A 72,089-nucleotide genomic window follows, 5' to 3' on the forward strand; every position below is an offset into this window, starting at 1 on the left:
AGTTCTTTTTGAGTAAAATGCATGTTGTTCATAGATTTGGTGGTGATGTTCATAATGGTTGTCACTCGGAAACTGCTTCGATACGGTCTCAGAACTTGAGAATATCAGTCACGACAGCGTCATCCATCCAGGACCTGTCCGTAGGCAGGTACTTTCTACCCTCCCCATCGACTCGCCCTTTAGGTGTTTGGTCAAATGCCATTGAGCTTATTTTTGAATGCAATGTCGTTTTTTAGAGTACGAAGGATGGCGGAATACTAGACCATAAAGGATGAGTTCTTGTGCTATGCGTGATCGATCTTATCTGCGGATTTCGTAGGTAGAAAGCAGGGGGGGGCCTTGTAACAGTAAGTGCATGAATCGTTTCTGCGCAGATGCACATTGCGCCCTACGACATGTACATCATTCATGATAGCAATGTGAGGTCGTTATGGTAACGATGGTACGTCATCTAGACCTGCATCATCAAGTTTTGTTGCGCGGTTGATATGCAGGAGGCAAGGTGGCCATTGCGTGCGGCAGAGGAGGAGACCGTAAGTTTTCTTTCTTCTTGCTCAACTTGTTGATCGATTCATTTCATATTGCTCCTCACATTGTGTATTTCGCATGCGTTGCCGTGATGTACCACAGGATAGAGGGACGATCATTTATGCACATAGACTGTTGGATGAAGCTGTAGGGGTAGTATATGTGGGACGACATGATCCGCTCATAAAAAATGTGTTGAACATCCGGTTAATCTCGCTGAATTTGAACTATTGTTGTGCTACACTTATTTGCATGCTTTGCTATGTATGGATGATTTATTCTATCTTAAATCTCGTGATTGTATAGCAAGCAAAGGGGAGGAGAAAGGTAATAGTAGCAGCCACTGGTGTGAGATAGCCCCAATAACGCAGGAGGAACCAGCAGCGACTCGCCACCTCAGACCATCGTCCCGTGAGGCAAAATTTCGTGTTTTGACCCTTTTTGGAAAGTATTTCAGGATCTGACCCCTGTTTGAATTTTTTTCGAGATTTGACCCTTTTGCCTACCGCCAGGGCCTCTGGCGGTAGGGTTAGATAGCCTACCGCCACGGCCCATGGCGGTAGGAAACTTATCCACGTCAGCGCGCGGAGACGACGCCGTCCCCCTCCGTCGCAGCCTACCGCCAGGGGCCCTGGCGGTAGACTGTCTAACCATACCGCCACGGCCCCTGGCGGTAGGGTCCGGGCAGTTATTTGCCCCGGAGCCCCCGCGCCCCTTCCCTTCTCCCCCCCCCCCCCCCCCCCCCCCCCCCCCCCCCCGTCGGCAGTTCTTGTTTTTCTCCCCCAAGTCACCCCTCTCTCCCTCTCTCATCTCCTCCACTCCCCCCCTTGGATCTTCACCGATTCTTCACCGTTTTGGCGGATCGAGATGGCCCCGAGGAGAGAACCGTAAGCTCCTCCGATCCCTCCAATTAGTTTTTGCAAACTTGCTACCGATTCGATGCATTATTTGCTTGAAATTCCTCATGTTTTTGAACTAAGATTGATTTTTTTCACCTAAGATTGATTGTAGTTGTAGTTCTTAGTTCTTTAGTAAGTAGTGGTATTGGATATGTACTCTAATCAATAGTTCATATGTTAGTGTGAAGATGAACCCTAGTTCATAATTTTTTTTGTTAAAAAAATTATGATGTAATGTTGATAAAGGGATGAACCCTAGTTTGATGATGCATGTGATATGATGATATGATCTAGTGTGAAGATGAACCCTAGTTTGATGATGCATGTTGATATGATGATATGAAGATGTTGTTTGGAAAATTTTGTTTAAAAATATGAAGCTATGATGTATGTTGGAGGTTTTTTTTTGATATGATGCATGTTGATATGATTTGATCCATCATGTGTAGTAGATGTTGTTGGAGGAATATGCTTAAAATTTTATCTTGATATGATTTGAGTTCATTGTTTGTTTATGTATGCTTATGCTTATGGTGCTTTTGTTTATGAAACTCTATTAAGGCGGCCACCTCTTGCGGATAACATCGGCCCACGGTACTGCATGCTGGACTGGGCATTCGACAAGGGTCATCGTGCCCGTTTCATAGAGAACGGAGAGGTAAGTGATATGAAAGAAATTTTGATCAAAGTTCTCGGATTGATGAAAATGATTTCCTAACTTTTTGGCGTTCACTTTTTGACAGACGCTCCAGCCACTGCGCATGAGAGGTCACGGGGTTCATGGGCATATGGACTACGACGAGCGCTATGCACCGTTCTTCAAGAGAGCCCGTCTGTTGGGTTTCGTGCTGCAGTTCAAGCGTCAGCCCCCGACGCTTGTCCACGCGGCTCTCACAGCTCTGATTGACCGTTGGAGACCGGAGACCCATTCTTTCCATCTGCCGTGCGGGGAGATGACGGTGACCCTAGAGGACTGGGGGATGATTACTGCAATGCCGATCGAGGGTCATGCACTCACCGGTCGAGTGGAGAGGGCCAACTGGCAGGAGAGGGTCACCACCCTCATCGGCCACTGCCCCGGTGCCAAGAGTAACCGTACATCCGGTGTGCCGTTGATCTGGCTCTCGGAGCACCGGAGGACATGCCCCCAAGGCGCAGATGAGGCGACTGTGGAGTTGTACGCGAGGGCCTATCTGTGGTATATTCTCTCGGAGGTCGTGTTTCCAGACAGCTCCGGGAACTCTGCCAACTAGGCGTATCTGTTCTTCCTAGCGGACTGGGATGCAGGATACAGTTGGGGGATGGCATCTCTCGCCTACCTATACCGTTTGGTAAGAGAGTGTCTAATTGCGTACCTACCTACGAAAGTGTGTCCATGACATTTTCTTATATCTGATCCTCATTTGATGTTTTGTAGCTTGACTATGCAACGCAGAGGACGGGAGACAAGTCCAATATGGGTGGCTTTGTCTGGGCCTTCTCCATTTGGATGTGGGAGCGGCTGCCGGTGGGGCGTCCGGAGAAGTTGCCAAGACGCCCATGGGAAGACTATGGCGAAGAAGGCGACGAGACTCGAAACCCCACCGTAGCTTACGAGTGGGACATTGTCAAACTCTACACGGGCCTAAACAAGACTTCGTACAAGACCTACACCAACGAGTTGGACGCTTTGACGCATATGCAGGTATATGAACTCGCCCAACACCTTTCTCTTTGATTCCGCTATTGACCGAGAGTGCGAACTTACCAAGGTATATGTAATAGGTAATCTGGTGGCCGTATCGACAAGAACAAGGGTGGGACTTTGATCTGAACGTGATGTGCATAGCGGACCGTGGTCTCTGGCGGTGCATCGTGCCCATGATCTATGTGTACGCCATCGAGTGGCATTTGCCACAACGCGTGGCCACGCAGTTTGGGATTTATCAGCATACCCCACCGGGCCAGCCCACCGATACCGGCGGCCACGCGCTCCACCTGTGAGCTCTTTGTTCTCCGTGAGATTATCATGTTTCTTGTTGCTTATGATGATCTCATTGCGCTTATGATGATTCTTGTTGCTTATGCCTTGCAGCATGAGCCGGCAGAAGAATCAGTCGATCACAAACTGGGGAGAGGAGCATAAGACTCATGTGACGGAGTGGAACCGACGGAGGTGGCGTAAAGACGTGGAGAGGAGAGTGACTAACTGGGATGATTACCTGGGCCGACACATGAGGTGGTACGATGATGGCCAGAAGCACCGTCTTCGTCTCAGGCCTCGATGGACGGCGGAAGACATCGCGGAGCTAGAGTGGGCTAACCCCGATGAACAGGCATACCAGACCGGCATCAGAGACATGCACAGTGGATTTAGGGAGTTTGCACCCCTCATCAACAGAGTGGTACGTTTGAACCGACGGTCGTATTTAAAATATTTTATTCGTCAACGTGACTGACTTATGCCGTTGCAGTCCGGTGAGCTGAACAGATGCATCTTTGAAGCCTCAGATGCACTAGATCATCTTCCCGGGAGCGTACAATCTGAGATCAGAGTCAGGGGGACGATGAAGGTACAATTTCAGCCTCCTCGGAACAGATGCATCTTGTTCACTTGCAGTCAGTCGATCTGATACTTATTATGACCTTGCTTCATTGTGAGTGCAGAAGTTCGTGCAGCGTTGTCACAAGCTGGTAGGGCTGCTTGGGTGTGCTGGAGCTGGGTCAGTTGAAGCTCATCAGCCTGTAGCCACACAGGGTATCATCGGCTCATCGAGCCATGCTCCCTCGTCGTCTAGGTTGGTTGGGGAGGAGGAGGAGGAGGAGGAGGAGGAGGCCACATATGAAGAAGGGGAGGAGGAGGATGAGAGCAACGGGGAGGAGGAGTATGATGAAGATTATGGACCTCCAGCAACTCAAACGTCTCAAGCATCTCAGCTACCGAAGAAGAGGAATCCGAAGACGAAGGATTTGCTGAGTCCGGAACCTTTCCAGAGAACGGTTCCTCGACGGCCCAAGAAGAAGACCGAAGAGAATCGTTCAAAGAGTAACGAGGGCCGTACCTCCAAGAGGGGAAGGAGCAACTGATTATGCTCTTCGATAGTTGGCTCTTTTAGTTTGGTTGAACTTCATTTGATTGAACTTTTCTAGTGGTTATGAAGCTACATGGAACTATGTGTTTGCTATTTGTGGATCTATGTGTTTGCTATTTGTGAAACTATATGGAACTCCGTTTACTAATTAGTTGAAGTTCGTTTGAAATGTTCTATGCACTTCAAATTTGTTAATGTGTATGTGATGCCCAAGTTTAATTGTTTGAGATCTATGATATTGTTGTCATATTTGTGAAACTTGCTATAATATTATTGTCATATTGAATTTGAAAAGAAGCAAGCAATTGAACTTAAATTCATAAAACACAGGACCCTACCACCAAGGACCCTGTCGGTAGGGTCAGATAGCCTACCGCCAGGGCACTTCAATTCTTCGTTACAGAATCATTACACTGAAAAAACAAGAGCCTACCGCCATGGGCTCTCGCAGTAGGGTCGCACAGCCTACCGCCAGGGCCCTTCAATTCTTCGTTACAGAAACATTACACTGAAACAGGACCCTACCGCCATGGGCTCTGGCGGTAGGGTCACACAGCCTACCGCCAGGGCTCCTGGCGGTAGGTGCTTAACCACGTTCAGCACAGTTAAACGGTCGTCGTCCCCCTCCGTCGCACCCCTACCACCATGGGTCGTGGCGGTAGGCTATCTAACCCTACCGCCATAGGCCCTGGCGGTAGCACAAGGGTCAAATCTCAAAAAAAAATCAAACAGGGGTCAGATCCTGAAATACTATCCAAAAAGGGTCAAAACACGAAATTCGGCCGTCCCGTGAGGACGTGACTGCGAACAGCAGCAGCAGCGACGGTTCCTGCGCGCCACACCACGGGAGTGCAAAGCCAACGTCGTTCTCGCATCTCGCTTATCCGCTGCGTGCGAATCTGCGGCCGCTCCCAGCCATGTTTTCTTCCCGCAGCGTACTTTGATCGCGAGATGAGATGAAAATTCAGTCGGCGACGCCGACGCCGATGGTAGCTGGCCGCGCGCTCCTCCTCGCGTTCCCCGGGCATGCTCCAGCCACCGGATTTGCATGGCGAGTGGGTTCCTGTGACCTCGTCCATGTCGGGACCCGTTGTTGATGGCTCGATTCACGCAGGTTCAGTCTCCGGAACGCGAGTGAGGCTGGTTGTAATGGGAGTATCATAGGTAGTATCATGCATGCCAACTAGGCAACTTTGATGAGGTGACATAGAATTAGGGTCGCGCTAACTGCCACACGTGTGGCAGGAAGGGAGACGCACCATATGTCTCTAATGTAAACAGATTGCCACGTCATCGCATGCATGCATGCAGGAATCTTTTTGTATTTTTAGTTTTTAAAATGTTTTATCTCTTAAACGAAAAATCCGATTGAAAATCCGTTTTCACCATTAAATCCCTCGCGATGAGATGTTCGAAACTAGATCTCATGTTGATATGTTTTAATGAAACTTTTTTTGGATTAAAAGTTGCCATGTCTATTGCATATGAATTGCCATGATGTTTACACTGAAGTTGCCATGATATGTTTCAGCTATTTTCTTCTACATTTAAAAGTAAATTTTGACATTTATAAAATGGGGAATTAAGAAACTAGACTTGCCATGAACCATAAACTAAAATTGCCATGATACATGCACGTAAAATTGCCATGGTTCATACAAAAAATAATTTTCATGGTCAAAGTACTGGAGTTGCCATCATCAAAATACTAAAATTGCCATGATCTACAAACTAAAATTGCCACATGGCAACTTTAGTTTAAGCCCTATGGCAACTGCAGTGTAAACATCGTGGCAACTTCTGGCAAAGAAAAATTCGTCGAAACATATCAACATGGGATCTAGTTTTGAAGATCTCGTCGAGACGGATTTAATGGTGAAAACGGATTTTTAGTTTGCTTTTTTATTTAGGAGATACAACATTTTTAAGCCGAAAACCAAAAAAATTCTGCTGATGTCATCTATTCATACGTGGCAAAATGAGTGGTGATGGAGGCGTGTGGGCGATGTGCAAACGCCCACACGTGTGGGCGTTAACATTTCCGTAGAATTAAATGAGGATCGTGCTAACTGCCATATATGTGGCAGGAAGGGAGACGCACCACACGTCTCTAATGTAAACAGATTGCCATGTCATCGCATGCATGCATGCAGGAATCTTTTTGGATTTTCAATTTTTAAAATGTTTTATCTCTTAAACAAAAAATCCGATAGAAAATCCGTTTTCACCATTAAATCCCTCGCGATGAGATGTTCGAAACTAAATCCCATATTGATATGTTTTGATGAAAAAAAATTGGATTAAAAGTTGCCATGTCTATTGCATATGAATTGTCATGATGTTTACACTGAAGTTGCCATGATATGTTTCAGCTATTTTCTTCTACATTTAAAGGTAAATTTTGACATTTATAGAACGGGGAATTAAGAAACTAGACTTGCCATGAACCATAAACTAAAATTGCCATGATACATGCACGTAAAATTGCCATGGTTAATACAAAAAATAATTTTCATGGTCAAAGTACTGGAGTTGCCATCATCAAAATACTAAAATTGCCATGATCTACAAACTAAAATTGCCACATGGCAACTTTAGTTTAAGCCCTATGGCAACTGCAGTGTAAACATCGTGACAACTTCTGGCAAAAAAAATTCGTCGAAACATATCAACATGGGGTCTAGTTTTGAAGATCTCGTCGAGACGGATTTAATGGTGAAAACGGATTTTTAGTTCGCTTTTTTATTTAGGAGATACAACATTTTTAAGCCGAAAACCAAAAAAAAATCTGCTGATGTCATCTATTCATACGTGGCAAAATGAGTGGTGATGAAGGCGTGTGGGTGATGTGCAAACGCCCACATGTGTGGGCGTTAACATTTCCGTTAAATGAAGTAAGAGAGGATTGAGTATCATATCATGATACAGTGGTGTGCACGCTTCCCAGGTTACAAGGTGACTAATGGATGTCCCGAACATTCTGATCATAGGTCGGTCATCATGGATGTTCATGGTGCGAGGAGGAAGGTCATGCCTAAACCGAATAATCTTAATAAGCGCTTCGAAGCCCGCTGGTTACTTGAAGAAGACTGCGAAAAGGTGGTTGTTGAGGCATGGGACGAAGCTGCAACAAGGGGTAATGGGAAGGTGATGGAACGCATCAAAGAAGTCTCACAGACTCTTGACAAATGGAGTAGAGAAGTTTTGGGTGATCTCCAAAAAAGAATAAAGAAGTTGCGGCAGGAGTTGGAGGAGTGCCGAAGGAAGGCGTTGTCGGAGGCAGAGGTGAAGTGTGAGCAAGTGGTGCGGTACAAACTTGGACGTTTGGAGGAGCAGCTTGATATCTTTTGGCAGCAGCGGGCACATGTGAACTGGTTGACAAAGGGAGATCGTAACACAGATTACTTCCATGGTGTAGCGTCGGAGAGGAAGAGGCGAAACATGATTCATAAATTGAAGGGAGAGGATGGTGTGGAGGTAGAAGGGGAGGAGGGCTTAAAGGCTCTCATAACTAACCATTTCTCTAGCTTGTTTACCCCCATGGCAGGTTCTCAAATGGAGCAAGTTATATACTGTGTTACACCCCGTGTGACTCCACAAATGAACACCTTCCTCCAAAAAGAGTACACGGCTCAAGAGATAAAGAGTGCGCTAGATGATATGGGAGACTTAAAAGCCCCTGGGGCTGATGGTATGCCGGCTGTTTTCTACAAGAGATTTTGGGGGACGGTGGGTGAGGTTGTGGTACAAGAAGTTTTACGCGTATTGCAAGGCGGCAGCATACCGGAGGGATGGAATGAAACGATTGTGATACTCATCCCAAAGGTTCGGAACCCGGATCATATCAAAGATCTTCGCCCTATTAGCCTTTGCAATGTGGTGTATAAGCTTGTTTCCAAAGTTCTGCCAACCGACTCAAGGTGATCTTGGATGAACTCATATCAGCTAACCAAAGTGCATTTGTCCCGGGATGGCTAATATCGGACAACACCATCCTTGCTTATGAGATGACGCATTTTATGAGGAGAAAGAGAAGTGGAAAGGATGCTTATATGGCCCTCAAACTAGATATGAGCAAGGCTTATGATAGAGTGGAGTGGCCTTTTTTGGAGGGCATGATGAAACGTTTGGATTTTGTGGATGAGTTCACCCAACTGATTATGAAGTGTGTGACTACAGTGACCTACAGGTTTCGAGTTAACGGAGATATCACTGATGCTATCGTCCCTGGTAAGGGCCTGCGACAAGGCGACCCCATCTCACCCTATTTGTTTCTAATCTGCGCGGAAGGTTTCTCTGCTTTGTTGCACCAAGCTGAAAGAGAGGGTAAAATCAAGGGTATCCAGATTGCTCCTATGGCCCCAACGGTGAGCCATCTGCTTTTCGCTGATGACTCACTATTGGTGATGCAAGCAAGTGTACAGGGGGTCCAAACGGTGAAATCTATCTTGCAAGTATATGAAGAGAGCTCGGGTCAAGTCATCAACAGGGAGAAATCTTCAGTGATGTTCAGCTCAAATGCAAGGCAGAGTTTCAAAAACTTGATACTCCAGGAACTTCAACTTGGGACTGAGGCGAACGGTGGGAAATACTTGGGGCTGCCCATCTACATTGGAAAATCTGTTAAGAAGTGCTTCCTCTACATAAAAGACAGAATTGTAGGCCATTTGCAGGGAGGCTTGGAAAGGGTTTTGTCTACTGCCGGTAAAGATATTTATGTCAAAGCCATCGCACAAGCAATTCCAACCTATGCTATGGCTTGTTTTGATCTTACGAGGTCCTTGTGTGATAAAATAAGCCAGTTCATATGCCGTTACTGGTGGAATCAGCAAGAGGATGAAAGGAAGATGCATTGGATAGGCTGGGAGAAGATGAAACTCTCGAAGGAGGAGGGGGGTTTGGGCTTCCGAGATCTGCACTCCTTTAACTTGGCCATGTTGGCGCGACAAGGATGGCATCTTATTCAAGCCCCGGACTCTCTGTGTGCGCAGGTGCTCCGAGCGAAGTATTATCCCAATGGAGATATCCTAGCTGTTGTGCCTGTGAAAGGAATGAGCTATGTATGGAGGAGTATCTTAAGGGGCATTGAGGTGCTGAAGGAAGGCCTAATTTGGCGCATCGGGGATGGAACCAATGTGAGGATCTAGGAAGATCCATGCATCCCGAGGGGTGTTACGCGTAGACCAGCATCATACCAAGGCCCAAATCTCCTCACCAAAGTTTCCGAGCTGATCGATCCGAACACAGGCTGTTGGGACCGTAATCTTGTGTCAGACTGTTTCCACCCGAACGATGTCCCCATAATTTTGAGTATCCCAATCGGCGAGCATGGGGAAGATTTTATGGCATCGCATTTTGACAGCAAGGGCATCTTCTCTGTGAAATCAGCCTACAAAATCCCTGTTCAGATGATGAAGGATGAAGCAAGGCGGCAGAAGGGGCAAAGTTCTTCTGATGTACAACCAACCTCTGAAGTTTTTCGAGCCATTTGGAAGGTTAAATGCCCACCAAGAGTCCACCATTTCCTTTGGAGATTAGCACATAACAGTCACCCAATGTATATGAACATTAGCAGACGAGGGGTGGAGCTTGACACACGATGTGCAGTATGTGGGAAGCTTTTTGAGGACGGCGGCCACCTTTTTCTCAACTGTAAATTCATCAAGCAACGACGGCGAGCTCTGCTACTTGAGGATATCAGACTCAAACTACTCCAATGTACATCTGCTAAAGAAACTCTGTCAGTTATCCTCAGACTGCTTGAAGAGAGGAAGCTGCTATCCATTGCTTTGCTTTGGTGTTGGTGGGCTGAGCGGAACAGAGGCAATCATGGGGAGAAACGGCTCGAGGTTGAAGCTTTTCGATACACTGTTAGTCATCATACAAATGAATGGAAAGAGTTCTTGTGCGCAAAGCCGACTGCACCGGTTCGACAACAGGATAAGTGGGTGAAGCCCCCTACTGATATGGTGAAAATTAACATTGATGTCGCGTTTGCAGAACAAACAAGGTCTGGAGGGTGGGGCATAATATGCAGAGATGACACCCAGGACGTTTGTTTTGCTGCAGCTGGAGCCCGTCTTGATCTGAACAGCGCACTACATGCTGAAACAATTGCCCTTCTCGAAGGTGTGACGCTGGCGGACAGGCTCGGTGTTGGGCGCGTGATTTTTGAAACCGACTGCCTGGTCCTTCAGCAGGCCATGAACTCAAATGCCTATGCTTTCTCGCCCCTGGGTGTGTTGTTTAGTGAGATCAGGTTTAAACTTAGGACCCTTTTCATTGAGGCCCAGGTGGTGTTTGTGCCCAGACTTTGTAATGGTCCAGCACATGTGCTGGCTTCTATAGGTGCATGTTTAACTGATGGTGAGCACTGTGAGTGATTCACCAGCTACCCGGATGATGTACTCAGTGTTGTGACCGGCGATCGAGCCGTGTCTTAATGGAATACCAGTGTTCCATTTCAAAAAAAAAAACTACTTGAATCAGCCGTGTACGTATGCGTGCCCTGCAGCAAGACCTTGGCTCGACCCACAAGTTAGGTAGTGCAGCTTGGTTGGACCCACAAGTTAAGGTTCTATACTATACAAACTGAGACAGTGCGGCGTTTCTTCCGTCTACGCGTGAGGTACCGTCTTGTCAACGCACGAGGCCCACGCACACACTGACTGCACTGCCTTCTTGCGCAAGCGCGACGGTTGATCATTGGATCGGATCGCCGCTCATTCGCCGCCCCGTGTCCACATGAGTTTTCCTCTGGTTCAGCTGCCGTCTCCGCGATTAGTGGAGCGCGCGAGCCCGCGGCGTCGCGACCACAGGATGCCGACTGTGGTCCGGAAATCAGATGTTCACGTCCCGGCAGGCACACTCGCGCACGCCTCTGGACCTGGACCTCCAAAGAAAAAAAAAACTTGTGTGGTTCGTCAATTCAGCGGTCGCTGCCGTGTGCCGTGTGCGTCGGCCCTGCCCAACGACGAGTGGCCACTCACGCACCAATCCAGCCGCCGCCACGGCGCCACGCCATGCCGACGCCGCGCCATGCCGGCGCCGATGCGTCATCGCTTGTTCTACGTCCGGCGGACGGCGTCGCCATGCGGCCCGGGTAAGTTCCATAACCCGGATAAGTTCGCTTACGCAAAGCGCCTACAACGGCCAATGCATGGAGCCAACGTGTCGTGTCAAGCCCGGGCAGACGCGGGCCGATCTGATCATCGTCTCGGGAGTGGTGCCCGTCGACGGAGCGGGGATAGGGACGTCCGCTGTCTTCTTCGACGAGAGTATAGTAGTATAAGCTGGGATGTGAGATTAAACAAGCTTAGTTTCGAAAGGGAAAGACGAACAAGATCGCCGGCTAAATAAGCAGCTGGTGTTGTTTACGTGGTGCGTTCTTACTGGCGCGTCCGTCATGCGTGTGTAACGCCAAAAGCACGTCGACGATGGTCCGGTGCGAACTGCGAATGAATGAATTGACGTCATTATGTGCATTTTAAAACCGAACCGAAAGACCATACCGAAAATAAACCAACCGAACCAATTTTTTTGTTTTTATGGTTTCTGGTTTCGGTATGGTATGAACTTTTCATACCGATTTGAACTTTGTTTTTTATGGTATATACCGAAAAACCGAATGGTTAACCGAATAAACCGAAGTAAAAGATAAATTTATATTTCTTGAGATGAACAACCGTACAAGTTGTCATTTTTCTTGTACATGAGTCAAATTCACTACTAAGCACCTACATTTTTCTTGTAACATTGTTATTTTTCTCTTTTTAAAATGCTAAGCACGTCCATAACCATCAACAGATGAATCAATGCATGCATATATACTTATATATATAGTCATATACTATTTGTGTAAAATAGAATGTGTTTTGAGTCATAAATTTACAAATTATTATTACGTCATTTTCAAATTCGCGTCAACTTTGGTTTTTATGGTATATACCGAAACCATACCGAAATAATTTGGTATATACCAAAACCGAACTGTATTTTAATTTCATACGATATTTATCATAGTATTAATACCGTACATACCGAAAAACCGTATAAACCGAACCATATAAACCGAACAAACCGAACGCACAGGGCTAAATTGATGTTCCAGCCAACGAGAGACCAATTTAAGGAAAGTGGTACTCCAAGTGCGTACAGGTCAAGATGCACGGGAAATAACAGTAAACAAAAGTTGATAAAATGCATGGAATGCTCTTTCCCGGCACAATAAGACGCACGATAAATGGAATGTTCTTTCCCGTCAGGACACGAAGGAGAAACCACCGGCTCTATATGTTCTCGCCAGGGGAAAACCATTGGCTCTATGGTGTGGTGGCGACCGTTTTAAACTTTACCGGTTGTGTCTACGTCCAGAGCCTGTCAACGTGAACTTTTTATCGGGAGGTACGCACTCACGCCAAAGCGCTAGGTGAAACAATGGCTTAAAATAACATGGGTACAGTCACTTGGCTAGTGTCTCACTGGCTCGCACGTCAGTTGGTAAGCAGAAAACAAAAACACACACACACACAAACAAACAACCGCAGCACTCAAAAGTCACTATGAATCCACAAAAGCAAGCTGTATTTGAGTAAGGACGCACCATGTGGAATGTATCCACGTATACTACCATGCATAATTTTCCAGCGACCTAGAATAGCTCCTGCGCCGAGTCGCCGATTCTTACGTGCTTCTTATAATCTTAAAAATACTCCCTCCGTTCCTAAATATAAGTCATTTTAGAGATTTCACTATGAACTACTCCCTCCGTTCCGAATTACTTGTCTTGGATTTGTCTACATACGGATGTATCTAGACTCATTTTAGTGCTAGATACATCCGTATCTAGACAAATCTAAGACAAGTAATTCGGAACGGAGGAAGTACATATGAATGTATATAGACGTAGTTTAGAGTGTAGATTCACTTATTTTGCTTCGTATGTAGTCTCTTATTGAAATCTCTAAAAAGACTTATATTTAGAAACGGAGGGAGTATATTTCATGGGAGATTCTTCGGTTGTTCAATATAAGTGAGGACACCGTGGTGGAGACTGCGTTAGTGAGCGCAACACCATAATTAACCACCCGGGATCGTTTGCAGGTGGTCGTGGCACACTCGATATGCCGGTCTGATAAGAAGGGCAAAAAGATCTCAGAGCATCTCCAGTCGGGCGCCAAACCCGCTTGGACGGGCGATTCGATCACTGATCGGTCAGAAAAAAAGACCCACGCGAGTGCCTTAAAGAAGTCTCAAATGCTCGGACTGACCGGCACCACATATTCGGTCCAAATATAGGATGTATATTGGGATGCCCGGCGCACCCAAACACGTATGTCGCGTCAGAGCCGACATGTCTACCCCATCACAAATTGCATCAAATCCACCAAACCCTTGATCCTCCTCTCATCCTTCTCCAACCTTTCCTGCGTCCGAGCCCTCACCGTCCGCCACCCCTTACTTCCCATTCTCACTGCCGGTCCCGATCCGCTGCCCTAGATGTCGTCTAGCCCGTCCTCCGACCGCCGGGACAGAGGTTGCGTCTGCCTTGTCTGTTGGCAGCTTCGTCGTGCAAGCCGGAGAACATCGCCCGGAGAAATCGACAATGCCGACAGCGGGAGAGGGAAGCGGAGGCGTCACAAGGAGCAGATGCGGACAAGGATGAGCATCTGTCCCCTACCGCGGCCGAAACCCCGCACCCCATCCATCCCATTGCTGACAAGGGTTGCTCTGTCGGATCGGGTTGGGACAGAAGAGGATCCGGCGGTAGGTTAGAGCATTCCGACCATGAGCACAAGAGGAGGCGCGGGTCCATGGCCACCGAGCTGAAGCCACTCCTACCGACGGAAAGTGAGGGAGACTCACGCTCAAACGAATATCTGGACTGCGCAGCAAGAAGCCACCACCGCCAGAGGAGGGGGGGGGGAGCCGGCGGCGGCTAGGGTTTCCCCCGAGTTGCCCGGCTCGGGTGACGAGGGGTCGGGTGGAGACGCGATCATTCTCGCTTCATGGGTTAGTTATGACAGCAGAATAAAGGGCGCGTATGTTTTGTGGATTAGGGCATGTACGATGGTTGATAAGACAACCTTATCTTAAGTCTTGCATGTATTTTAGAGATGATAAAAAATGTGCCTATAATGGGTTATATCTTAGCCTTATCTTCAATAACTAGTCATTCCTTAAAACATGGTGAGATAAATTATGCTAAGAGATCATCTCTTGTCTTATCTTAAATAAGAGAAGACAAGACTTTTCTTATGGATTCTCTCTCCTCCACCTCAGCATTTATCCTATGTGGCACTCCTAAGATAGCACAATTGTACATGCCCTTAATTGCATGCAGGTAAAGTCATCACTAAAACGATTAGCTCTATATTGGCAGCAGGGGAAAATCTTTGGCCCCGTGGTTTCAGGCGGTAGCACTACAGCCATGCAATAAATAACGAGACCGTGTTTACCGTAGCTACGCCGCAGCTAGTTCAAAGTTCAAACCATGCAATGCGTGCGCTGCGGCACAATCTTCAGTAGCACTTGGACAAGTCGACTTCCAAGCTACGGACCGTGTGTTTTTTCCGTGCTCGCGCGCTTGCGTGTTGTCAACGCACACACGAGGCCCACGCACAGCACCGGCTGCCGTCTCGCGCAAGCACGACGGTTGATCATTGGGTTGGATTGGATCGGAACGCCGTTCCGGCGCCGTGTCCACATGATTTTCTTCTCTGGCTCGGCTGCCGTCCCCGCGATTAGTGGAGCGAGCGAGTCCGTGCCGTCGCGGCCACACGATGCCCGGTTGTGGTCTCCAAATCAGAGGTCCGGAGCAAATGGAACGCTCGCGCACGACTCTGGAGCGTGGACATCCGAATTAATAACTTGTGTGGTGCGTTCGAGCAGCCGCTACCGTGCGGCCCTATCCAACGACGGCTCGCCACGCACGCACCAACGCCGGTCGAGCCGCCGCCCCGGCGCCGCGCCATGCCGACCCCGCTGGGCCCTCGCTTCTACTCCATGCGGCGCGGGTGCGCCGTCGCCCTGGGTGGTGGTGGTCGCATCCGTCCGGTGCGGTGCGGTGCGGCGGCGCTCGCTCCCGGCCGAGGAATCCCTGCAGCAGGGGTGGGTTCCGCCGTGCGCGCGCGCGGATAAGATCGCGCGCAAGCCGGCCCGAACGGCCAATGCATGGCGCTAACGTGCGTGTCGTGTCCCTGCAGACGCGGGCCAATCCGATAATTGCGCGCAAGCAGTGCTCCAGTACGAATATACCAGCGCGTACAGAATCAGATGGACAGTAAATAACAGTAAAACAGGTGCAGATTTTCGCAGAAAAAGAAACGCGCGTTATATAGAATGGTCCTTCCCATCACGACGCTGGCTGGTAGCCTAGGGCCATACGCTCGTGCACAAAACACGAAGGAGAAACCGCTGGCGGCCAGCTCCTTCGTCAGCCACCAACCCGTTGTTCAAACATCAAAAAATTCGGCGGCGTTTCCGTATGGCTAGACATATTTTCAACCGTATAAGAGAGGGGGTGGCCGGATATACGGTAACTATTTCGACTGCAAAGAGGATGCCGTTGGAAGGATTGGCTTCTCATCTTATCAGAAATGTGCTACAGCCATCCGGATGCTTACATACGGAGTGCCCGGTGATCTCATTGATAAATACGCCCGTATGAGTGAATCCATGTACAGGTTCTGTGGCTGTTGTGTTTGGCCCTGAGTACTTGAGAGAGCTGAATGCTCAAGATACAGCTCGCTTATTGGCGATGAATGCTAGCAGGGGCTTCCCAAGATGCTTGGCAGTATAGACTGCATGCACAGGAAGTGGAAGAACCGCCTTTCTGCTCGGCAAGGGCAGTGTAAGGGCCATGTCAGTGCTTGCACTGTCATACTTGAGGTTGTGGCCTCTCACAAGATCTCTGGATCTGGCACTCTTTCTCCGGCATAGCCGGATCGCACAATTATATCAACGTGCTTCAACGCTTGACGGTGTTTGCAAGGCTTGCCGAAGGCAACAGCCCGCCGGTGAATGTTAGCATCAACGGGCACAACTACGACAAAGGATGCTACTTAGGTGACGGTATCTATCGTTAGTGGACCACTATTGTGAAGACAATCCCCAACTCTGTCAGAGAGAAGAGGAAAAGATTTGCTCAAGAGCAAGAGAGTGCTAGAAAGGATGTCGAGCGTGCCTTTGGTGTTCTGCAATCTCGATGGGGCATCGTTCGGTATCCTGCTAGATTTTGGAGATGGGAGGTGATGACTGCTTGTGTGATCATGCACAATATGGTCGAAAGGATGAGCTACCCAAACGTATATACGATCAAGGGTTTCAGTTTCAGGGTGAGAATGTTGTGCCTGAGCATGAAGGAGGAGCGGCAACGTTTGCGTGGTTCACCCAATTTCATCATGGAATGCGTGATTGAGAAACTCACAGGCAACTGCGAAATGATTTGGTTGAGCATATGTGGAATCATGTTGGCAACGAATAATTTTTTTTTCAAATGTATTTGAGACAATTTAATTTTTATTCGACTTGTAAAACCATGCTAAATTTATTTGGTTGTGAAACTTTGCTATTTTTCTTTTCTTGTGAAACTATGTAAAATGTATGCATATTTATTAAAAAACAGCGGCCAACCAGACAAGCCGGCAAATATGAGTCGATCTGTTGGACGCAATGCCGACCCAAATCATAATCAGGGCAGACGTCGAGCGGTCAACTGATCGAAATGAACAAAAAGCAGACGAAATCACTGTTCGTTTAGGTTGACGAGTTGGAGTTTCTCTAATCACGCATAAACAAACAAAACGAACGAACGCGGGCACTCGATGCCAGTGCGAATTGACAAAAGCAACTTGCAACTGAGTAAGCACGCACCATGATATTTGCAACGACCTACGCTAGCTAGCTCCTGCGCCGAGTCGCCGATTCTTCGTTTTTATCCTTTCCTTCTTTCGCGGAAGATTATTCGGCTGTTCAATCATGCTGCGGTGGAAGACGCGTCGGTGAGCGCCACACGTACGTTAAAAAGAAAAACACGGAATCGATCCCAGTTGGTCGTGTCAAAGTTCGAATACCGAAGTCTTCTAATAATATGAGAAAAAATATCGCAAGTGAAATGACGGATGATTTGTTTGCTGTGCCTGAAACGTGTCTCCTTCAGGGCATGTCCGGGGGAAGGACATGCTTCTTCGCGCAATTTCGCTGTCGAAAAGTTGATGCGCCGGAAGCTTGTCATTTTTCAGAATAGCTGCACTCTAGTCAAGTGATTCGATTTTGGGTCGGTCAATTTTTAGGAAGGGTCGCCGGAGGGAATGAAGAACCAGCCGTAGCGGAGGGGTTCGCCGGAGAGGCTACCCCAGCATCTATCTTAGGTACAGCATGGAGACGGTGATGGGGCAGTGGCGTGGGGATTAGCCGGAGAAAAAGCTCAACGCGACGGGCCTAGAGGGATGGTCGGGGCGGCGGAGGACCAGCGGTGAGGAGCGGTTTCGGGGAAGGTGAGACAGCGCGGGAGCATCGCCGGCCGCGGGCGGCGGCGGTTTGGCCGGTGGTGGATGGCGGCTCAAAGGGAGACGGAGGTTGAAGAAGCATCGTGGTCTTTGATTTCGCATCCAACGATTGAAAAATCGACTGACCATAAATAAAAATTTCAGCTAACTGGTTTAAACTTTTACAAAAAAAGAAACGTTTGTGTCTACATCCGCGGTCTTTTTGCATTTTCTAGTACGTAGCGAGTAGCGTGTCTGCATGCATTTTTCTATCGGGACACACGCTAAGGTGAAATCAGTGGCTTAAAATAACACGCGTCGAGTCACCCAGCCCCAAACTCACTGGCTTGCACGTCGCTCCCTTGGTAATTACGCAGAAACATGCTAGAAACGCGAGCCCTCGGAAGTCAGTAAGATCCGAAGCAAGTTACATTTGAGTAAGTGCTGCGCCGAATCGCCGATTCTTGTTTTTTTTTTTGCTTCTTGTTCGTGGGAGATTCTTCGGCTGTTCAATCATGCCGTGGTGCGGCGGTGGAAGCCGCGTCGGCGAGCGCCACACGTACGTTATTAACAACCGGGGGATCTATTCCAGGCAGTCGCGCCAGAGTCCAGATACCAGTCAGGTAAGAAGGAGGAAAAAGAACTTCAAAAAAAAGAGAGGAAAAGATCGTAACTGAAATCATGGATGGCTTGTTTTGCTTAGCCTGAAACGTGTCTCGTGCACGTCATGTCCTGCAACTTCGCTGTCAGAAATTTAATGTGCCGGAGGCTTGTCGACGCAATGATTGAGCACAGAGGCCTCAGGAACATCGTCCTGCATGATGAGAACTCCAGAAAATATCTGTAAACGGACTAAGACTAGCCATAATGAAGAGAAACATACACTAGTAACATACACATATCCCTAGACTATGTTACTACCTCAATAGTGGGTACTAGTAACATAAGCGTAACATGCAAAGCTTCATTTATTAGGTTATAGACTCATATTGCATTGGGACATGTGATGTTACAGTAACTAGCTAAGTTACTAGTACTACATCTTTCCTCATTAACTCAGTGCCACATAAGCAAATTTGCTGAGTTGGACTCGATGTTACTACCGAAGTTACTCCCATTGTGGCTAGTCTAAGGGGCTGTTTGGTTCCTAGCCACACCTTGTCACACTTTGCCACAACTAACCTTAGGCAAGTTTGATCAAGTTAGGCAGGTGTTTGGTTCTAGCCACACCTAAGGTAAAGATTTTTTTATGAGCAGTGAGCCCACATATCATAGACATAAAAAGTGTGGCAAGATTCCCTTATGCAAGCCAAAGTGTGGCTAACAATTTAAGCAACTCAACAAAGTCAAATGTGGCAAAAATCATGTAGCAATATATGACATAGATAGTCACAATCCAAACAACCCCTAATAACGGAGCCCAAGGTGCAACGGTAATACGGTAGATATGTAGGAGTAGTATATTTCTTCTTCTTTCGTCGTCATGATATTTGTAGCTCAGATGCGCGTGCACAGAACATAAAAGCAAAACACTAAAACCCGTTTTAAGGGTCGACGTTGACGATATTCTTAGCCCGGCAGCTAGTTCAAACCATGCATGCGTGCACCGCAGCACAACCTTCGCTTTTCTTTTTTGAACATCAGTACAAACGGGAACGTCTTCTCTCACTGAATGCGCATCGCCGGAAATCCTGAAATAAATCCAAAAATAAATGTGAGTACCAGAATTTGAACCCTGATGGGCTGAGAATACCACGGTCTCTCTAACCATCCAACCACAGGTTGGTTCGCTAGCACAACCTTCGCTAATTCGACAAGTCAAGGTCCCAAGCTACGAACCGTGTGTTTTTTCCGTGCACACTTTGCGTGTTGTCAATGCACACATGAAGCCGACGCACACGCCGGTTGGTCGTTCGATCGGATTGGACCGCCGTTCGCCGCGCCGTGGCCACATGATATTTTCTCTGGTTCAGCTGCCGCCCCCGCGATTTGTGGAGCGCGCGAGCCCGCGGCGTCACGACCACACGATGGTGTTCAAAATCAGATGTTCACGTCGCAGTAGGAACACTTGCGCACGCCACTGGACGCTGGACCTCCAAAGTTAAAGCTGTTGTTAGAATTAATGGGCTAGGCCCATAGCAATTTCTGAAATCTCAAAGCCCATGTGTAAAATGGCAAGTGGTGATGCTAAGTTTAGTCCCACCTTGGAAGTTGAAGAAGAGTTGGACCTCTTTATATAGTGGGTTCTCTCCACCACTCTAAGTGGTGTGTGAGAAGAGAAAGGGAAAACCACACGCGCGCTCGCTCGCCTCGCCTGGCCGTGCTGAGCCGAGGCGAGGCGAGGCGAGGCGGGCGTACATGCGACATGCGCGTGAATGGTCCGCCGAAATCCGGTCCGTCTCCTTGCAGGAGCGCAGCTTCCTTTTGCCGTTTTATTTTTATGTCTTGGCAGACAAGTTTTTGATTTCTTGTCCGGTAAGTACACGAATTAGAAACCAAGTCGGTTTGGGATTGTGGTCGCGACACAATACCGCCTCTGGTCCTAATATATATACAGCTACCGGCTGCGGCCAGAGACACACCGAAAAACACCTAGGGTTTTGCCTCATCTCACAACTTGCGCCGCCATCGTAGTCTACTCCATCCCAAACGCCGGCGTGCATCGGCGCGTGGGAGAGCAGGTCTCCGGAACCGTTCGTCTTTGCGATCCTGCACCGGGAGAGGACGAATTAGGTTTTTGGGAAGCGCTGTGCGCGACTGCTCAAATTCGTCATCACGGGTCGTCTTCCGTCCAAGTCGGGCGGTGCTACTCATCGTCGTATTCATCGCCGTCAGCAGCAGATCGTCGCCAACATCGTCATCAACACTGTCGCACCCATAATAGCTAACGATCAGTACGTCCAACATCCTCTGTTCATGTCTGTTTCTACAGCTATTGTTACGTGTTTGCTGCTGTTATGCATGTCTTGCTGTTCTTCTAGTTTGCTAGATTATTGCATGCTAGTATCTCTTCTAGTCATGAATTATTTACTGGAATTAATCATGAACTTGCCTAATATTCCAACAATCCAAAAACCTAATTATAGGCAATTTCCTGAGTTAACTATGGCTGGATTCGCTGATGCACTGAGGCCGGATAAGTTTACCGGTGTGCACTTTAAGAGGTGGCAGGTGAAGACCACGCTCTGGCTTACTGCTCTGAAAGTTTTCCACGCTAGTGTTGGTGCTCCAGAGGGAATGACCGACGAAGATCGGAGAAAATTCCAGGAAGCCAATACTATGTTTGTGGGATGCATTCTGAGTGTTCTTGCTGACCGTCTGTGTGATGTGTACATGCACATAAACGACGGAAAAATTCTGTGGGATGCACTGAATGCAAAATTCGGTGCAACAGATGCAGGCAGTGAACTGTACATCATGGAGAGTTTTCATGACTACAAGATGGTGAATAACCGTTCTGTGGTTGAACAAGCTCATGAGATACAGTGCATTGTGAAGGAACTTGAACTCCTTAAATGTGTTCTACCCGACAAATTCGTGGCTGGGTGCATGATTGCAAAGTTGCCTCCTTCATGGAGGAATTTCGCCACAACTCTGAAGCATAAGAGACAGGAGATATCAGTTGAAAATCTGATTGCATCTCTTGATGTTGAAGAAAAAGCTCGGGCTAAAGATACCACTGAAAAAGGAGGTGAGGTTCAGCCTACTGCTAACATGGTGCAGAGGTACCCACAGAACAAGAACAAAGGGAAGAACAAACCTGTTTTCAACAAGCCTACCAAGACTACTACCTTCAAGAAGAAGAAGTTCAACAAGGCTGAGCTAGAGTGCTACGCCTGTGGGAAGCCTGGACACTTTTCCAAGGAATGCCCTGAACGTGCAGACCGCAGAGGGAAAACAAGCTCCAAGACTGTCAACATGGTGACCGCTAGCAATACTGATGGGTATGGTAATTTACCTATTGTGCTTTCAGTATTTCAATCATCTTCGTGGTGGATTGATTCGGGTGCTAACGTTCATGTGTGTGCTGACATCTCCCTGTTTACTTCTTATCAGGTCGCAAGGGATTCTTCCGTCCTAATGGGGAATGGGTCACATGCTTCTGTTCGTGGCATTGGCACGGTGGATCTGAAGTTTACTTCGGGAAAGATCGTGCAACTAAGGAACGTGCAGCATGTCCCTACTATGAACAAGAATCTAGTTAGCGGCTCCCTTCTATGTCGAGATGGATTTAAGGTAGTTTTAGAGTCCAATAAAGTAATCGTGTCAAGATTTGGACAATTTATAGGAAAAGGCTATGAGTGCGGAGGCTTGTTCCGCTTTTCTCTTTCAGATTTTTGCAATAAGTCAATAAACCAAATTTGTGCTAGTGTTAATGATGATGCAAGTATTTGGCACTCTCGTTTATGTCATATTAATTTTGGTTTAATGTCTCGGCTATCCAGCATGAGTTTAATTCCGAACTTCACAGTTGCCAAAGGTTCTAAGTGCCATAGTTGTGTGCAATCTAAGCAACCTCGAAAGCCTCATAAGGCTGCCGAGGAGAGAAACTTGGCACCTCTAGAACTCATACATTCTGATCTTTGTGAGATGAATGGTGTGTTGACAAAAGGTGGAAAGAGATATTTCATGACTTTGATTGATGATGCGACTAGATTTTGCTATGTTTATTTGTTGCAAACTAAAGATGAAGCATTAGACTACTTTAAAATCTATAAAGCTGAAGTTGAAAATCAACTAGAGAGAAAGATCAAGCGTCTTAGGTCCGATCGTGGTGGAGAGTATTTTCCAAAAGTTTTTGATGAATTTTGTGAGGAACATGGTATTATTCATGAGAGGACGCCTCCCTATTCACCTCAATCAAATGGAGTGGCCGAGAGGAAAAACCGCACATTGACTGACTTGGTGAATGCCATGTTAGACACTGCTGGTTTATCTAAGGCATGGTGGGGGGAGGCTCTATTGACTTCATGTCATGTCCTGAATAGAGTTCCCAACAATAATAAAGAGAAAACCCCTTATGAGGAGTGGGTTGGGAGAAAACCATCACTTTCTTATTTGCGCACTTGGGGATGTTTGGCAAAGGTCAATATTCCTATTCCTAAGAAACGCAAACTTGGACCAAAGACAGTGGATTGTGTCTTTCTAGGGTATGCTCAACGGAGCATTGCTTATAGGTTTTTAGTGGTAAAATCTGAAGTACCTGATATGCATGTTGATACTATAATGGAATCTCGTGATGCAACATTTTTTGAGAACATATTTCCTATGAAAGATATGCATAGCATTGCTAGATTTTCTTCTGAGATAATTCCTGAATCTAGTACAACTGATGAATATTTCGAACAATCACATGAGGAAGTCCTTGAGAAGGATAACAATGAAGTTCCTAGAAGGAACAAGAGACAAAGGATTGCAAAATCCTTTGGTGATGATTTCATTGTATACCTTGTGGACGACACACCCAAGACGATTGCAGAAGCATATGCATCTCCGGATGTAGATGATTGGAAAGAAGCTGTTCATAATGAGATGGACTCAATTCTTTCTAATGGAACTTGGGAACTAACTGATAGACCATATGGTTGTAAACCTGTGGGCTGTAAGTGGGTGTTCAAAAAGAAGCTAAAGCCTGATGGTACTATTGATAAGTACAAGGCGCGGCTAGTGGCCAAGGGCTACACTCAGAAAGAAGGCGAAGATTACTTTGACACCTATTCACCCGTTGCTAGAATGACCACCATTCGAGTGTTACTTTCCTTGGCTGCCTCTTATGGTCTTATCATTCATCAAATGGATGTAAAGACAGCTTTTCTCAATGGAGAGTTGGAAGAGGAGATCTATATGGATCAGCCTGACGGGTTTGTGGTAAAGGGTGAAGAGAGAAAGGTGTGCAAGTTGTTAAAATCTTTGTATGGTCTGAAACAGGCACCTAAGCAATGGCATGAGAAGTTTGAAAGAACTTTGACTTCTGCAGGATTTGTCATTAACGAGGCTGATAGGTGTGTTTACTATCGCCATGGTGGGGGCAATAGTGTCATATTATGTTTGTATGTGGACGACATACTGATCTTTGGTACAAACATTAATGCAATTAATGAGGTCAAGTCTTTTCTATCAAAAAGTTTTGACATGAAAGATCTGGGAGAAGCCGATGTAATTCTAAACATCAAACTTATTAAGGATGAGAGTGGGATTACATTAACGCAATCTCACTATGTTGAGAAGGTCTTGAACCGATTCGGTTTTATGGATAGCAAGCCTTCTCCAACACCTTATGATCCCAGCGTGACACTCAGAAAGAACAAGAAAGAAACGAGAGATCAATTAAGATACTCTCAAATTGTCGGTTCACTCATGTACTTAGCTAGCGCTACAAGACCAGATATCTCTTTTGCTGTGAGCAAACTGAGTAGGTTCATGTCCAACCCGGGTGATGATCATTGGCATGCACTAGAAAGGGTCTTGCGCTATCTGAGAGGTACTATGAGTTACGGAATTACTTATTCAGGGCATCCTGCTGTGCTAGAAGGATATAGTGATTCAAATTGGATCTCCGATGTTGATGTACTTTACGCAACAAGTGGGTATGTATTTACTCATGGTGGTGGCGCAGTGTCATGGAGGTCTTGCAAGCAAACCATATTGACGAGGTCAACTATGGAAGCAGAATTAACTGCTTTGGACACAGCTACTGTTGAGGCAGAATGGCTGCGTGAGCTCTTGATGGACTTGCCGGTTGTTGAAAAACCTGTACCGGCTATTCTTATGAATTGTGATAACCAAACGGTTATCGCTAAAGTGAACAATTCTAAAGATAATGCAAAGTCATCAAGACACGTGAAAAGACGTTTGAAGTCTGTCAGGAAGTTGAGAAACTCCGGAGTAATAACTGTTACGTATATACAAACAGACAAAAACCTGGCAGATCCCTTTACAAAGGGACTATCACGAAATGTGATAGATATTGCATCGAGGGAGATGGGTATGAGACCCATAGATGTTACACCATAGTAGTAACCCAACCTTTGTGATCGGAGATCCCGTGAATTAGGATCTGGGAAGAACAAGCTATTGGTTAACTGAGGAGAGTAATAACTTATGATCGTCTCCAAGTGAAGATGCAAAACTCTCAGAGCTGTAAGGCTCAGATCTGTAAGGCAGGTTGGCAACATGCCTTAATGTGGTTCTATTGGCTATAATTAGCAAAGATGCTGTCCTACAGAGCAGTCTTGAAAGAACACACCTATATGAGTTCTGACTGTAAACGTCGCAGTCTATGAGATTTGGGTGATCTCTAGTAAACTCACGAAGAGACCAGGGAGTATGACGTATAAGCTCCAAACCGCGGGGTAGCCTACTGGCGGTCAGGTACTGGTTAAGACTTTGAGTGAAACCTGTTCACACAAAACTAGCAATTCAAGGCATAGTCCATTGTCAAGTTGTGAATGGATGTAGCTTAAAGTTCTAGGCAGAAGTTCAACTTAACAGTCTCTGCTGAAACACTGGTATATTAAACAAGTGGTGAGAGAAGGCAAATCTCTAAATGGGTATTTGAGATCTGGTGGGGGATTGTTAGAATTAATGGGCTAGGCCCATAGCAATTTCTGAAATCTCAAAGCCCATGTGTAAAATGGCAAGTGGTGGTGCTAAGTTTAGTCCCACCTTGGAAGTTGAAGAAGAGTTGGACCTCTTTATATAGTGGGTTCTCTCCACCACTCTAAGTGGTGTGTGAGAAGAGAAAGGGAAAACCACACGCGCGCGCTCGCTCGCCTCGCCTGGCCTGGCCGGGCCGGGCGGGGCGGGCGAGGCGAGGCGGGCGTACATGCGACATGCGCGTGAATGGTCCGCCGAAATCCGGTCCGTCTCCTTGCAGGAGCGCAGCTTCCTTTTGCCGTTTTATTTTTATGTCTTGGCAGACAAGTTTTTGATTTCTTGTCCGGTAAGTATACGAATTAGAAACCGAGTCGGTTTGGGATTGTGGTCGCGACACAATACCGCCTCTGGTCCTAATATATATACAGCTACCGGCTGCGGCCAGAGACACACCGAAAAACACCTAGGGTTTTGCCTCATCTCACAACTTGCGCCGCCATCGTAGTCTACTCCATCCCAAACGCCGGCGTGCATCGGCGCGTGGGAGAGCAGGTCTCCGGAACCGTTCGTCTTTGCGATCCTGCACCGGGAGAGGACGAATTAGGTTTTTGGGAAGCGCTGTGCGCGACTGCTCAAATTCGTCATCACGGGTCGTCTTCCGTCCAAGTCGGGCGGTGCTACTCATCGTCGTATTCATCGCCGTCAGCAGCAGATCGTCGCCAACATCGCCATCAACACTGTCGCACCCATAATAGCTAACGATCAGTACGTCCAACATCCTCTGTTCATGTCTGTTTCTACAGCTATTGTTACGTGTTTGCTGCTGTTATGCATGTCTTGTTGTTCTTCTAGTTTGCTAGTTTATTGCATGCTAGTATCTCTTCTAGTCATGAATTATTTACTGGAATTAATCATGAACTTGCCTAATATTCCAACAGCTGTGTGCTGCTTGAATTCACCAGTCACTACCGTGCGGCCCTATCGAGCGACGAGTCGCCACACACGCACCAACGCCGGTCGAGCCACCGTGCCGACGCCGACGGCCCCTCGCTTCCTCTACGTCCGGCCGGCCGGTGTCACCGTAGGCGCGCCTGCGCTCCGTGCGGTGCGGCGGCCGTCGCTCCCGGCCGAGGAATCCGTTCTGCCGTGCTCGCGGATAAGGCCGCCGCGCGCAAGTCAGAATGCATGGCGCTAACGTGGCGAGTCCATGCAGACGAGGGCCAATCCGATCATTGGTCTGGGAACTCGTGCCTTTTGACGGGACGGATAGAGCATGGCGCTCACTATTTTTTGTTACGTCATGGACTCATCGTGCTCACTATTCGACCATATAACTACAGCGTAAATTAAGAAAGGGATTTAAAAAAGTTCTAGTTTCGCGTTTTCGAAGTTTTGGTCAAAGCATGAAAAGTAGTAGTGGAGTATAGTAATAACATAGTGCCTACAGATTAAGATGCACGGTAAATACAGTAAACAAAAGGAAGGTACACATCTTCGGAGAGAGGGAGAGAGATGCAAATTAAATAGAATGTTCTTTCCCATCACGACGCTGGCCGGTAGCCTGTGGCCAAACGCTCGTGCACAAAACACGAAGGAGAAACCACCGGCTCTATGTTCTGGCCAGGGGAAAACCATTGGCTCTATGGTGCGGTGGCGACCGTTTTAAACTTTACCGAAATGAAAAATCGGTTGTGTCTACGTCCACGGCCTGCCTGCAGGCACTTTTCATTGGAACACACGCTAAATAATGGCTTAAAATAACACGGGCACAGTCACTCGGTTCCAAGCTCACTGGCTCGCACGTCAGTTCGTGCTAAGCTGGAGAGAAACACACAAACAAATTAACCATACGCGGCTCTCGAAAGTCAGTACTAGTTGCATTCGAGTAAGCACGCACCATGGAATCCATTCCAGATAGCACCATCCATTTTTCTCCAACCACCTATGGTAGCTCCTGCGCCGAGTCGCCGATTCTTCCGTTTCTTTAACTTCGGTGGGAGATGCTTAGGTCGCTCAATCGCGTGATGGGACAGCCGTGGTGGAAGACGAGTCGATGAGCTCCACACGTACTACGTAATTAGCCGCCCGGAATTGATCCAAGGTGGTCGCGTCAGACTCGCGATAATTGTCTGATCTGATAAAAAAGGGAAAGAGTATCGTAAGTGAAATGATAGCTGATTTGTTTGCTGATTCCCAAACGTGTCTAGTGCAGGGCTTGTCAGGTGCAATTTCGCCGTAGAAATTTTGATGTGCTCGAACGAAGAAGAACCCAAATCATTGTAACGGTTCACGAGAAATACAAATCATTTAAAATATAATAAAAATTACATCGAGCACCCTGCACCACCGGACGACCACTACCGCCGCCAGAACAAGCCGTCGAAGGCGCCGCTGTCACCGCTCCCCTACCGGAGCTGTCTTGACCTTGTCGACGAGAGTTAGAAAGTCTTCATGCACATGCCCTTAAGGACCAGCGCCCAGAGCCGTGGTCGTCGCCATTGAACCATTGAATCGATTTGAAGTGTCCGACCCCAAATCTCGCTGACGCGCACGCATGACGAGAAACCCTAACCTCATCGCCTCAAGAAAACGGAAGGAACCTACACCAAAATTCCGTTGATCTCATCCAATGGACGAAGTCGAGGAAGATTGAAGCCCAGACGAACTGCTCGAAGATGAAGCGTCACCATCCATTGGAATGTTGGCTCTGCGAGAAAATAAACCCTAACCTAAGCGTACAAGCCAAAGCCGAGGAACCGGAACCCCCTCCCTTCCTCTAGGCCGACTGAGCAACAGGTAGATCCACGAGCTAGCCGGGGAAGCTTGGAGGGGATGAGTGCCCTAGCCATCGTCGACGTGTGAGGGAAAGAGAAACCCTAACGGTGACAGGTAGCTCTAGCACTTCTTAGTCTCCTCCTTGATATGCTGGAAGCTTGTCGATGCAATAATAATTATAATACCAAAGAAACCGTGTAAATTTTATCTCAATGTGCAAAGTTTCATTAAGTTTACAGAAGAAAAAAACCTATCAACACCAACCATATCAAACTAGCTAGTACCATTAAATACACAAAATAAAATATTTTCCTTAGTATTATACTTCTTAATATTGTTTCCTATAAATTTGGTCAAATTTTACATCGCTTTTTTTTTCAAGAGATTACATAGCTTGACTCCGTCAAAATTTAATACTTATAGGCAATCTTTTCAAGCGCAAAAGAAGTACATCTTTTTCACGGTAGTCCAAAAGGTCTGAATTCCGGAGAACCATATTTGTGGGGTTTCAAAACTAGTATGGCTCAGTAGAATTCATATTTCAATGTCACCATTGACAAATACTATTACAAAACTTATGTGAGATGTCCTTTTCCAAATTTATTGCTTCCAAGCAACTTGGAATATACTCCACTAGACTCTTTTTTTGTTTCATAAACCTTGTATGCTACAATATATAATTTCAAAATTATTTTATAAGCGGACTAAACGGAGCCTAAGGTGCAACACTGACAGATCAATTATTTTTTTACCCTTTCGCCACGATATTTGTAGCTCCTGCATGTGCGTACAAAAACAAAACACTAAAACCATCGGCCCTATTTTGTTGCGAGGGAAAAACCCACCGGCTCTGTGTTCTCAGCTAATAGCACCACCGAAACAAAAACGCTTTGTGTCCACGTCTACCTTTGTTGAGTAAAAATAATAATATAATAACGTAACCGTAGCTGCACTGCACCAACCTCACTCGCGCTTCAGTGAGCACAGCATTTGAGTAAGCAGTAGCAAGCAAAGCAAAGCGCCACGCATGCGATTCACCGATGCCGTCGCCATCACGGTCTGTCTGCGGCGAGCTTTCGCCGATTTTATTTAGGAGGCTGCCGTAACCTGGAATGGATTCTCCCGGTTTGTGCGCCGGCATCGGCTGGACGCAATGAGCAAATATCATGCGCCGAAACGACGGCCGATTCGCCTGCCGAGCCCGAAACGTGTCCCGTGGAGGCCATGTTCGGATTTAGTGCAAGATCATGCTTCTTCTCTGCGCAACTTCGCTGTCGGCTCGGGAGTTTGTTTGATGCCCCGCAGGATTGCCAAATAATGCACCGGTTACACCGTTACAGCGAGGCCACGGAGAGCTCGGTCGGGGCCTGTTTGGAGGCATCATTCGAGGTCCATACATTTATATTTGATGAAGCGTTTTTTCTTTTCTTTTTTGCGAAGTTATGTTTGAAGCGGCGGGAAGGTTTTGAGAAAGAAATCCACACGCTACCGATGCCTTAGCTAGCTTGGTCCTGCAAATACGCGGTCGCTTGAGAATTTTGTTACAACTTTGGCGCAAGAAAAGGGTGACTGTAATTATATTATTATTATTATTATTATTACGGTTTGTAGGTTGTATATGAGTTAATTTATTTTCCGACATCATTTATTGAGCTAGATTGGGATGATTATATAGTCAAACACTACGAAAATTGCCACAGGTGACGTTTTCTCTTTCCTCATTCACAAGAAAAAAGATCCCAAGCTTTCCTCCTCCTGCCGTCGGCGCCGCCGTCGGTCCACCCATCTCCCATGGCCTTTGGGCCACGGAGGTGCGGAGGACCTCGGCCCCCCCTCCCCCGCGGTTGGCGGGAGGGACCCGTTCTTGTTCTTGTTAGGTTGGAGTTGTGTGACGACGGCGATGTCCTTCAGTACGGATAATATCTCCCACATTCTCTCCCCATTCAGATGGTGCGTCTATCATCATTATAGAGCGTGTGGAGGCATGTCTTCCTCGGATCTCGCAGGTTTTGACCGGTGTTGGTCTTTGGTGGATCTGTTGGGATCCGGTGTTAGTTCATCTATGTTTGGGTGTTACAAGTTTGATACTTTCGATCTATGACTTTCTTCATCTGCGATGGTTGTTGCTCTGATGCGCTGGTCGTATGGGGCCTTACCACGACGACTTCCCGACTGTCTACTACAAGATTTGCCCGGCTCCTACGAGGGAGGGGCGATGACGGCGACACGCCTTCTGCTTGCTCTAGTGTTTGTAGTCATCGCTAGGTGGTCCACATACCTTGTTGCAATTTTTATTATCTTTGGTGTTCTTTGAATTGCCATGATTGAAGGTGAATATGTTTGAAGTTTCTAGAAAAATATCTATAAAAAATACTCTGCCCCCTCTAGGAACCCTAAATTGATGCCACTGCTCTCCCTATCCCCCCCCCCACCCGCAAGGTCCTGCCCTCCTCCTGTTCCTACTCCGCCGGCTGGAAGAGGCGGGGACACCAAACTGCGTTGCACCGCTATAGTTAGGCTTGTCAGGGTAGGATTTCGTTCACTAGCTCCGACAATATGATGAGAATGGCAACGTTGTGCATATTAAGAATAATGTTTCCCCAACTTCTGATCTATCTTGTTAGCGGCGATCTTATCAACATAGTAGAGGAGGGCATGCCATCGTGTAGTCGATATTCTTCTGGATTTTTTGCATCGAATATTCTTCCGGATTGGTGGACATGGTTTGTGCTATTGGTGAAATAGACAAAGACGCTTCATGTCTTGGTCCTCTGGCTGCTTCTTTGACCGATAACCTCCGACCATCTTTGGCGTCATCACGCGGGGGGGGGGGGGGGGGGGGAGGTTAGGTCTCCCGGGACCTTTCTAGCCGGATATGGGATGGTCGTCCAACCCTCTCCGCCTCATTCTTCTACGGGACAATGATTTGTTTCCCGTTTTAGATGTATTTTGGCTTTGCGTGAAGACTTCATAGCCGTTGCATAGAATGTTTTCCTGGCTCCGACAATAAACAGAAGTGTAGAGGTGGCGTCGAGTTTGGCCCACGGCACAACACGTACGAGTGCACAAGAGGAGGAGGACGGTGTCTATGTCCTCAGGTCCCCGTGTTCAATTACTAAGGGCATCTTCAGCCGCGCCCTCAAGAAGGCCTCCCCAGGCGATTTTTTCGCGCCGGCGGCAAAAAACGGCCCAGTCGCGCCCCCAGGAGCCCGATTTTCGCCGGCTTGGGCCGAAAACAGCGCCGGCGGACCCAGCCCGAACCCGGCGCGCTGGGGGGCGCTCGGGGGCGCCGGGCGATTTTTTTTGGCGCGAAGAAGCCGCGGGCCCGCCGCGTCAGCGACACGGCTCTCTTCTCGGCCCTTCGTCGTCCTCATCGCCTCGTTTCCCGCGGCGAATCAATGCCAAAGCTGCCGCGCCGGTCAGCCTGCGCCATTGATGCCTCACGGGCGGCGCAGTGAAGACCGGACGACGCGCGTCCCTCGCCCGCCACGCGTACACACGGTGCCACGCGTGTGGGCGGCGCCTCGGCCTATATATGACGCGCCCGGCGCACACGGCGACTCATACTCTCCCGCCGTCGTCGTCCTCCCTCCCCTCTCCTCTCTTTCGCCGTCTCCAGTTCGCACCCATGGCCGAGCGCTTCCCTGGCGACGGCGCGGCGGCGAACGGCTTCGGCCGCCGCCATCTTCATGAAGACGAGGCTCGCCTCCTTTACGAGGCCGAGTACCCAGTCCCGCCGGACATGCGGGTGCCCGGGGCGTGGAGGATCAGCGTGGGCGGCGTGCCGGTGCCCCCGATACCCACCGGCACGGCGCGGCGTGCGGAGATCGCACGCATCCGCTCGAACCTGCCGTGTGCGGCGAGGGAGGGGCCACGGTACGTCCCCGACAGCCCGCTCTGGGACCCGTACTTCCGCCGCCGTCATGCCCAGCAGCTCGAGGCCACCAACGGCGTCGTGCCCTCCGGCAGGCTCAACTCCGCCGGCCGGCGTCGGTGGTGGGGCGTGCCCGTGTTGGAAATATGCCCTAGAGAAAATAATAAAAGTGTTATTATTATATTTCTTTGTTCATGATAATAGTCTTTTATTCATGCTATAACTGTATTATCCGGAAATCGTAATACACGTGTGAATACATAGACCACAATATGTCTCTAGTGAGCCTCTAGTTGACTAGCTCGTTGTGATCAACAGATAGTCATGGTTTCCTGGCTATGGACATTGGATGTCGTTGATAACGGGATCACATTATTAGGAGAATGATGTGATGGACAAGACCCAATCCTAAGCCTAGCACAAAGATCGTGTAGTTCGTTTGCTAGAGCTTTGCCAATGTCAAGTATCTCTTCCTTTGACCATGAGAGCGTGTAACTCCTGGATACCGTAGGAGTGCTTTGGGTGTATCAAACGTCACAACGTAACTGGGTGACTATAAAGGTGCACTACAGGTATCTCCGAAAGTATCTATTGTTTTATGCGGATCGAGACTGGGATTTGTCACTCCGTGTAAACGGAGAGGTATCTCTGGGCCCACTCGGTAGGACATCATCATATGCGCAATGTGACCAAGGAGTTGATCACGGGATGATGTGTTACGGAACGAGTAAAGAGACTTGCCGGTAACAAGATTGAACAAGGTATTGGATACCGACGATCGAATCTCGGGCAAGTAACATACCGCTAGACAAAGGGAATTGTATACGGGATCGATTGAGTCCTTGACATCGTGGTTCATCCGATGAGATCATCGTGGAACATGTGGGAGCCAACATGGGTATCCAGATCCCGCTGTTGGTTATTGACCGGAGAATGTCTCGGTCATGTCTGCATGTCTTCCGAACCCGTAGGGTCTACACACTTAAGGTTCGATGACGCTAGGGTTATAAAGGAAGCTTGTATGTGGTTACCGAATGTTGTTCGGAGTCCCGGATGAGATCCCGGACGTCACGAGGAGTTCCGGAATGGTCCGGAGGTAAAGATTTATATATGGGAAGTCCTATTTTGGCCACCGGAAAATGTTCGGGATTTTTCGGTATTGTACCGGGAAGGTTCTAGAAGGTTCCGGAGTGGGGCCCACCTGCATGGGGGGACCCACATGGACGTGGGTAGTGGGGGCAAGGCCCCACACCCCTGGTCAAGGCGCACCAAGATCCCCCCTTAGAAGGAATAAGATCATATCCCGAAGGGATAAGATCAAGATCCCTAAAAAGGGGGGATAACAATCGGTGGGGAAGGAAATAATGAGATTTCTTTCCTCCCACCTTGGCCAACGCCCCAATGGACTTGGAGGGCAAGAAACCAGCCCCTCCACCCCTATATATAGTGGGGAGGCGCATGGGAGCTACAGACGAAGTTCTGGCGCAACCCTCCCCCTCTCCAACTCCACCTCCTCCTGAGTAGTGCTTGGCGAAGCCCTGCAGGATTGCCACGCTCCTCCATCACCGCCACGCCGTTGTGCTTCTGCTGGATGGAGTCTTCCTCAACCTCTCCCTCTCTCCTTGCTGGATCAAGGCGTGGGAGACGTCACCGGGCTGTACGTGTGTTGAACACGGAGGTGCCGTCCGTTCGGCACTAGGATCATCGGTGATTTGAATCACGACGAGTACGACTCCATCAACCCCGTTCACTTGAACGCTTCCGCTTAGCGATCTACAAGGGTATGTAGATGCACTCTCTTTCTACTCGTTGCTGGTCTCTCCATAGATAGATCTTGGTGACACGTAGGAAAATTTTGAATTTCTGCTACGTTCCCCAACAGTGGCATCATGAGCTAGGTCTATTGCGTAGATTCTTTGCACGAGTAGAACACAAAATAGTTGTGGGCGTTGATTTTGTTCAATATGCTTACCGTTACTAGTCCAATCTTGTTTCGACGGTATTGTGGGATGAAGCGGCCCGGACCGACCTTACACGTACTCTTACGTGAGACAGGTTTCACCGATTGACATGCACTTGGTGCATAAGGTGGCTAGCGGGTGCCAGTCTCTCCCACTTTAGTCGGAACGGATTCGATGAAAAGGGTCCTTATGAAGGGTAAATAGCAATTGGCATATCACGTTGTGGTTTTGCGTAGGTAAGAAACGTTCTTGCTAGAAACCCATAGCAGCCACGTAAAACATGCAAACAACAATTAGAGGACGTCTAACTTTTTTTTGCAGGGTATGCTTTGTGATGTGATATGGCCAACAAGAATGTGGTGAATAATATGTGATGTATGAGATTGATCATGTTCTTGTAATAGGATTCACGACTTGCATGTCGATGAGTATGACAACCGGCAGGAGCCATAGGAGTTGTCTTTATTTATTGTATGACCTGCGTGTCATTGAAGAACGCCATGTAAATTACTTTACTTTATTGCTAAAGGCGTTAGCCATAGAAGTAGAAGTAGTCGTTGGCGTGACAACTTCATGAAGACACGATGATGGAGATCATGATGATGGAGATCATGGTGTCATGCCGGTGACGATGATGATCATGGAGCCCCGAAGATGAAGATCAAAAGGAGCAAAATGATATTGGCCATATCATGTCACTATTTGATTGCATGTGATGTTTATCATGTTTATGCATCTTGTTTACTTAGGACGACGGTAGTAAATAAGATGATCCCTTACAAAATTTCAAGAAGTGTTCTCCCCTAACCGTGCACCGTTGCTACAGTTCGTCGCTTCTAAGCACCACGTGATGATCGGGTGTGATGGATTCTTACGTTCACATACAACGGGTGTAAGACAGTTTTACACAGCGAAAACACTTAGGGTTAACTTGACGAGCCTAGCATGTACAGACATGGCCTCGGAACACGGAGACCGAAAGGTCGAGCATGAGTCGTATAGTAGATACGATCAACATGAAGATGTTCACCGATGATGACTAGTCCGTCTGACGTGATGATCGGACACGGCCTAGTTGACTCGGATCATGTAATCACTTAGATGACCAGAGGGATGTCTATCTGAGTGGGAGTTCATAAGATGAACTTAATTATCCTGAACATAGTCAAAAGACCTTTTGCAAATTATGTCGTAGCTCGCGCTATAAGTTCTACTGTTTAGATATGTTCCTAGAGAAAATTATAGTTGAAAGTTGATAGTAGCGATTATGCGATCAGTAGAAAGCTTATGTCCTTAATGCACCGCTCAGTGTGCTGAACCCCAAACGTCGTTTGTGGATGTTGTGAACATCGGACATACACGTCTTGATAACTACGTGATAGTTCAGTTAAACGGTTTAGAGTTGAGGCACGAAAGACGTTTTCGAAACATCGCGAAACATATGAGATGCTTCGAGGTCTGAAATTGGGATTTCAGGCTCGTGCCCATGTCAAGAGGTATAAGACCTCCGACGATTTTCTTAGCCTGCAAACTAAGGGAGAAAAGCTCAATCGTTGAGCTTGTGCTCAGATTGTCTGAGCACAACAATCACTTGAATCGAGTGGGAGTTGATCTTCCAGATGAGATAGTGATGTTTCTCCAAAGACATTGCCACCAAGCTACTAGAGCTTCGTGATGAACTATAACATATCAGGGATAGATATGATGATCCTTTGAGGTATTCGCGATGTTTGACACCGCGAAAGTAGAAATCAAGAAGGAGCATCAATTGTTGATGGTTGGTGAAACCACTAGTTTCAAGAAGGGCAAGGGCAAGAAGGGATACTTCATGAAACGGCAAATCAGCTGCTGCTCTAGTGAAGAAACCCAAGGTTGAACCCAAACCCGAGACTAAGTGCTTCTATAATAAGGGGAACAGTCACTAGAGCGGAATTACCCTAGATACTTGGTAGATGAGAAGGCTGGCAAGGTCGATAGAAGTATATTGGATATACATTATGTTAATGTGAACTTTACTAGTACTCCTAGTAGCACCAGGGTACAGGATACCGGTTCGGTTGCTAAGTGTTAGTAACTCGAAATAAAAGCTACGAAATAAAAGGAGACTAGCTAAAGGTGAGCTGACGATATGTGTTGGAAGTGTTTCCAAGGTTGATGTGATCAAGCATCGCACGCTCCCTCTACCATCGAGATTGGTGTTTGCGTTGAGCATAGACATGATTGGATTATGTCTATCGCAATACGGTTATTCATTTAAGGAGAATAATGGTTACTCTATTTATTTGAATAATACCTTCGATGGTCTTGCACCTAAATAAATGGTTTATTGAATCTCGATCGTAGTGATACACATTTTCATGCCAAAAGATATAAGATAGTAATAATAGTACCACTTACTTGTGGCACTGCCATGTAAGTCATAATGGTATAAAACGCATGAAGAAGCTCCATGTTGATGGATCTTTGGACTCACTCGTTTTTGAAAAGTTTGAGACATGCGAACCATGTCTATTGGTGTATACGCATGAAGAAACTCCATGCAGATGGATCGTTTGGACTCACTTGATTTTGAATCACTTGAGATATGCAAATCATACCACATGGGCAAGATGACTGAAAAGCCTCGTTTTCAGTAAAATGGAACAAGATAGCAACTTGTTGGAAGCAACACATTTTGATGTGTGCAGTCCAATGAGTGCTGCGGCATGCAGTGAATATCGTTATGTTCTTACTTCACAGATGATTCGAGTAAATGTTGAGTATATTTACTTGATGAAACACAAGTCTGAATTATTGAATGGTTCAAGTAATTTCAGAGTGAAGTTGAAGATCATTGTGACAAGAGGATAAAATGTCTATGATATGATCATAGAGATGAATATCTGAGTCACGAGTTTTGGCACACAATTAAGACATTGTGGAAATTGTTTCGCAATTAATACCGCCTGGAACACCATAGTGTGATGGTGTGTCCGAACATCATAGTTGCACCCTATTGGATATGATGCATACCATGATGTCTCTTATCGAACTGCCACGATAGTTTATGGGTTAGGCATTAAAGACAACCACATTCACTTTAAATAGGGCACCACGTAATTCCGTTGAGATGACACCGTATGAATTATGGTTTAGAGAAACCTAAGTTGTCGTTTCTTAAAGGTTTTGGGCTGCGACGCTTATGTGAAAAAGTTTCAGGATTAAGCTCGAACCCAAAGCGGATGAAGTACATCTTCATAGGACACCCAAAACAGTTGGGTATACCTCCTAATTCAGATCCGAAAGCAATATGAATTGTGTCTAGAATCGGGTCCTTTCTCGAGGAAAGGTTTCTCTCGAAAGAATTGAGTGGGAGGATGGTGGAGACTTGATGAGGTTATTGAACCATCACTTCAACCAGTGTGTAGCAGGGCACAGAAGTTGTTCCTGTGGCACCTACACAAATTGAAGTAGAAGCTTATGATAGTGATCATGAAACTTCAGATCAAGTCACTCCCAAACCTCGTAGGGTGACAAGGATACGTACTACTTCAGAGTGGTACAGTAATCTTGTCTTGAAGGTCATGTTGCTACACAACAATGAACCTACGAGCTATGGAGAAGCGATTGTGGGCCCAAATTCCGACAAATGGTTAGAAACCATGAAATCCGAGATAGGATCCATGTATCAGAACAAAGCATGGACTTTGGTGGACTTGCCCAATGATCGGCAAGCCATTTGATAAATGGATCTTTAAGAAGAAGACGGACGTGGACGGTAATGTAACCGTCTGTGAAGCTCGACTTGTGGCGAAGAGTTTTTTCACAAGTTCAAGGAGTTGACTGCGATGAGATTTTCTCATCCGTAGCGATGCTTAAAGTCCGTCGGAATCATGTTAGCATAAGCTGCATTTATGAAATCTGGCAGATGGATGTCAAGACGAGTTTCCTTACCAGTTTTCATAAGGAAAGGTTGTATGTGATACAATCAGAAAAGTTTTGTCGATCCTAAGGATGCTAATAAGTATGCAAAGCTCCAGCAATCCTTCTAAGGACTGGAGTGAGCATCTCGGAGTTGGAATGTATGCTTTGATGATGATCAAAGATTTTGGTGTATACAAAGTTTATGAGAAACTTATATTTCCAAAGAAGTGAGTGGGAGCACTATAGAATTTCTGATGAGTATATGTTGTTGACATATTGATGATCAGAAATGAATTTCTGGAAAGCTTGGATTAAGCTACTTGAGCATTAAGCATCAAGATCTATAAGGATAGATCAAAACGCTTAATGGTACTTTCAAATGAGCACATACCTTGACATGATCTTGAAGGTGTTCAAGATGGACCAGTCAAAGAAGGAGTTCTTGCCTGAGTTGTAAGGTACGAAGTTAAGACTTAAAGCTCGACCACGGCAGAATAGAGAGAAAGGACGAAGGTCGTCTCCTATGCTTAAGACATAGGCTCTACAGTATGCTATGCTGTGTACCGCACCTGAAGTGTGCCTTGCCATGAGTTAGTCAAGGGGTACAAGAGTGATCCAAGAATGGATCACAGACAGCGGTCAAAGTTATCCTTAGTAACTAGTGGACTAAGGAATTTTCTCGATTATGGAGGTGGTAAAAGAGTTCGTCGTAAAGGTTACGTCGATGCAAGCTTAACACCTATCCGGATAGCTCTAAGTAGAGATACCGGATACGTATAATGGGGCAACAATTTAGAATAGCTCCAAGTGGAACAGTTATTTGGAATGGCTCCAAATAGAACGTGGTAGCTACATCTAGGAGATGACATAGAGATTTGTAAAGCACACACGGATCTGAAAGGTTGAGACCCGTTGACTAAAACCTCTCTCACAAGCAACATGATCAAACCCAAAACTCTTTGGATGTTGGTCACATGGTGATGTGACCTGTCAATGTTAATCACATGGTGATAGAACTAGATTATTGACTTTAGTGCAAGTGGGAGACTGTTGGAAATATGCCCTAGAGAAAATAATAAAAGTGTTATTATTATATTTCTTTGTTCATGATAATAGTCTTTTATTCATGCTATAACTGTATTATCCGGAAATCGTAATACACGTGTGAATACATAGACCACAATATGTCCCTAGTGAGCCTCTAGTTGACTAGCTCGTTGTGATCAACAGATAGTCATGGTTTCCTGGCTATGGACATTGGATGTCGTTGATAACGGGATCACAACATTAGGAGAATGATGTGATGGACAAGACCCAATCCTAAGCCTAGCACAAAGATCGTGTAGTTCGTTTGCTAGAGCTTTGCCAATGTCAAGTATCTCTTCCTTTGACCATGAGAGCGTGTAACTCCTGGATACCGTAGGAGTGCTTTGGGTGTATCAAACGTCACAACGTAACTGGGTGACTATAAAGGTGCACTACAGGTATCTCCGAAAGTATCTATTGTTTTATGCGGATCGAGACTGGGATTTGTCACTCCGTGTAAACGGAGAGGTATCTCTGGGCCCACTCGGTAGGACATCATCATATGCGCAATGTGACCAAGGAGTTGATCACGGGATGATGTGTTGCGGAACGACTAAAGAGACTTGCCGGTAACGAGATTGAACAAGGTATTGGATACCGACGATCGAATCTCGGGCAAGTAACATACTGCTAGACAAAGGGAATTGTATACGGGATCGATTGAGTCCTTGACATCGCGGTTCATCCGATGAGATCATCGTGGAACATGTGGGAGCCAACATGGGTATCCAGATCCCGCTGTTGGTTATTGACCGGAGAATGTCTCGGTCATGTCTGCATGTCTTCTGAACCCGTAGGGTCTACACATTTAAGGTTCGATGACGCTAGGGTTATAAAGGAAGCTTGTATGTGGTTACCGAATGTTGTTCGGAGTCCCGGATGAGATCCCGGACGTCATGAGGAGTTCCGGAATATTCCGGAGGTAAAGATTTATATATGGGAAGTCCTATTTTGGCCACCGGAAAATGTTCGGGATTTTTCGGTATTGTACCGGGAAGGTTCTAGAAGGTTCCGGAGTGGGGCCCACCTGCATGGGGGGACCCACATGGACGTGGGTAGTGGGGGCAAGGCCCCACACCCCTGGTCAAGGCGCACCAAGATCCCCCCTTAGAAGGAATAAGATCATATCCCGAAGGGATAAGATCAAGATCCCTAAAAAGGGGGGATAACAATCGGTGGGGAAGGAAATAATGAGATTTCTTTCCTCCCACCTTGGCCAACGCCCCAATGGACTTGGAGGGCAAGAAACCAGCCCCTCCACCCCTATATATAGTGGGGAGGCGCATGGGAGCTACAGACGAAGTTCTGGCACAACCCTCCCCCTCTCCAACTCCACCTCCTCCTGAGTAGTGCTTGGCGAAGCCCTGCAGGATTGCCACGCTCCTCCATCACCGCCATGCCGTTGTGCTTCTGCTGGATGGAGTCTTCCTCAACCTCTCCCTCTCTCCTTGCTGGATCAAGGCGTGGGAGACGTCACCGGGCTGTACGTGTGTTGAACACGGAGGTGCCGTCCGTTCGGCACTAGGATCATCGGTGATTTGAATCACGACGAGTACGACTCCATCAACCCCGTTCACTTGAACGCTTCCGCTTAGCGATCTACAAGGGTATGTAGATGCACTCTCTTTCTACTCGTTGCTGGTCTCTCCATAGATAGATCTTGGTGACACGTAGGAAAATTTTGAATTTCTGCTACGTTCCCCAACAGCCCGAGCGCACGTTGGAGGCCGTCCTCGAGTACATCGAGAGCGGCAACACGCCGCGCCTCGAGTACCACGCTCCCCCTTCCTTCTCACGCCACCGGGGAAACTCCTGGACCCCGAGGCGCATGGAGACCGGGGGGTCCTCCTCCTCGTCTGGCGGCTCGCCTTGCCTCCGCCCCGTCAAGCCGGAGCCCCAGGGCACACCGGTCGCCGCGCGCACCCGCAGCTCCGGCGTACGCATCGGCGCCAACGTCTCTCCATCCACCGGCCGCTTCGTCCTCGTCGAGCCCAAGCCGGAGCCCGGCCTCCCCGCGGAGTACGAGGAGATAGCCCGGCGCGGCTTCTCCGACGAGGACGCCACGCGGTGGGCGCGGGACGACTACCTCCGCGACGAGACGGTCCGGCAGCGCCGGGCCCTGGAGGAGATCGCCGCCCGCAAGCGTGGGCGCGAGGACGCCCACGGCGTCGTGGTCCTCGACAGCGACGACGACGACGACGATGACGCCCCCGGACCGTCCAACCCGCCGCGCCAACCGGGGAAGGGATGCAGCAGGGACGGCGGAGGCGTAGGCGGGGGCGGCGGCGACCGCAACAACGACGACGACGACGACGACGACGACGACGACGGTGACTACACGCGGTTCTACAGCCTCCTCGGCATGTAGAACCGCGTGGGCGGCGGCGGGCGGCGAGACGGGCGGCGAGGGAGACGGCGGGGGTAGCCCGCGGTAGTTTTTTCTTTTTAAAAAAAAAATATGTTTAAGTTTGAACGAACTCGCCGATGTTTGCGTTAAATTTGAGTCGTTTTGCGCCGAATTTGATTTTTTTAACGAACTGTGGGCGCCGTGACTGGGGGACATCACGCCCCCAGTGCGCGGTTTAGCGCCGGTGCGTCCCCAGGGGGCGACTTTTTGCCCCTCCTGGGGGGCAAACGGCTGGAGATGCCCTAACTATATAAAGATGAGTTTAAAGGGTTGGTCCACTTTAACAAATGATCATTGCTATCTACATAAAAAGGAATAAAAAATATCACATATGTTCCGAATTATATAATGTTTTAAATATTTAAATATGGACTATATACGGACTGAAATGAGTAACAAACACTAAAATGTATCTATATACATCCGATTCAGGAAAAATGTTACTCTGCTCATTCATAAATATAAGATGTTTTGGATATTTCAATATCGATTGCACATAGACTGAAGCGTGAATAAATATATTAAAATGCGTCTATATACATCCGAATCAAAAAAATTAAAACATTTTCTAATTCGGAATGGAGGGTAGACAAGTACTCATACTTGTGAATAAAATGCAAGGAATTTTGTGACGCCCAAAACTGTCCCTGAAACCCGAGGAAAGGAGGAGGTGAAGGCAGCCACAGGAAGCAAATAGCCATCACGGTCGCGTCACCGGCCGCCGCTCGTCTCCCTCCCTCCGCCTGCCTATAAACACCGCGCACCCACACACGGCCACACCGCATCACACCCACACACACGGCCACGCACGCCACAGGAGAGAGACCGACCCCGCGCGCGCGCACGCTCGAACACGGCACGGCGGAGCCACCACCTGAGATTCTGGCGCCCGGACCCACCTGCCACCCGAGACCTGCTACCCCGCCACCTCGTTGACAATGGCGGTGGCGCGGCTGCGCTCGGCCACCGCGGCCCGGCTCCAGCCGGCGCTCGCCGGCCGGCGGCGCCTCGGGACGGCGGCCGCCGCGGAGGCCCCGGAGGCGGTCGTCGGGGCGGGCGGCGCGCGGTGGGAGCCGATGGGCGCGCGGGAGTACTACGACTACCGGCGGGCCATCTACGGCGACATCACGCACAAGGCCATCCTCGTCGACGCCGCCGGCACCCTCCTCGCCCCCACCGAGCCCATGGCCCAGGTCCGCCTACGCCCTTCCCCCGTACACCGCAGCTCCAATTCATGTTCCTCTGTTTGTTCCGCTCGATTCTCTTGGCACATGGTGGACGGAGGCCTGCATGTTTTCTATGCGGTGCACACGCTGAGACAATGCGTGGTGTTTGGATCGATCTGATCCGTACTCCCGTAAGCCGTTCCCTTCGTGTGTGTTCAATTGTTCATAGATTTGGGTTGTGAGAACCTGGACAGATTTGTTTCTGCTGTTCATTTCTGGGTTGTGTGGATTTATTTCTCCATGCATGATGAATTGCGGATAAATTCTCCCTTTCCTGTGTTAATTGGGCATGCATGCGACGGTTTGATTAATATGGCTTGTGCTCTGAATGTTAATACAGGTGTACAGAACAGTAGGCGAAAAGTATGGGGTTAAGTACTCGGAGGATGAGATCCTGATGAGGTACCGGCAGGCATATTCGCAGCCATGGGGCAGATCGCGGCTTAGGTATGGCATTTACCTTCGGACTGTCCTGTTGTTCCGAATGCGAGTTTGGATTTGATTTCGCTATACGAGTATCTTAGATGGCTCTGTCTGATTTTGTTCTTGTGCGCTCGTATTGAAATGAATAAATAGCATTTAGGACGGTGATATTCTTGCCATAAATGCCCTTGTTCAATTTAAACAAAGGATTATGCATCAGGAAAAGTGTGGACTAACTTGTCTTTCACTTCCTTGAACTAATCCTTTTTAATCAATTGGATCGAAATACCGCCTCTTTAAAATTGAGAGTGCAGATATGAAACAATTTCAAGCGGAGTTAATCATCCCTCAATCTGAGTTAAGCTGCGAGCCGAGAAACCTTGGTGAGAAGTATAATTCCGTAAGTAAAGTTCTCACCAGAACGCAGAGGGATATTTGCGAGAACTGCTCTGAGGATTCTATAATTCTCAATGCTCAGATTGAGATCCAGGAACTGGAATGGTCCCAAGTTCTATCTGGTGCTTGATGCAATTACCTTCTCAGATATGGCTGAGATAGTTTTATTTGTCTTTGGTGGTGCTAAAAGAACAATCGTGGGGTAGGAACATTGATTCCTAAGTTTCACATAGTATTCAGAAAGTAGAGAGTTTATTCTTATGCGAGAATTTGATTCTTAAGTTTCTGGCATATTCACAGTTAGTTTTAGCTGGTTTGTGTGCTTTACGAGCACCGAGTATCCTTGGGTGCGTTTTTCATAATACTTATCAGGAGACAAATCTGAATGGAAATTGTACGATACTGATTTTCGCAACATATATATGGACTGCGGTGATAGGTAGTACTGGCGATTCGATTCTTTTGTTTCTTATCAGCCTTGCATTCAGTTCCTCCTTGGAACCTGGAGTTATCATGTCACAAAATAATAATAAAATACGAGCTTGCCTTTTAGCCCACAGGGCATGTGGATTTTCGTACAAATTTGCGATTCATTCAGTCAAACATTTCAAACCTGTTAAAAAAATATGCTGCTGCATGGACTTATGTTTCTCAATTTCTCCAGGTATGTTGATGATGGGAGGCCCTTTTGGCAACATATAGTTAGTTCTTCTACAGGCTGCTCAGATTTACAGTACTTTGAGGAACTTTATCATTACTATACGACTGAGAAGGTAAGAGAAAATCTGTAATCAAAATGATTTGAAACCATCCTATTGTATGTTTGACCTTACAAACTGTTTTGTGTTTGCTAGGCCTGGCGGCTCATTGACCCTGATGCTAAATATGTTTTTGAAGCATTGAGAAGGGCTGGTGTGAGAACAGCTGTTGTATCCAACTTTGACACCCGCCTCCGGCCACTTTTACAGGCCCTGAATTGCGATCACTGGTTCGACGCAGTTGCTGTGTCTGCTGAGGTGGGTTTCCATTTACAGATGAGCTGCTTTAACTAAGCTTGTTAACTGAACCTTGACCCTGTAGCTACCGTCCTTTGTATCTATAAGTTCGGCCTTCAGTTTTCCTATTAATGTTCGCCATTAAACCCTTGTTCTCTGTTTTTTCTGCTAACAGGTTGCAGCAGAAAAGCCAAACCCAACAATATTCCTGAAGGCCTGCGAGTTGTTGGACGTGAAGCCTGAAGAGGCTGTGCATATTGGGGACGACCGTCGGAATGATTTGTGGGGAGCTAGGGACGCAGGCTGCGATGCCTGGCTCTGGGGCAGTGATGTTCACTCCTTCAAGGAAGTAAGCTTTTCTGTCTTGTCTGCTCCAAAACTGAACTACAAATCAATTATTGTCCTTATAGCAAACATGGCATCTAGGAGTGGCATTTCGCTGTCAGTGTAGTTGGGATTAATTATACACTGCAAATAAAGATCTGGCAGCTGTATGCTGTTACCAAGATCAGTTCGTTAGGAGCAAACTGTTGTATTACAGATTATTACTTGGCTAGGTGCACCCTGGTAACTGTTCTATTTTGAAGAATCTCTTTAGTCTTCTTCTGCCGACGAAAGCGGGCAGCGTCCCTTTTCATATCAGCTGCAATTTTCAGAAATTATATCGTTGCTCACATCCACACATCTGTATCGCAGGTCGCAGAAAGGATCGGAGTTAGCGTGGGTATGGGCAACAATATGTGATTCGCCACGGTTGCTTGTAAGCGGACTCTGCTGCACCTGGCGTGCGGTCGGTGCGGATCGCCGCCCTTCCCTTCTTCCTGTCGAGTATGCTCGCCGAGCCCCCTGAGCTTCAATAAAAAGGCTGGGAGGTGGTGCTTAGTTCGCCTCCTCTGTACATAGTGCCGACCCTTCTTTGCTCAGGTGTGTGTGTGGCTGTCCGGCCGCTGTACATATTTTCCAGGGAAGTGAGAACTGATGGCAGTGTCTCTCTGTGACAAGGCCTTAATTTCCTAAGTCTATATTGTAGCAACAATGCACGTATGTAATTAAGCGAACTCGATTTACCCTTTGGATACTTCCTGCCGCGTGCTCTGAAATCTGTGTTTCACGAGAATGGCCCCAACGTATCCCCCGCATTTTGTTCACTGGATTTGGTAAAAAATTCTGAGGGTATTGCCTTGTGGTGCTCCATATAGTCTGTTTCATCACTTCGAACCTCCCTTCGAACTGTGGAAAATATGTTTTGAAGTCAAACTGCAGAAAAGCAGCGGTGAAGACGAACTTTGGGAGTGTGGTGGAGCGGGCATTCAACCGAGGAGGCGCTGTGGGTACTTCAAAAGTGACCTCCCTAATTTCATCAACTGATGTGAGCACTTCTGATTTTATTGCCGTGACGCCACAGCTAACGTCGATCAGGAAGGCATCCTTCGTTTTTGCCCGACCCTTCGGTCCAGTGACAATCCTCGACAGCCATGTCGTCTGATGCTGAATTACATGATGCCAAAGTCCTCCATCAAAAGGTGTAGCAGCTAACGCTCGAGTGCTCATGACGTTAAAAGCACCCCAAATCCTAGAACTTGTCGATGATGTAATGGTTTAGTCCCACAACTTGCGAAAGCTCAAAGCTCACTTATCAGTTCTAGAACTTGTCTTGGATGTGCATGTTTAGTCCCGAGCCAATCACATGCAACCAAGTGGAGCCAGCTGGACCGAGCCGCTCGGCGTTGGAGTTTTTACAGATATCCCCCAGTTTTTACAGATATCCCCTATCATTTATCGATGTCAATCCGCAAGACAACCACCTAGATTAGTTTTGTATTTATTTTCTGTTCGAATCCGGTTGGCTCCTCCTCACCCCTCCCCCTACTTACTTTTCTGCTCGCAGCTCTCCTCCTCGCCGCGTCGTCCAGCTCACGACCACCATCTAGCTCGCCGACATGGTTTCCTGGATTGATGAATCCAACTACTCGTCGGACGGTGACTCCGTTACCAGCCAAGTGAGTTTGACCCTGTACATCTGGCATTTAAGGTTAGGCAAAATGGGGAACTTTACTGAGCAGATTTTGTTTTAGCCTCCTGCCACCATTTTCTGCTCGGAATGGAGAGGCCTTGCTGCAGATCTTGCTGCTAGGAGTGAACACCAAGCCATCTGTGAGAAGTTTGTGGCCCTTGATTCAGTGGATAGTGGAAGGAGATTCCTGGCTTGTGCACAAAAGGTTAGTAGATTTCCAGATGTTCAGTTAACTGCAAATTCAGTTACCACAGTTTAAGTGTAGATGCTAGTGCCATTTAAGTGGATATGTGCTCTGTATAAACTGGATATGTGCCATTTAGGTTTGGATGATATTGCCTTGTCATTTCATTTAATTTTCGGCAATCAGTGCTCTGTGTAGTTCCATTTAAGTATGGATGTTAGTGTCATGTGTGAAGGAAATATGCCCTAGAGGCAATAATAAAGTTGTTATTTTATATTTCCTTATTTCATGATAAATGTTTATTATTCTTGCTAGAGTTGTATTAACCGGAAACTTGACACATGTGTGGATACATAGACAAAATACCGTGTCCCTAGTAAGCCTCTACTAGACTAACTCGTTGATCAAAGATGGTTAAATTTCCTAACCATAGACATGTGTTGTCGTTTGATAAACGTGATCACATCATTATGAGAATGATGTGATGGACAAGACCCATTCGTTAGCTTAGCATTATGATCGTTTAGTTTTATTGCTATTGCTTTCTTCATGTCAAATACATATTCCTGTTAAGCTTCATGCACTAGCCAACGCAACCAAAAGTACGAATTGATGGAAAGGGCTAGTCCAATCCACATATACTGTAGCACCCCCTCTCACGTGTGACGGGGAAGACTAGTCAATACGTGCAATCGAAAGAGAGCGACGGCACGCGAAACTCATGTATGACTCAAAAGGCCTATACGTGGACACAAAAGGGGGCAACAACAATTTTTAGATAAAATGCGCAAACCAAGACTTAAACTCAAGACCTTAGCTCTGATACCATGTTAATCTTCATGCACTATCCAACACAACCAAAAGTCCGAGCTGATGGAAAGGGCTAGTGCAATCCACATATATTGTAACAATTCCTTCGACTATGAGATTATGCAACTCCCGGATACCGGAGGAATGCCTTATGTGTTATCAAACGTCACAACATAACTAGGTGATTATAAAGATGATCTACAAGTATCTCTGAAGGTGTTTGTTGGGTTGGCATAGATCGAGATTACGATTTGTCACTCCGAGTATCAGAGAGGTATCTCTGGGCCCTCTCGGTAATACACATCATAATAAGCCTATGCATCTCCTAGATAGATCTTGCGTGAGCATAGGATTTTTTTTGAAATTTCATGCTACGTTCCCCAACAATGTGCTCTTATCTGTTCTTGTAGAAGAATTGGTTACCAAAAAAATTAACAGTTTTTTGTGTGCCATAGTGCCCTAACTAGATTTGCAGTGCCCTGAATAATTTACAGTGCTCTTAATGTATTTCAGTAATGCCCCAAGTTTTAGTGTTAAAGTAGTTCAGTAACTAAATTTTTTCCAGATAACTAAATTTTTCCAGTTAGCAGAATTTTTTCTAGTTACCTGAATTTTTGCATTTAATTGTAATTTGTTTGTTTTCTTAATTGATAGGAAGGACCTAAATGCAGCTATGTGCAGTGGGTTGACCCAGAGTGGGCCGCCCCCCTTAAGATGAGTCTAGTTAGGATCCGTGGTATGTATGATGATGAGAACAAGCTTATGCTCAGGGGAAATGTAGCTAATGCTGAAGAAAACATTCAAATTCTAAGAAAAGGATGGAAAATGAGCTTAGATTTTTTAAACTAGATTTTGCAAAGATGGTAGCTGACAAGGAGCAGCCAATTTCCTAATTGGGCAATACACAGCTTGCTTTGTCTAACCTAAACCAAGATCTTGAGAAGAAGATGTCTGGCAAATCTGCCACTAGCATTCATTAGATGGTGAGGGCTAAGGCAGAGAAGGGGAGAGACCAACTAATGCAAGATAGAGACAAATTGATGGAAGAGAGGGACAATTTGGTGTTGCAGAGGGATGAGTTGAAGAAAGAGAAAAAGAAGTTAGAGTACATGATTGGGGATTTATGAAGGAAATATGCGCTAGAGGCAATAATAAAGATGTTATTTTATATTTCCTTATTTCATGATAAATGTTTATTATTCATGCTAGAATTGTATTAACCGAAAACTTGATACATATGTGAATACATAAATAAAATATTGTGTCCCTAGTAAGCCTCTACTAGACTAGCTCATTAATCAAAGATGGTTAAGTTTCCTGACCATAGACATGTGTTGTCATTTGATGAACATGATCACATCATTAGTAGAATGATGTGATGGACAAGACCCATTCGTTAGCTTAGCATTATGGTCATTCAGTTTTATTGCTATTGCTTTCTTCATGTCAAATACATATTCCTCCTACTATGAGATTATGCAACTCCCGGATACCGGAGGAATGCCTTGTGTGCTATCAAACGTCACAAACATAACTTGGTGATTATAAAGATGCTCTACAGGTATCTCCAAAGGTGTTTGTTGGGTTGGCATAGATCGAGATTATGATTTGTTACTCCGAGTATCGGAGAGGTATCTCTGGGCCCTCTCGGTAATGCACATCATAAGAAGCCTTGCAAGCAAAGTGACTAATGAGTTAGTCGCAGGATGATGCCTTACGGAACAAGTAAAGAGACTTGTCGGTAACGAGATTGAACTAGGTATGAAGATACCGACGACCAAATCTCGGGCAAGTAACATACAGATGACAAAGGGAATAACGTATGTTGTCATAACGGTTCAACCAATAAAGATATTCATAGAATATGTGGGAGCCAATATGAGCATCCAGGTTCCGCTATTGGTTATTGACTGGAGAGGTGTCTTGGTCATGTCTACATAGTTCTCAAGCCCATAGGGTCCGCACGCTTAACGTTCGATGATGATTTTATATTATATGAGTTATGATTTGGTGATCGAATGTTGTTCAGAGTCTCGGATGAGATCACGGACATGACGAGGAGTCTCGAAATGGTCGAGAGGTAAATATTGATATATAGGTCGATAGTATTCAGACACCGGAAGTGTTCCGGAGGGTATCGGGTACATATCAGGTCACTAGAAGGGGTTCCGGGCACCCCCCAGCAAAGATATGGGCCTAATGGACCAAAAGGGGAAACACAACAGCCAACAAGGGCTGTTGCGCCCCCCATATGGGTCAAACCAGTGGAGGAAGGAAAGAGGAGAAGAGAGAAGGAAGGGGAGGGATTCGGCCTCCCCCTTCCTTCCCTCCTCTCTCCTCCTTCCTTCGCCCTCCGAGGGGGGGGGGGGAATTGGACTAGGCCCCCAAGTAGGATTCCTCCTACTTGGGGTGCACCAAGGCTATTCCCCTCCCCCTCCCATTGATATATACATGGGGAGGGGGTGCCTAGAACACACATCAACTATTGATAGCCGTGTGCGGCGCCTGTTGTGGTACTAAGTCTGACAGTAAGTATAGGGGGTACGAATGAGGAGGCAAGGTCCTAGCTACGGCAAGATTGTACGCAAGTGTTTACGAGTTCAGGCCCCTCTCGGAGGAGGTAAAAGCCCTACGTCTCGCTGCCTGGAGGCGGTCGACTGGAATATATGAGTGTGTGTGTGTGTTACAGGGGGTGCGAACCCTTGTGCCAGAGGAGGGGGTAGCTTATATAGAGTTCGCCAGGACCCCATCCATCCCCCATTACAGAGGGTTCAATGTACATAAATATTGGGGCATTACTGGTAACACCAGCCTTAAGTGCCTTAAATGACCTTAAAGACTACGGAGTGAATGTTTGCCCATTGCTATTCTGAGTGACTCCTGGTCTTCAGTAGGTCGAGTGGTTTCTTGTATGGTCGAGTGGTTGACTGATCGTGTGACTTCGGGAAGGAGGGGTACCCGAGTGGTTGATTGGTCGAGTGGATCGCACTCGACGCTTTACTGAGTACTCCCTGTTGTCTCTTGAGCTTCTTTGCTTCTAAGGTAGTCACCTTGGGTAGGGCGTATAGGTCAGGCCTATGACCCTACCCTAGGTCTGTATCCTCATCATTAGCCCCCGAATGGATTAAGGTCCGAGTGGAAAGAAGATTGAAGTTGATCTTGCTTCGACCCCTGCACTTCACAAGTATTTACGCAGGACGGAAGGCTCATGTTAGAACTTCAGCTTCGCTTCATTCGCCTTGATCGATTCAGAAAGTTGCCGAGTGAATTGATAACATCATCCGTCAAGTGTTGTTTCTGGGCGCAGAATCTTTGGCGCGATTGGTTACGGTGTATCCCGGATCTCACGGGATTCGAAATTTCGAGGAAGTGTGTGGGACAGAGCGTGCCGTGGTAAGCGGGATGGATAGATAGGAGCGCCTCGATCCCCGCGCCACCTTTTTCGCCACGTACCCAACACATGACTATTGCGGGATTTGACAGGATCGCCCGGGCCCACGCGCCAGCCACTCGGAAGTGGGCCTTTAAAAGGTGACGGAGCCGAGGCGCCTGCACTGTACGCGTCCATTTTCTCCCCATTTCTTCTGCTTCTCCGCTGCATCCGACTCCTTCGCTCTCGACGCTGCCGCTCCGCCACCATGGTGAAGGACAAGACGGTAGCACTGGAACGCGCGAAGAAGGCGACAGGGGCGACGAAAAGCAAGAAGCAGAATCGGGGGTCATCGTCGCGGTCGGCGCTGCCACCGGATTGGATCCAGGGCGATTGGATCCGATCCTTGCTCTGACAGGAAGATTTGGACGAGCTGGTGGAGTCTGGACTGATCGCCGCTAGTGCCGGGCGGTTGCCGGAGTGGAAGACGAAGCTGCAGTCGCGACCGAGTGAGTGTGTTCTGCTTTCCACCCATGTCGACCGGGGTTTCTCGCTTCCTCGGCACCCCTTTTTCCGGGGTTTCCTGAACTTCTTCAGAGCCCAACTCCATCACTTTTCTCCCAACACCATCACATACCTTGCTGCATTCGTGTCCATGTGCAAGAATTTTCTGGGTTTCGACCACACTGGGGTCTTTTCAAGCACATTTTCACTATCCGCTCTCAGTCGGTGAAGAAAGAAAATACGAGTGATGAGAAAACACATGTCATCCAGATGTGTGGGGGTTTGGGTATCCAGAAGAGGCAGAGGAGATCTTTCCCTTCCATGACCCTTCCTGAGTCGGTCAGAGGCTGGCAGTCGACCTGGTTCTACTGCCAGGACCTCGCAACTCTAGGCCAGTCGACTAGACTTCCCCATTTCACCTTTGATCGTGTTCAGACTCCTTCCTCGCTGAAAGTGACTACTGCTGAGAGTGTGGAAACAAACATGCTAGTTGAGAGGGTGGTTCAATTGATCAATCAAGGCGTCACTGGCATGGATTTGCTGGAGGTATTCCTCAGTCGACGCATCCAGCTGCTCCAGGCTCGTGACCACCCTATGTGGATGTATTCTGGAGCCAACAACACCGCTCGGGTTCATCTAGAGGAAGTACCGGCTAAGACAGTGGCCCCGTGGTTGAGGAGTATTACAGGAAACAAGGACAACCCAGAGGCGCCAGGAAATTCGACCCCTTTAGTGACAGCAACCAGCCAGACAAGGTTCAGTCTCTGCCACCGACTGTATTTGGATACATTTTCCGACTGTCTTTGAATCCAACTGACTTTCACTCGACTTCTTTTCTTGTAGGTTTATACTGAGATGTACTCGATGCCCAATGGTGAAAAGGCTCTGGAGAAAGACCAGGCAAGAGAAGACAACGCGGAGGAGAGCGGTGATTGGCAATCTCCGGACGATGAGGATGAAGAGGAGAGCGACGATTAGGACGACGAAGAGATGGTCGACTCATCACCTCGCTCGGAACGTCGATCCAAGCTACTCCATGATCCAGCGGGTGGGCGCAGCAAGACCGTGGCCCCAAGCACCCAAACGCAGAAGCGCACTCAGACTTCGACCCCGGAGCCGACGGAAGAAGTCGCCAAGCAGTCCAAGGTCGTTCCTCCAAAAGCTTGGAAGAATCTGCCCAGGATTAAGATGGATGTTCCTGTTGCCTCTGGGTGAGTGTTCCTTTTTGTGTTTTCCTCTACCGACTGACTCTTCTGTTCTGACCGAATGGATCATGCACTTTTCCAGCCCAACCTCTGCCGCGACTGATATGGATGTTGACAAGGCCCCAGGAGATGAGGAAGCCGATGACGTGGCCACCTCCAGAGCTGGTAAGTCCGCTCGACTAAAATTTATTCTATCGATTGAGTTGTCGGCCAGTTGAACTTCTGATGTTTTCTTTTTGTTGCAGCTCCACGAGACGTTGTCATGCTTCTAGGTTGTGAATAAGAAGAAGTGCCTCCGAGGGAGAGGAGGAGGAGGGGCAAGGGCTCAAGCGGTAAAGTGCCTGAGGTTCAGGTCCCTCAGTCGATGCTGGTGCTTGAGACGGTGGTCAAGCGATTCGGAGATCTGGTTCGGACCAACGTCACTTTCGCTAACCCGCTGTCGACTGATCGCCCATTAGGGTCAACTGCTCAGACCCCTGCTGCTCCAGTACAACTCCATGCGTTCGACCCAGTGGCTGCTTCGACTGCCTTGACACTATCGTTCTTTGTTGCGTACCAAACTCCAGATGACTCGACAAGTGCCGCCAGGGAGGCTCTTCGCCAAGTGAATCTTGCGATGGAGCAAGTGAAGGTGGTGCATGAGGCCAGTCAGGTGGCCTATAATGCCAGCACCACTCTGCAGACCAACGTTAAGGTTAGTTGATTCCCGACTGAACTTTTGAATAATGAAAACTGCCCTGTTGCTTCGCTGCCCATATGTGCATCTACTATCATGGGTCCGCGTTTCACATCCAATCACCCACTGGGGTGTGCCTGCCTTAGAGTTTAATAGGTCTTCCACTTCACTCGACTTATGTTGAGTTGAGTGTTTGTCCGAACAAGTGGGGGCACGCAGAGTGCACCCACTGGGTGTAGTCCCCGAGACCACGGTCGACAGCTGGCAGTTGGCTGGGGTCTGAGAATCTACTTTTTTTTGATCTCACGCTAGACAGACCATGCTGAGTGTTGATCCAAACCAGTGGGGGCACTCCAAGTGCACCCACTTGGTGTAGTCCCCGAGACTACTGTTGAATGTTTGATTCGGCAGTAGTCTTAGAGTAACTTTCACTGTGATTGTGTTTTGTTTCCGCCGAATGACGTATCTTGTTTGCTGACCGCAGAGGTCGTGTGATCTTGGGGCTCAACTTTTCAAACCGAACAAGAAACAAATCAGCCTCAGTCTTGATCTGGAGCTGGCCAAGAAGAACCTCAAGACTGCTCAGGATGAAGCGGCTATCATGGGAGGTAACCAATCGTCAACTGTCCACCTTGTGACCTGCACTCCACCGTGTTTATCCTTTTAGTCTCTTTGAACCAAGTGACTTCACTCGAACAGATGTGCATAGTGAAAACCGTCAACTTCAAGCTTGTCTAAAGAATGTTATTTCTTTAGAGAAAATGAAGGAGGCTTTGGATAAGAAGGATCATGATCTTGCTGCTGCTCAAAAGGAGGTGCGAGAGAAGATAGTGCTTGCGGACAAGAAGCTGGCTTCAGTCAGCAAGTTAGAAGGAGAGAACTCGAAGCTGAAGACTGCCGTCTCTGAGGCCAATCGGGAATTCGAGCAACTGAAGAAGGACAAGGAGAACTTAACCAATGAATTCGGAAGCCTCAAAGCCAAGAAGGGCGAGCTGGAGTCCTATCTAGGACAACTTGCTGCAAAACTGGTCCTGAAGCTTGAAGGTATTATCATTCTACTGATTTGTTGCTGTTGATTGATATGTCTTGTCATACTGTTGACTCACCATTTTTTCCGACTGTGCAGAACTTTGTCAGGACTTTGAGGTTGAGACTGGGTGGGTCGAGACGGGTCTCAACCCCATCAATTGTCCTGTTAAAGATGATGTTGTGATGAACTTGCTACGGTTGGAATCATGCATGGAAAACGTTGTTGCTTATCTTGCCCGACTGAAGGCGGCGATGACTCGGCTTGATGCTGAACTCTGGCCTCAGGAGGAACTTTCACAAGATCTCGAGTCGTTGATGACTCGACTGAATCAGATCCCTGGCCGAGTGCAAGAATGGAAGAAATCGTCCGCTCGCTGTGGCCCTAACGTTGCCTTGTCGCTGGTCCGAGTGCACTGTAAGGATGTCAGAGAAGACAAGCTGGCGGCCCTCAAGGTTGTGAACACCAAGAAGCACACTTTTCAGTCCTTTATGGACACTTTCCTTGAAGCTGCCACTCGCATCACAGACAACATTGATCTTGATAGTTCCTATGATCCAACAAGCCCTTCTCCTGACGAGTGACCAAAAAACATTACGCCCCACCCTTATTTGCCTCGGAATGCCGAGTGATTATGTAATCGTTAAACTCTTTCAGGCTTGATGCCTGAGTACTTCTGTCAGCTGCGGTTTTGAACTTTTGCAAGGTTTATCTGGACTTGGATTTCTTTGAATACCGTGGCTTTTGCTCTATTTTTAAACTGTTTCTAATTGTCCTTCGGTTCCAAGTGGACTTGATCTTCTCACCCTTTGCCGAATGAAAGTACATTGTACTTGTGACGGAGTGCACTCGCGGTGTTCGGTCGACACCTCATCGTCCTTACAGATAGGGATGGAACATTATACTTGTGGCGTGGCTCAGAGGTGGTGCTCAGTCGACGCCTTGTCGTCCTTGCGGATAAGGACAGAACATTGTACTTGTGGCGTAGCTTAGAGGTAGTGCTCAGTCGACGCCTCGTCGTCCTTGCGGATAGGGACGGAACATTGTATTTATGGCAGAGCTCAGAGCATATTTTTGACTTAGGCGATTACAGGGTCGCAGCTAAGTCCCCGAGTGGAAGGATTGCTCTCCACTCGGAGTGTTTTTAACTTAGGCGATTACGGGGTCGCAGCTAAGCCCCCAAGTGGGAGGATTTCTCTCCACTCGGAGTGTTTTTAACTTAGGCGATTACGGGGTCGCAGCTAAGCCCCTGAGTGGGAGGATTGCTCTCCACTCGGAGTGTTTTTAACTTAGGAGATTACGGGGTCACAGCTAAGCCCCCGAGTGGGAGGTTTGCTCTCCACTCGGAGTGTTTTTAACTTAGGCGATTACGGGGTCGCAGTAAGCCCCCGAGTGGGAGGATTGCTCTCCACTCGGAGTGTTTTTTAACTTAGGCGATTACGGGGTCGCAGCTAAGCCCCCGAGTGGGAGGATCGCTCTCCACTCCGAGTGTTTTTTTAACTTAGGCGAATCGGGTTCACGGCTAAGCCACCCGCTGGGGGATTTGGACACAAGTGATTACGAGAAACCAATCATTAAGATACTGTAAAGATCTTGTCTTTGGAAAATAATCTGAAGTGCTTTTATTACAACTCGTCGGGTCGAGTGATTCTATGTATAGAAAGGACGAAGCAGCTCCGCGTACCCTGCACGTGGCTCGTCCATTTTCTTGGCTATGTTGTAGATGTGATACGCTCCATTGTGAAGCACCTTGGTGATGATGAAGGGACCTTCCCAGGCCAGAGCGAGCTTGTGAGGTCGTTTCTGAACCACTCGGAGCACAAGGTCTCCCTCCTGAAACGCTCGACCTCTAACATTGCTAGCGTGGAATCGACGCACATCCTGCTGATAAATGGTTGACCGAACCAAAGCCATTTCACGTTCTTTATCCAAGGGATCAACTGCATCTTCGCGTGCTTGCTCTGCTTCGGCTTCTGAGAACAGTTCAACTCTGGGAGCATTGTGTAGCAAGTCGCTCGGAAGCACCGCCATAGCGCCATACACCAGGAAGAAAGGGGTTCGATCAGTCGACCGGTTGGGTGTTGTTCTCAGCCCCCATAGGACTGATGGTAATTTGGTCACCCAAGCTCCAGCAACATGCTTAAGATCACGCATCAGTCGAGGCTTTAACCATTGAAGGATCAAACCATTCGCCCTTTCAGCCTGTCCATTCGACTACGGGTGCGCGATAGAAGCATAGTTGACCCGAGTGCCTTGAGATGCACAGAACGCCTTGAACTCATCAGAATCAAAGTTGGAGCCGTTATCTGTGATGATGTTGTGAGGAACTCCATATCTGAATATCAACTCTCTGATGAAACTAATGGCAGTGCCTGCTCCAAGGTTCTTCATGGGCTTGGCTTCGATCCACTTGGTAACCTTCTCGACCGCTACGAGCAAATGAGTGAAGCCACTCGTGCCAGTTTTGAAGGGCCCGACCATATCCAATCCCAAGATTGCAAATGGCCAGACGAGTGGAATAGTCTTCAGGGCAGATGCGGGCTTGTGAGACATGTTGGAGTAGAACTGGCAACCTGCGCACTTGTCGACTATATCTTTTGCCATCTCATTTGCTCGAGGCCAATAAAATCCCGCTCGGTATGCTTTGGCCACGATGGTCCGAGAGGACGCATGGTGACCACAGGTCCCCGAGTGGATATCATTGAAGGAAATATGCCCTAGAGGAAATAATAAAGTTATTATTTATTTCCTTATTTCATGATAAATGTTTATTATTCATGCTAGAATTGTATTAACCGGAAACTTAGTACATGTGTGAATACATAGACAAACATAGTGTCACTAGTATGCCTCTACTTGACTAGCTCGTTAATCAAACATGGTTAAGTTTCCTAACCATAGACATGAGTTGTCATTTGATTAATGGGATCACATCATTAGAGAATGATGTGATTGACTTGACCCATTCCGTTAGCTTAGCACTTGATCATTTAATATGTTGCTATTGCTTTCTTCATGACTTAAACATGTTCCTATGACTATGAGATTATGCAACTCCTGTTTACCGGAGGAACACTTTGTGTGCTACCAGACGTCACAACGTAACTGGATGATTATAGAGGAGCTCTACAGGTGTCTCCGAAGGTACATGTTGAGTTGGCGTATTTCGAGATTAGGATTTGTCACTCCGATTGTCGGAGAGGTATCTCTGGGCCCTCTCGGTAATGCACATCACTATAAGCCTTGCAAGCAATGTGACTAATGAGTTAGTTGCGGGTTGGAGCATTAAACAACGAGTAAAGAGACTTGCTGGTAATGAGATTGAACTAGGTATTGAGATACCGACGATCGAATCTCGGGCAAGTAACATACCGATTACAAAGGGAACAACGTGTTGTTATGCGGTTTGACCGATAAAGATCTTCGTAGAATATGTGGGAGCCAATATGAGCATCCAGGTTCCGCTATTGGTTATTTACCGGAGACGTGTCTCGGTCATGTCTATATTGTTCTCGAACCCGTAGGGTCCGCACGCTTAAAGTTCGGTGACAATCGGTATTATGAGTTTATGTGTTTTGATGTACCGAAGGTAGTTTGGAGTCCTGGATAAGATCGGGGACATGACGAGGAGTCTCGAAATGGTCGAGACGTAAAGATCGATATATTGGACGACTATATTCGGACTTCAGAAAGGTTCCGAGTGATTCAGGTATTTTTCGGAGTACCGGAGAGTTACGGGAATTCGCCGGAGAGTAAATGGGCCTTATTGGGCCATACGGGAATATAGGAGAGAGGCCAAAAGGAAGGAGGTGCGTGCCCCTCCTCTGGACCGAATTGGACAAGGGGTGCAGCCCCCTTTTCCTTCTCCCTCTCCCCCTCTTTCCTTCTCTCCTACTCCGGAAAGGAAAGGGGAATCCTACTAGGACCTGGAGTCCTAGTAGGACTCCCCACACTTGGCGCGCCCTCCTCTAGGGCCGGCCTCTCCCTCCCTCCTTTATATACGGGGGCAGGGGCACCTTTAGACATAACAATTGATCTCTTGATCTCTTAGCCATGTGCGGTGCCCCCCTCCACCATATTCCACCTCGGTAATATCGTAGCGGTGCTTAGATGAAGCCCTGCATCGGTAGCGTCGTCGACACCGTCATCACGCCGTCATGCTGACGGAACTCTCCCGCAAAGCTCTGCTGGACCGGGGTTCGTGGGATGTCATCGAGCTGAACGTGTGCTGAACTCGGAGGTGCCGTACATTCGGTACTTGACCGGTCGGATCGTGAAGACGTACGACTACATCAATCGCGTGGTGGTAACGCTTCCGTTTTTTGTCTACGAGGGTACGTGGACAAATTCTCCCCTCTCGTTGCTATGGCATCACCATGATCTTGCGTGTGCGTAGGAAAATTTTGAAATTACTACGTTCCCCAACAGTGGCATCCGAGCCTGGTTTTATGCGTAGATGTTATATGCACGAGTAGAACACAAGTGAGTTGTGGGCGATACAAGTCATACTGCTTACCAGCATGTCATACTTTGGTTCGGCAGTATTGTTGGATGAAGCGGCCCGGACCGACATTACGCATACGCTTACGCGAGACTGGTTCTATCGATGTGCTTTGCACACAGGTGGCTGGCGGGTGTCAGTTTCTCCAACTTTAGTTGAACTGAGTGTGGCTACGCCCGGTCCTTGAGAAGGTTAAAACAACACTAACTTGACGAACTATCGTTGTGGTTTTGATGCATAGGTAAGAACGGTTCTTACTCAGCCCGTAGCAGCCACGTAAAACTTGCAACAACAAAATAGAGGACGTCTAACTTGTTTTTGCAGGGCATGTTGTGATGTGATATGGTCAAGACATGATGCTATATTTTATTGTATGAGATGATCATGTTTTGTAACCGAGTTATCGGCAACTGGCAGGAGCCATATGGTTGTCGCTTTATTGTATGCAATGCAATCGCCCTGTAATTGCTTTACTTTATCACTAAGCGGTGGCGATAGTCATAGAAGCAATAGGTGGCGAAACAACAATGATGCTACGATGGAGATCAAGGTGTCGCGCCGGTGACGATGGTGATCATGACGGTGCTTCGGAGATGGTGATCACAAGCACAAGATGATGATGGCCATATCATATCACTTATATTGATTGCATGTGATGTTTATCCTTTATGCATCTTATTTTGCTTTGATTGACGATAGCTTTATAAGATGATCTCTCACTAAATTTCAAGGTATAAGTGTTCTTCCTGAGTATGCACCGTTGCGAAAGTTCTTCGTGCTGAGACACCACGTGATGATCGGGTGTGATATGCTCTACGTTCAAATACAGCGGGTGCAAAACAGTTGCACACGCGGAATACTCAGGTTAAACTTGACGAGCCTAGCATATACAAATATGGCCTCAGAACACTTAGACCGAAAGGTCGAGCGTGAATCATATAGTAGATATGATCAACATAATGATGTTCACCATTGAAAACTACTCCATCTCACGTGATGATCAGACATGGTTTAGTTGATTTGGATCACGTGATCACTTAGATGATTAGAGGGATGTCTATCTAAGTGGGAGTTCTTAAGTAATATGATTAATTGAACTTTAATTTATCATGAACTTAGTCCTGATAGTATTTTGCAAATTATGTTGTAGATCAATAGCTCGCGTTGTTGCTTCCCTATGTTTTATATGTGTTCCTAGAGAAAACTAAGTTGAAAGATGATAGTAGCAATGATGCGGAATGGATCCGTGATCTGAGGTTTATCCTCATTGCTGCACAGAAGAAGTATGTCCTCGATGCACCGCTAGGTGACAGACCTATTGCAGGAGCAAATGCAGACGTTATGAATGTTTGGCTAGCTCAATATGATGACTACTTGATAGTTTAGTGCACCATGCTTAACAACTTAGAATCAGGACTTCAAAGACGTTTTGAACGTCATGGACCATATGAGATGTTCTAGGAGTTGAAGTTAATATTTCAAGCAAATACCTGGGTTGAGAGATATGAAGTCTCCAACAAGTTCTATAGCTAAAAGATGGAGGAGAATTGCTCAACTAGTGAGCATGTGCTCAGATTGTCTGGGTACTACAATCGCTTGAATCAAGTGGGAGTTAATCTTCTAGATAAGATAGTGATTGACATAGTGCTCTAGTCACATTCACCAAGTTAGTAGAACTTCGTGATGAACTATAGTATGCAAGGGATGACGAAAATGATTCCCGAGCTCTTCGTGATGTTGAAATCAACGAAGGTAGAAATCAAGAAAGAGCATCAAGTGTTGATGATTGTCAAGACCACTAGTTTCAAGAAAAGGGCAAAGGGAAAGAAAGGGAACTTCAAGTAGAATGACAAGCAAGTTGTCACTCCCGCGAAGAAGCCCAAAGCTGTACCAAATCCTGAAACTGAGTGCTTACACTGCAAAGCAAATGGTCACTGGAAGCGGAAATGCCCTGAATATTTGGTGGATAAGAAGGATGACAAAGTGAACAAGGGTATATTTGATATACAGGTTATTGATGTGTACCTTTCTAGTATTTATAGTAGCCCTTGAGTATTTGATACTTGTTCGGTTGCTAAAAATTAGTAACTCAAAACAGGAGTTACAGAATAAATAGAGACTAGTTGAGGGTGAAGTGACGATGTGTGTTGGAAGTGGTTCCAAGATTGATATGATCATCATCGCACACTCCCTATACTTTCGGGATTAGTGTTAAACCTAAATAAATGTTATTTGGCGTTTGCGTTGAGCATGAATATGATTTGATCATGTTTATTGCAATATGATTATTCATTTAAAATCAGAGAATAATTGTTGTTCTCTTTACATGAATAAAACCTTCAATGGTCATACACCCAATGAAAATAGTTTGTTGGATCTCGATCGTAGTGATACACATATTCATAAATATTGATGCCAAAAGATGCAAAGTTAATAATGATAGTGCAACTTATTTGTGGCACTGCCGTTTGGGTCATATCGGTGTAAAGCGCATGAAGAAACTCCATAAATATGGATTTTCGGAATCACTTGGTTATGAATCATTTGATGCTTGCGAACCGTTCCTTTTGGGCAAGATGACTAAAACTCCATTCTCCGGAACAATGAAACGAGCTACTGACTTGTTGGAAATAATACATACCAATGTATGCGGTCCAATGAGTGTTGATGCTCGTGGCGAGTATCATTATTTTCTAACCTTCACAGATGATTTGAGCAGATATGGGTATATCTACTTAATGAAACACAAGTCTGAAACATTTGAAAAGTTCAAAGAATTTCAGAGTGAAGTGGAGAATCATTGTAACAAGAAAATAAAGTTTCTACGATCTGATCGTGGAGGAGAATATTTGAGTTACGAGTCTGGCCTTCATATAAAACAATGTGGAATAATTTCGCAGCTGACACCACCTGGAACACCACAACGTTATGGTGTGTCTGAACGTCGTAACCACACTTTATTGGATATGGTGCGATCTATGATGTACCTTACCAATTTACCACCATCGTTTTGGGGTTATGCATTAGAGACAGCTGCATTCACTTTAAATAAGGCACCATCAAAATCCATTGAGACGACACCTTATGAACTGTGGTTTGGCAAGAAACCGAAGTTGTCGTTTCTTAAAGTTTGGGGCTGCGATGCTTATGTGAAAAGTTTCAACCTGATAAGCTCGAACCCAAATCGGAGAAGTGTGTCTTCATAGAATACCCAAAGGAAACTATTCGGCACACCTTCTATCACAGATCCTAAAGCAAGATATTCGTTGCTAAGATGGATCCTTTCTAGAGAAGGAGTTTCTCTCGAAAGAAGTGAGTGGGAGGAAAGTAGAGCTTGATAAGGTAATTGTACCTTCTCCCGAATTGGAAAGTAGTTTATCACAGAAATCAGTTCTAGTGATTCCTACACCAATTAGTGAGAAAGCTAATGATGATGATCATGAAACTTCAAATTAAGTTACTACATAACCTTGTAGATCTTCCAAAGTATAGTCCGCACCAGAGTGGTACGGTAATCCTGTTCTGGAAGTCATGTTACTAGACCATGATGAACCTACGAACTATGAGGAAGCGATGATGAGCCCAGATTCCGCAAAATGGCTTGAGGCCATGAAATCTGAGATAGGATCCATGTATGAGAACAAAGTGCGGACTTTGGTGGAGTTGCCTGATGATCGGCAAGCCATATTGTATAAATGGATCTTCAAGAGGAAGACATACACTGATAAGTTGTGTTACTATCTACAAAGCTCGACTTGTCGCAAAAAGTTTTTTGACAAGTTCAAGGAGTTGAATACGATGAGATTTTCTCACTCGTATCGATGCTTAAGTCTGTCCGAATCATGTTAGCAATTTCCACATTTTATGAAATCTGGCAAATGGATGTCAAAACTGCATTCCTTAATGGATTTATTAATGAAGAGTTGTATATGATGCAACTAGAAGGTTTTGTCAATCCTAAAGGTGCTAACAAAATGTGCAAGCTCCAGCGATCCATCTATGGACTGGTGCAAGCATCTCGGAGTTGGAATATACGCTTTGATGAGTTGATCAAGCATATGGTTTTATACATACTTTTGGAGAAGCCTGTATTTACAAGAAAGTGAGTGGGAGCTCTGTAGCATTTTCTAAAACTATATGTAGATGACATATTGTTGATTGGAAATGATATAGAAATTCTGGATAGCATAAAAGGATACTTGAATAAGAGTTTTTCAAAGAAAGACCTTGGTGAAGCTGCTTACACATTGAGCATCAAGATCTATAGAGATAGATCAAGATGCTTGATGAGATTTTTCAATGAATACATACCTTGATAAAATATTAAAGTAGTTCAAAATAGAACAATCAAAGAAGGAGTTCTTGCCTATGTTGCAAGGTATGAAGTTGAGTAAGACTCAAAACCCGACTATTGCAGAAAATAGAAAGAGAATGAAAAGTCATTCCCTATGCCTCAGTCATAGGTTCTATAAAGTCTCCTATGCTATGTACCAGACCTATTGTATACCTTGCTCTGAGTTTGGCAAGGGAGTACAATTTTGATCTAAGAGTAGATCACTAGACAGCGGTCAAGAATATCCTTAGTGAGGACTAAGGAAATATTTCTCGATTATGGAGGTGATAAAAGATCCCATCGTAAAGAGTTACATCGGTGCAAGATTTGACACCAATCCAGATGACTCTAAGTCTCAATCTGGATACATATTAAAATTGGGAGCAATTAGCCAGAGTAGCTCCGTGCAGAGCATTGTAGACATAGAATATTTGCAAAATACATACAGCTCTAAATGTGACAGACCCGTTGACTAGACTTCTCTCACGAGCAAAACATGATCATAACTTAGTACTCTTTGGGTGTTAATCAGATAGCGATGTGAACTAGATTATTGACTCTAGTAAACCCTTCGGGTGTTGGTCACATGACGATGTGAACTATGGGTGTTAACCACATACATATGTGAATATTGGTGTTAAATCACATGGTGATGTGAACTAGATTATTGACTCTAGTGCAAGTGGGAGACTGAAGGAAATATGCCCTAGAGGCAATAATAAAGTTATTATGATAAATGTTTATGATTCATGCTAGAATTGTATTAATCGGAAACTTAGTACATGTTTGAATACATAGAAAAACATAGTGTCACTAGTATGCCTCTACTTGACTAGCTCGTTAATCAAAGATGGTTAAGTTTCCTAACCATAGACATGAGTTGTCATTTGATTAATGGGATCACATCATTAGAGAATGATGTGATTGACTTGACCCATTCTGTTAGCTTTGCACTTGATCCTTTAATATGTTGCTATTGCTTTCTTCATGACCTATACATGTTCCTATGACTATGAGATTTGCAACTCCCGTTTACCGGAGGAACACTTTGTGTGCTACCAAACATCACAACGTAACTGGGTGATTATGAAGGAGCTCTACAGGTGTCTCCGAAGGTACATGCTGAGTTGGCGTATTTCGAGATTAGGATTTGTCACTCCAATTGTCGGAAAGGTATCTCTAGGCCCTCTCGGTAATGCACATCACTATAAGCCTTGCAAGCAATGTGACTAATGAGTTAGTTGCGGGATGATGCATTAAATAACGAGTAAAGAGACTTGCTGGTAACGAGATTGAACTAGGTATTGAGATACCGATGATCGAATCTCGGGCAAGTAACATACCGATGACAAAGGGAACAACGTATGTTGTTATGCGGTTTGACCGATAAAGATCTTCGTAGAATATGTGGGAGCCAATATGAGCATCCAGGTTCCGCTATTGGTTATTGACCGGAAACATGTCTCGGTCATGTCTATATTGTTCTCGAACCCGTAGGGTCCGCACGCTTAAAGTTCGGTGATGATCGGTATTATGTGTTTATGTGTTTTGATGTACCGAAGGTAGTTCAGAGTCCCGATGAGATCGGGGACATGACGAGGAGTCTCGAAATGGTCAAGACGTAAAGATCGATATATTGGACGACTATATTCGTACTTCGGAAAGGTTCCGAGTGATTCGGGTATTTTTCGGAGTACCGGAGAGTTACGGGAATGCGCCAGGGAGTATATGGGCCTTATTGGGCCATACGGGAACAGAGGAGAGAGGCCAAAAGGAAGGAGGTGTGCGCCCCCCTCTGGTCCGAATTGGACAAGGGGTGCAGCCCCCTTTTGCTTCTCCCTCTCCCCCTCTTTCCTTCTCTCCTACTCCGGAAAGGAAAGGGGAATCCTACTAGGACTTGGGAGTCCTAGTAGGACTCCCCACACTTGGCGCACCCTCCTCTAGGGCCGGCCTCTCCCTCCTTCCTTTATATACGGGGGCAGGGGGTACCTCTAGTCATAACAATTGATCTCTTGATCTCTTAGCCGTGTGCGGTGCCCCCCTCCACCATATTCCACCTCGGTAATATGGTAGCGGTGCTTAGGTGAAGCCCTGCGTCGGTAGCATCGTCGACACCGTCATCACGCCGTCGTGCTGACGAAACTCTCCCGCAAAGCTCTGCTGGATCATAGTTCGTGGGATATCATCGAGCTGAACGTGTGCTGAACTCGGAGGTGCCATACGTTCGGTACTTGATCAGTCGGATCGTGAAGACATACGACTACATCAATCGCATTGTGCTAACACTTCCGCTTTTGGTCTACGAGGGTACGTGGACAACACTCTCCCCTCTTGTTGTTATGCATCACCATGATCTTGCGTGTGTGTAGGAAAATTTTGAAATTACTACGTTCCCCAACAATCATTTAGGATCATCTGACCTTCTTCCGGGGTGATGCAGCGTTGGGCTACTCCTGTGACACTCTCTCTGTAAAGCTGCCCTTTCATCACGGTGAAAGCTTTGGATTGATGGACTATCTGGCGAGCCTCATCTTCGTCCTCTGGGAGTTCTTTTCTGAGAATGTACGCGATGTATGGAACCATCCAATCGGGAGTGATCACCAAGACTTCCATGATCAGGTCGACCACGGCTGGAATCTCTATCTCAGTCGGGTTGGTTGGACTTATCGGTTTCGGGGGCTCTTCTTTGAAGGGATCTTCTTGCACTGACGGGGTATGGAGATGATCCAAGAACACATTGCTGGGGATAGGCTTCCGAGTGGAACCTATCTTCGCCAGATCATCAGCAGCTTGATTTTTGATTCATGGTATGTGGTGGACCTCCAATCCCTCAAACTTCTTCTCTATCTTTCTCACTTCATTGCAGTAACCTGTCATTGCGAGACTCCTGACGTCCCATTCCTTCATTACTTGGTTAACCACTAAATCTGAGTCGCCATAAACCATCAGGCGCCGGACGCCGAGCGAAATGGCCACACACAACCCATATAGTGGTGCCTCATACTCGGCTTCATTGTTTGAAGAGTCAAAGTGAATCTGGAGGACATAACTGAGCTTGTTTCCTCGTGGGGACACTAAAACCACTCCTGCACTAGAGCCATTTAACATCTTGGATTAATCAAAGAACATGGTCCAATGTTCCGACTGAATTTGGATCAGCTATTGTTGTTCAGTCCACTCTGCGAGGAAATTTGCAATTGCTTGAGACTTAATGGTCTTCTTTGCCTCAAACTTGATATCCAAAGGAAGAAGTTCAATCGCCCACTTTGCCACTCGACCAGTTGCATCTCTGTTATTCAAAATCTCTGATAATGGAGCGCCGCTGACGACTAAAATTGAGTGATCAGAGAAATAATGTGCAACCTTCTTCGTGGTCAGGTAAATCCCATAAACAAGCTTCTGATAGTGAGGTTATCTCTGCTTAGATGGGGTTAAGACTTTTGAAATGTAATACACGGGGCGCTGAACTTTGAAGGCCTTGCCTTCTTCTTCCCGCTCGACCGTGAGCACTGTGCTAACAACTTGTCCTGTGGCTGCGATGTAAAGCAGCAGAGACTCTTTGCTAACCGGAGCAGCAAGCACCAGCTAGGTGGAAAGCAGGGCTTTGAGCTCTGCAAACGCTGCTTCAGCTTCGTCATTCCACTCGAACTTGTCAGACTTCTTCACCAGTCGGTAAAGAGGCAGTGCCTTTTCACCGAGGCATGAGATGAATCGGCTGAAAGCAGCCAAGCAACCGGTAAGCTTCTGAATGTCATGCACGCGCACTAGGCATTTCATTCGGAGGATTGTACCAATCTTTTCTGGGTTTGCTTTGATCCCTCATTTAGAAATGAGAAAACCGAGTAACTTTCCGCCTGGGACTCCAAATGTACACTTAGATGGATTAAGGTTGATATCATACCTTCTCGGGTTGGCATATGTTTCAGCAAGGTCAGTCAGCAGGTCGGAAGCTTATGACTTAACCACTATGTCGTCCATGTATGCTTCCACATTCTGACTGAATTGAGTGAGCAGGCACTTCTGGATCATGCGCATGAATGTGGCACTAGCATTCTTGAGGCCGAAGGGCATAGTGACATAGCAAAAACACCCAAACGGGGTGATGAAAGCTGTTTTTATCTCGTCAGGTCCATATAGTCGGATCTGATGGTACCCGGAATAAGCGTCTAGAAAGGACAGTCGCTCACATCCCGCAGTTGAATCGACAATCTGGTCGATGCGGGGTAGAGGAAAATGGTCTTTCGGGCAGGCCCGATTGATGTGTTTGAAGTCAATACACATTTAGAGTGAATTGTCCTTCTTGGGAACCATAACAACATTGGCGAGCCACTCGAAGTGGTAAATCTCACAGATGAACTCTGCGGCCAGGAGCCGAGCCACTTCCTCGCCAATGGCCTTTCTCTTCTCCATGGCGGACCGACAAAGGTGCTCTTTGACGGGTTTTACTTTTGGATCGACTCGCAAACGGTTCTCAGCCAGCCCCCTGGGTACAGCTGGCATGTCAGATGGTTTCCATGCAAAGATGTCCCAGTTCTCACGGAGGAACTAGATGAGCGCTTCTTCCTATTTGCTGCCGAGTGTCATCGAGATATAGGACGGAGCGGCATTGGGATTGGTTGGGTGGACATGGACTGGCTTGGTCTCCCCGGCCAACTGAAATGCGGACTCTGAGGCAGGCCTCTTAGCATGCACCAAATCACTCGGATCTACCGTCTTCTGATATTCTTGGAACTCTACCGCTGCCATATGCTCATCTGCTATTTTTGCTCCATCCTGAAGACAGTCTTCTGCTCTCTGATTGTTAGTGGAAACCGTTATTACGCCTCTGGGACCAGGCATCTTCATTTTGAGATAAACATAGCACGGTCGAGCCATAAAGCTAGCATAAGCAGGTCTGCCCAGAATGGCATGATATGCACTCTGGAAATCCACTACCTCAAACGTCAACTTCTGCTTGCGGAAATTCTTCTCATCGCCGAAAACCACATCGAGAGTGATCTGGCCGAGTGATTCAGCTTTCTTTCCTGGTATGATCCCATGGAACCGCATGTTACTCTCGCTGAGTTTGGACATCGGGATGCCCATTTCTTTGAGAGCTTCAGCATACAAAATATTCAGGCTACTGCCACCATCCATCAGGACCTTAGTCAGTCGGGTGCCCCCCATGACTGGGTCGACCACCAGCGCCTGCCGCCCAAGGGAAGCTACGCGTGCCGGGTGGTTGGACTGGTCGAATGTAATGGGGACCTTTGACCACTTCAGATATCTCGGCGTTGCCGGAGCAACCATGCTTACTTCTCTGTTAATGACCTTTAGTCGACTTTTGCTCTCGATAGCGACAAAAATCACCAAGGTGGCATTGACATTGGGATAACCACCGTCATCATCCTTATCCTCTTCTTCCTTCTCAGGCTCTTTGTCCTTATCACTAGGTTTACTCTCTCGGAAGCTCTGGATTAGGAGTCGACATTATCAAGTGGTATGCTTGGGGAGAATCAGGTTCCTCTCCTCATCTTTCTTGGTGTGAATATGACACGGCAAATCCATCACATCATTTCCTTCCTGATCCTTCACCTTCTTGGGGGTCCAAGGCCCTTTAGGTTTCCTTTGAACTTTCCTTGATTTAACACCGCTGCCTCGACACGACCTGCTGCCTCAGCCTTTCGCTTATCCTTCCGACTAAAATTTCCTCCTCCGGTGTCTTGGGCGACTATTTTGTGCTTGCCACTCCAGAGTCGGTCTTCCTCTTTGCCGTTAGCGTATTTGGTAGCAATCTCCATCATCCGAGTCAAAGACATATCTCCTGTCCGACTGAATTTCAGAACGAGCTCTCTGTAGCGAACGCCTTCCTTGAAAGCACAGACTGCTTGGTGATCTGACACATTTTCCACTATGTGGTGCAGAGTGATCCATCTCAGGATATAGTCCCTCAGGGTTTCATTCGGTTTATGCATGCAATGCTGCAGCTCTGGTCGACCGGTAGGTCTCTTGCAAGTGCCCTCAAACATTCTGGTGAACACTCGGGCTAACTCATCCCAACTCAAAATACTCCCAGGGGCCAACTGAGTCAGCCAAGCTCTAGCAGACCCTTCAAGCATCAGAGGAAGATGCTTCATGGCCACCTCATCGCTGCCGCCACCGATGTGCACAACCACTCGGTAGTCTTCGAGCCAAGTATCAGGCTTTGACTCGCCTGTAAACTTACTGACACCAGTCATCAATCTAAAGTTATGAGGTTTCTCAGCAGCTCTGATGGCCCTTCCGAAACATTCGCGGCCGGAAACATGGACTCTGCCCTCACTGGGTCTCTCCTGATCCAACCCTCCTCTTTATGCTCTATTTCGGTCGACCAAACCTTGCACAAGGACGGACCTTGCATCAAAGCCAGGCTCTCTGGGGTCGACTGGAACTTTGCGGTTGTTCCTGTACGGAGGCCTGTCGTCCCGGGCGCGTATACCCATCCCTCGGAAGGGGCGAAGGCGCTTGACGGTAGTTGTCGCGGGCATACTCACGATCATATTCACCATGCGATCTTCCCAGGTACCGATCCTAGCGGTGATCACGGCCTCGCTGTCGCAAAGGGGACCTAGTACTGTGAGCCGACTAAACGGTATCTGCTCTCACCGATCTGCTTTGGATTCTGTTCTGCGACTCGGAAACATCGGAGTTCTGGTCTCCCGCTGCTCGAAGCAACGTTCTGATCTACTCCAAGCCTCTCCCAGCCTCTAAACGAGATGGCTGAATAGACTTTGCAATACGTGCAGCGGCTGCCAAATTCTAAATCGGTGTACGAAATACCCGAGTTTCCGGCGGAAACAACTGTCGTGGACTGGATTCGGGAATCAGTCAACAAGCACGCTCGTCGAGAGAATGTTGGAGATTCTCCAGACGAGTGCGCTCAGCCAGAGTGGCCAGGCACACCGCCTCCAAGGCCCGAGCCTTGGTGGTTTCCCCTATGATAGGGGTCTGGAGAGCCTCCATGTTGCGGCGGTGCAGCTCCCCCTTTGCTGCGAGATGAGAGGTTGGGGCTGGTACTCTTCGTGGTCGAGTGACGGGCCAACGCTTCTGCCGCCATCGCCGCTGCGACGGAAGCCAGGCGGACCGCGATGTGGAGTCGACCATGAGGACCTCCGCCACGGGATCACAACTCCCGCTCTCGGAAAGAGTATCTACGAAATCAGTCGACAGGTCGACCGATCAATGAGAATACATGTCGGGCTCAATAGCCGTGACTTGGGCGGTGAAGATCTGATGAGCCACCGCATGTCTCACCCATCGTTGGAGCCGCGAACGACCAGACCGCTTGCGGCGGCGTCTAGTGGAGTGAGTCGACAACTCGATAACCGACTGGTATGGTGAAGACGGCTGCCTGAGGAGGACGCCGCTGGAACTCGTGCGGAAGTGCGCCGAGCCACGAGCTGGGAGGGCCTCGACATCGAGGGGGGCCTCCTGGAGCCAGGTGGAGTCGTCGGCGATGAAAGTGAGCGCGCCGAGTCGGAACTCGCGTCCCATGACCAGATCGCCACGGGAAACCATGCTGATGAAGGTCGAATAAAATGCAACCTCGCCAGAAGTCGCTAAGACGCTTTGCCCCAAGGTGGGCGCCAACTGTCGTGGTACTAAGTCTGACAGTAAGTAAAGGGGGTATGAATGAGGAGGCAAGGTCCTAGCTACGACAAGATTGTACACAAGTGTTTACGAGTTCAGGCCCCTCTCGGAGGAGGTAAAAGCCCCACGTCTCGGTGCCCGAAGGCGGTCGACTGGAATATATGAGTATGTGTGTGTTACAGGGGGTGCGAACCCTTGTGCCAGAGGAGGGGGTGGCTTATATAGAGTTCGCCAGGACCGCAGCCATCCCCCGTTACAAAGGGTTCAATGTACGTAAAGATTGGGGCGTTATTGGTAACGCCAGCCTTAAGTGCCTTAAATGACCTTAAAGACTACGGAGTGAATGTTTGCCCATTGCTGTTCTGAGTGACTCCTGGTCTTCAGTAGGTCGAGTGGTTTCTTGTATGGTCGAGTGGTTAACTGGTCGTGTGACTTCGGGAAGGAGGAGTACCGGGGTGGTTGATTGGTCGAGTGGATCGCACTCAACGCTTTATTGGGTACTCCCTGTTGTGTCTTGAGCTTCTTTGCTTCTAAGGTAGTGACCTTGGGTAGGGCGTATAGGTCAGGCCTATGACCCTACCCTAGGTCTGTATCCTCATCAGCGCCCCCTCCACAGTTTACGCCTCCGGTCATATTCACGTAGTGCTTATGCGAAGCCCTGCGCGGATCACTTCACCATCACCGTCACCAAGCCATTGTGCCGACGGAACTCATCTACTTCCTCGACACTCTGCTGGATCAGGAGTTCGAGGGACGTCATCGAGCTGAACATGTGTAGAAATCGGAGGTGCCGTACGTTCGGTGCTTGATCGGTCGGAACAAGAAGACGTTCGACTACATCAACCGCGTTGTCAAATGCTCCCGCTTCCAGTCTACGAGGGTACGTAGACACACTCTCCCCCTCTCATTGGTATGCATCTCCTAGATAGATCTTGCGTGAGCATATGAATTTTTTTGGAATTGCATGCTACGTTCCCCAACAGTGGCATCCGAGCCAGGTCTATGCGTATGATATGCACGAGTAGAACACAAAGAGTTGTGGGCGGTGATCGTCATACTGCTTACCACCAATGTCTTATTTTGATTCGACGACATTATTGATGAAGCAGCCCGGACCAACCTTACATGACCACGTTCATGAGACCGGTTCAACCGACATACATGCAACTAGTTTTGCATAAAGGTGGCCGGCAGGTGTCTATTTCTCCTACTTTAGTTGAATCAAATTTG

At 47.2% G+C, this 72,089-nt stretch overlaps 1 protein-coding gene across 1 annotated transcript; it reads left to right on the plus strand.

The window, feature by feature from the left end:
• The first annotated feature begins 42,371 nt into the window (after nucleotides 1-42,371).
• LOC123040787 (haloacid dehalogenase-like hydrolase domain-containing protein 3) lies at nucleotides 42,372-45,705 on the plus strand. Its single transcript, XM_044463544.1, has 6 exons — nucleotides 42,372-42,780; nucleotides 43,154-43,260; nucleotides 44,297-44,405; nucleotides 44,487-44,648; nucleotides 44,803-44,976; nucleotides 45,324-45,705. The coding sequence occupies exons 1-6, from the start codon at nucleotides 42,526-42,528 to the stop codon at nucleotides 45,369-45,371; spliced, it is 855 nt and encodes a 284-aa protein (XP_044319479.1). The 5' UTR covers nucleotides 42,372-42,525; the 3' UTR covers nucleotides 45,372-45,705.
• The last annotated feature ends 26,384 nt before the right edge of the window (nucleotides 45,706-72,089 follow it).

This window comes from Triticum aestivum, chromosome 2B (genome assembly GCF_018294505.1).
Source record: "Triticum aestivum cultivar Chinese Spring chromosome 2B, IWGSC CS RefSeq v2.1, whole genome shotgun sequence".
NCBI lineage: Eukaryota > Viridiplantae > Streptophyta > Magnoliopsida > Poales > Poaceae > Triticum > Triticum aestivum.

Excerpts from the sequence above, each read along its gene's own strand:
- LOC123040787 (XM_044463544.1), top strand. The coding sequence starts at position 42,526 with ATGGCGGTGGCGCGGCTGCGCTCGGCCACCGCGGCCCGGCTCCAGCCG. Across the intron at positions 42,781-43,153 it reads CCACCGAGCCCATGGCCCAG|GTGTACAGAACAGTAGGCGA; the intron begins GTCCGCCTACGC and ends ATGTTAATACAG. Across the intron at positions 44,977-45,323 it reads ATGTTCACTCCTTCAAGGAA|GTCGCAGAAAGGATCGGAGT; the intron begins GTAAGCTTTTCT and ends TCTGTATCGCAG.